The sequence below is a fragment of the Haliotis rubra genome, unplaced genomic scaffold (assembly GCF_003918875.1).
Source record: "Haliotis rubra isolate DU_JTF1 unplaced genomic scaffold, ASM391887v1 Scf502, whole genome shotgun sequence".
Taxonomy (NCBI): Eukaryota; Metazoa; Mollusca; class Gastropoda; order Lepetellida; family Haliotidae; genus Haliotis; species Haliotis rubra.
Genome location: NW_025767194.1, coordinates 533,035 through 605,123, shown reverse-complemented (window position 1 = coordinate 605,123; position 72,089 = coordinate 533,035). Strand labels below are relative to the sequence as shown.

General features: G+C 38.9%; 2 protein-coding genes across 2 annotated transcripts; one reads left to right on the top strand and one right to left on the bottom strand.

Moving 5' to 3' along the window:
- Window positions 1-40,463: 40,463 nt before the first annotated feature.
- On the top strand, window positions 40,464-59,613 carry LOC124291936 (nose resistant to fluoxetine protein 6-like). The gene is made up of 15 exons (XM_046729021.1): window positions 40,464-40,701; window positions 44,116-44,279; window positions 44,900-44,951; window positions 48,266-48,344; window positions 48,613-48,722; window positions 49,784-49,942; window positions 51,197-51,299; window positions 51,741-51,827; window positions 52,504-52,645; window positions 53,262-53,350; window positions 53,744-53,854; window positions 55,384-55,462; window positions 56,687-56,870; window positions 57,478-57,620; window positions 59,117-59,613. Exons 1-15 carry the CDS (start codon window positions 40,512-40,514, stop codon window positions 59,309-59,311), a joined length of 1,887 nt encoding a protein of 628 aa, XP_046584977.1. The 5' UTR covers window positions 40,464-40,511; the 3' UTR covers window positions 59,312-59,613.
- A 414-nt stretch (window positions 59,614-60,027) lies between these two features.
- On the bottom strand, window positions 60,028-70,552 carry LOC124291937. Its single transcript, XM_046729022.1, has 7 exons — window positions 70,446-70,552; window positions 64,250-64,646; window positions 63,772-63,879; window positions 62,950-63,043; window positions 61,840-61,975; window positions 60,455-60,520; window positions 60,028-60,303 (listed from the first exon to the last, which is right to left on the bottom strand). Exons 2-6 carry the CDS (start codon window positions 64,599-64,601, stop codon window positions 60,485-60,487), a joined length of 726 nt encoding a protein of 241 aa, XP_046584978.1. The 5' UTR covers window positions 64,602-64,646; window positions 70,446-70,552; the 3' UTR covers window positions 60,028-60,303; window positions 60,455-60,484.
- Between the last annotated feature and the right edge of the window lie 1,537 nt (window positions 70,553-72,089).

Below are 72,089 nucleotides of genomic sequence, written 5' to 3'. Positions count from 1 at the left end.
AAAAAACAAGGTCAGATTTGTTGGCTTAGATATGTCTGAGTCTGTCATATTTCACCGAGACAAAACCAAAACCATCGTGAAAACGGTAATGAAATGAACGAGCAAATAAATCATCAATCATCTCTTTAGATATGTATCTTGCCATGTGTCATGTGAAGAATATTGCAGGGCATTCCAAAATGGAATTTTGCAGGGTGGAGTTGCCACTGACAAGACGTTCAGGGTCATCCGTGTAAAGTAGGTGTTTGGGAATGTGTCTGTGCTAAGGAATTCCAACATGATATATATTAGATATGATCTGCTTACCATGAGTATATATCGCACTGAAAACCTGTCCTCTATCTCAAATGTTTCCTTATAAGTGATTGTATCTACTTTAAAATGGCTTGTACTTACGTACATTTCGATAGTTGATCCGAAACACATTTTCATTTGCCCATGGAATCTGTACAGGAAAACATCGATTCGCCGGAAGTGCCAAGTAAACTGTTGGAACTATGTTCCAGGAGCACACGTAGTGTCCTTCATTTGAAATCATACATTCTGCCATGGATACGCAAAATCATAACTGTTCAGCGGGAAGTAACTTTGTGAAGTTGCAGAAATATTGTTGAGTCGATGAGTTAGTGTGATATCATACACCGACAGCTTGGATTCAAGCTCACAGCATCTTAGGGTCAAGATTACATATGAATACCTAATACATACAATATAGCCCTACAAACCACAATGACATTGCCAGTGGATGAATGATTTCTCTTCCAGTGAATATCAATTGTTGAAATCGATACGAATCGCGACTGTAATGGTATCCTGTCAGTTGATGAACACCACGAATATATATAGTATTCGTGTAATACTTTGTATGATTAAGTATCATGTCCATCTCAACCGTTCTATTTTAGCATAAGTCACCTTAAGGGCACAAATCGTACAACGGTCAACGTCATTAAACAGAAGGTGAGTGGCCAGGGCTTCAGTAATATTACAGTAAAACGATCTTCATGGTGAAGGACATCAGATATGACCTTCACACGTTTTAACCATGTCAATATACCTTCCTAACTGAACTACTTCCCAGTATGATAAGTTACAACGTGATGAATTAAGAAGCTTAAGTGATGCTTACCTGTGACACAGGCCTGTTGTGAGGGGGAAAACCAGTGCCCAATCTGACAGGTGCACACTCCATCATTGCACACAGAGGTCGCCACATGACAGTCGCCATCACTGGTACAGGCACTACCTATGAAGTGAGCAGCTGCAATAAAATATAAACTACGTGTATCCTACATTTCTAGATCCGTATTCTTAAACATTGACAACCGGTTATACCACAAAACCTTCAAATTATGCATATGATCTATGTGACAATATCCAGAGGTGTGGCTCCACTGATACAGAAAAAACAAATGTTATGACTACTGTTTCAATACTTCCTGGTTCAGTGATCGCTAATTCTCCCCCATTACCTCTTGTTTCAGTGTTGGAGTAAGACAAACGTTATTCAACAGGAACAGTAACAGACATGTGCCTGTAACGTCCGGAACTTGATGGGTATCTTGCGGGCAGTCGGCTAGTCACGTATGCGTCTTCCTTTTATGACAGGAACTCCTATTCCTTTATGTGCCATAAACATATCAAGTTTTGTCTGATATAACTTCTTTTGTCATTTTTACAACTTGATATCAAATAATACAACATGGCAAAATGTATTTAAAAAAAAATGTTTGGCCATTTTGACTTTTTCTATGGCCATTTTGACTTTTTGGTATGGCCATTTTGACTAGGGGTTTGTGGCCATTTTGAAGTGTGACCATTTTGACTAGGACCCAAGTAGAGTACCTATGAAAATATGTGTAAACTGTTGTATCTTAGTGTTAATAATCTCATCAACTCAAACACTACTTAGATTATTTTCTTTTGTTTCTCTGGGATCAAGTGTGCATCATCCACACCAGATCCAGTTCTACTACCTATCCCCTGGACACGTTATGTCCTTGATGAGTGCTGATGTCAAGATACAAATATTATATTTTAGGGAAATTTTATGGAAATGCAGTGCTTAATATGCCAAGAATGGACATGATCAACATCGAACCATATATATTATTTACTATTTATTTTTTTATCTCTGTTGAATGAACATAACGTATTGCCTAATTAATTCTACTGGACTGGACTCGATTCAACTGGTAATGCAAATCCATGGTGCCTCAAGGTTACAGTCGCCGGGTACAGACCACAAATGTTTCCAGATCCTGTCATTCTGACACCCAGCACCCTTTGTTGTCAGTAGTGGGAACGTCATCTTTAATGGGGTTGTAAATTGGATATTTAAAGTGAAATGTTGTTTCAGAACCAGGGCTCTGATATCTATTTTTATAATGATCAGGGTTATTTCATGTACCCTTCTTTTCAGATATTCATTTAATAATCACTTTTCAGTATGCTTGATTGTTGTGTGAGGAAATATATGTAACTTTCATATTTAGTCAGTATGAAGATACGATTATTCTATTTATATACTGGCATCTACACATTGTGTAGATGAGGCAAGTCTTAATCATATACAATCTGGGTGTGTGATACATTTTTCACTTTACCACACAATACATATAGTTGTTTTCCTTAAAACGTTCACTTTCTGAGAAAGTTCTGGTTCGAGGCAAGTAACGCATTGCTCTAAGATTGCGTTAACCTCAGATTAAAAAACAACAATGAATGCAATTTACTTGCAATTTAATTCGCGACACTTCCGAAATAGCAAAAGGCACCACATATAAATACCGTTGTGTTTGTTTCGAATATTCCGAAAATAGGTATGAAGAAGAATATGTTTTAGAAATACTGAAACTGAAAAAAAATCGTTAATGTTATTAAACAGTCCTTATACAGCGTGTCAACTTACAGTTGATGCAAGTAATAGAATTAACCTCCTACGGTGTAACCTACTATTACAGAGCTGGCAAAAAGAAACATAATAAGGACAAATCAGGGATTCGAACAGACCTGTTTTAAAGATAAGGTTGGAAAAGCAGAGGCAGCCAGGAGCATGAAATTGACAATTACCTTTTGGCAATAGGTAGAGCCTTGAATGCTGTGAAACAGTGGCAGGAGGGTATATCTTAGTAGGACGGGCAAAGGCTGTGGCATGACCCGAACATCTGCTGGAGATCCTGTCAACCTGCACACTTCGACAGCGAGTGTCAAGGAAACATCGACTAACGCACGCCGCTACGCTGTCCATTTGGTCATTCCACAGCAGGTGCTCGTTCACGAATAAATTGTCAAAGTCAGGTAAGTGCACAAGTTGGGCGTTCTCACACAGACAGCAGGAGCTAGGACGTCTTTGAAGCAGTAGAGAAAAAATAAGAACAACAAACTTATACCAGACAAAAGCTGTCATTTTGTTGAGTCCGAGTGTTTGAGTACAATCCGACTTTCAGATGTGATGCCGTTGACTTTGTTGATTCCTATCACAATGTGTACTGGGACACCGTCACATACTCTTGAAATGTTATACATCCAATAGGTGCGAATTTTCTAATGAATAAATAATGACAATTATATCTTGTCGTAGCGGATAGAACAGAAACAGTGATACTACTGGCTATACACAATTGTCAAGGGAACGGAAGAAAACCTATCAGATATTTGTCGAATGGTATAGCTGATGTGAACGGCATCCAAACAAGAATGTGATTTTACAGGCATCTAAAGCTTTTTTTTATCTGAGTAATGTGCTAGTCAGAAAAGGAAACTATGAACAAAAGTCAAAATCAAAATACCGGTCAAGTTTATCAAAACCTGTCATATCTGTCAAAATGGAATTAGACGATATTGTGGAAGTCTTTCAAGACGAAATAATTAAATAAAGACAGCGAACAAGAAGGTGGTTATGTATTATCTTCTGCACATAGAAACCGTATAATATACCTCAATATGGGGCCAAACTAAATTCAGACAGAGTAGGCAGTGACTTAGACAAACATGTTGTTGTGTTCTTTTTTTTTTTTTTTTTTTTTTTTTATTCCATTTCAAGTCTCACATAAAATACATATGGCAAAGAGGACAACAACCAAATATATATGTATATAGCTTCAGTGATGTTTTGCAAGGTTCTATATGACATAAAAGACAGTATTGCAAACATATACACACACGCGCACACATACATATATACATATACATACATATGCACATACATGCACGCATGTATACATATATATATATAAATATAACATCTTGAGATTACAACAATTATATGGATACATAAGATGTCATTAAAGTTTCTGTGGAGGGAATATGAAGTTGTTGTTCTTTGTTGTATTCTTTGTTAACTTACTCCAAACAGACTCCTACTTTCCAATACCTTTTCATCAAGATAAGTTTCTTTGATAGTACACCTAATCACTGTTTACCAGCAGTGTTGAACTTAATGAACAAAACCGAAAAACGTCTTTGTGGTCCTACCCATGGTGGTACTGTGCCTCATATACAGAAGAGTGGTAACTGATATCGTGTCGGAGATGTCGTGTCCCGCGTAGCGTACAAGACCGAAAGGGAGACCATTCTGAAAACATAATTTGATAAAATGCTATTATGACACTGACTCAAAAACAGAAACGAAATCAACTCTACACATCAACTAGCGAGTTTCAACGTGTTTTTGCTATTGAAAATTGCTTTCTTAATTAATTTTATGTGTCAGAAGCATACATCAGGTGTCTTATTTATGTCAGACTTTCAATCGATCAATCGTTTATTCAGTAGTAAGATCACATGGCCTAGTGAGTGAGTGATAGATCCTAAAAGGAAAACGTGTTTCAGGAATATTGCAACAGATTTAGGGCATTTACATTTTTTTCAGTTTAACTGGTTTGTCATGGTATACATATTCCTGATTTGATATGGACACAACATCTCCATTCGTAAACTGGAATACTTTGGGCAAGCGAACAAAACTTGAAATGCATCCTCGATGCTGTAATCATGACAATTCGAACAACTTATATTTACATTTTGAACATTTTACTCCTCCTTGCAATATTTGCCTTAAAATCGTGTAGCTATATTCTAAATTTGCATAGTACTCGTCAGACTTTGAATTTTTAAGTGAACTGTTCCATATCCTTTAAGGTTCTAAATTGGAAGGTTGAACTTCCTCCGACGTAAACACCTTTATGATGTTGTTTTCAAAACCAGGAAACGATATCTGAGTAAAGGAAAGCATGCTGACCCATGGACCAACGCTTAAATAATGACACAAACTGATGTAACTGTGGTAAAGAGAAGCTGGACTGAGAGACATGATTATTGTATTTACACTCTTATTGTTTGGCAAAAACAGAATGTGTATAATGCAACATGCAACTTATTGTAGTGTTGCATCTTTCCAATATACTTCAACAAAGGTACTAGTATTATATCAAATAGTTTACAATTGACCTTCGTAAGTCGGCTATTAAGTGTCATCCAACAGACGGTTCACACGTCATTGAAATGTTGTGAATGCTTCCTGAAAATTGAGGATTATTGATTAGTGGGCCAAAGCATTTTATCACGTGGCCGCCAACAAGATTGAGACAGACTCCAAAGCGCTAGGGTCCAAAACAAAAAAAGAGATATGTATATCGCAAAGGGGCTACATCCAATATTAAAACACAGTAGGCCAATCTCCTCATTTCGACAGGGATGTAGTCCCATCACCAAATCAAATATAATCCATCAGGCCAATCTCCTCATTTCGACAGGGATGTAGTGCCATCAACAAAACAAATATAATCCATAAACTATCGTGAATTAAAAATGACTTGTCATTGATTTGGCGGTTTTGGTTTGTATTTTCAGGTGACGATAATTAATGAAGATATGTTTCATTGACTCTTTTGTGAACTCAGCAACTGTTATTGCTGTACTTCACTGAACTCTGAATTTAAACTTAACAAGGACTTAAGGGTCACATAACTTCAACTGAGAAATTGATGGATAGCGTTTGTTATTTTGTGTGTGTGTGTGGTACAGATTCCTGTACCGTTGTCTAGCAGGCGTGCACGTATAAAACAAGTTATCTCTGGGGTTCAGCTCGTGGTGTCAAGAACGTCGACAACGCCATGCGAGAATACTACCTGCTCATGGGCAAACGACTCCAACCTCTCGACGACGAACCCCAACCCTCTCTCAGTATTACACGCCTTCCACGGAACAGAAAGACCGGGAACTGATTTTCGTGGTGCTGGGTATAGCGGCAACCGTGTTGATCGCCAAACAATTAGACTAAAATATATTTATGTGTGTATACATAAAAGATGGAAAGAAAAATGTAAATACCCCCGCGGCAGGAAATGCATCGCCGAATATCTGCACGTGATTCCATACGCAATATTCCTGCGAAACAAATCGTTTGCAATATTCCTGAAACACGTTTTCTGTTTAGGATCTATCACTCACTCACTAGGCCATGTGTTCTTACTACTGAATAAACGATTGATAGATTGAAAGTCTGACATAAATAAGACACCTGATGTATGCTTCTGACGCATTAAAACAATTGTGTATAGCCAGTAGTATCACTGGTGATTTGACAGACAAACAAATATTGATTTGTGAACTGTTCTATCCGCTACGACAAGATATAATTGTCATTATTTATTCATTAGATAATTCGCACCTTTTGGATGTATAACATTTCAAGAGTATGTGACGGTGTCCCAGTACACATTTCTGTTCTATCCGCTACGACAAGATATAATTGTCATTATTTATTCATTAAATATTTTGCACCTGTTGGATGTATAACTTTTCAAGAGTATGTGACGGTGTCCAAGTACACATTTCTGTTTTATCCGCTACGACAAGATATAATTGTCATTATTTATTCATTAGAAAATTCGCACCTATTGGATGTATAACATTTCAAGAGTATGTGACGGTGTCCCAGTACACATTGTGATAGGAATCAACAAAGTCAACGGCATCACATCTGAAAGTCTGGATTGTACTCAAACACTCGGACTCAACAAAATGACAGCTTTTGTCTGGTATAAGTTTGTTGTTCTTATTTTTTCTCTACTGCTTCAAAGACGTCCTAGCTCCTGCTGTCTGTGTGAGAACGCCCAACTTGTGCACTTACCTGACTTTGACAATTTATTCGTGAACGAGCACCTGCTGTGGAATGACCAAATGGACAGCGTAGCGGCGTGCGTTAGTCGATGTTTCCTTGACACTCGCTGTCGAAGTGTGCAGGTTGACAGGATCTCCAGCAGATGTTCGGGTCATGCCACAGCCTTTGTCCGTCCTACTAAGATATACCCTCCTGCCACTGTTTCACAGCATTCAAGGCTCTACCTATTGCCAAAAGGTAATTGTCAATTTCATGTTCCTGGCTGCCTCTGCTTTTCCAACCTTATCTTTAAAACAGGTCTGTTCGAATCCCTGAACTGTCCTTATTTTGTTTCTTTTTGCCAGCTCTGTAATAGTAGGTTACACCGTAGGAGGTTAATTCTATTACTTGCATCAACTGTAAGTTGACATGCTGTATAAGGACTGTTTAATAACATTAACGATTTTACTTCAGTTTCAGTATTTCTAAAACATATTCTTCTTCATACCTATTTTCGGAATATTCGAAACAAACACAACGGTATTTATATGTGGTGCCTTTTGCTATTTCGGAAGTGTCGCGAATTAAATTGCAAGTAAATTGCATTCATTGTTGTTTTTTTAATCTGAGGTTAACGCAATCTTAGAGCAATGCGTTACTTGCCTCGAACCAGAACTTTCTCAGAAAGTGAACGTTTTAAGGAAAACAACTATATGTATTGTGTGGTAAAGTGAAAAATGTATCACGCAACTCCAGATTGTGTATGATTAAGACTTGCCTCATCTACACAATGTGTAGATGCCAGTATATAAATAGAATAATCGTATCTTCATACTGACTAAATATGAAAGTTACATATATTTCCTCACACAACAATCAAGCATACTGAAAAGTGATTATTAAGTGAATATCTGAAAAGAAGGGTACATGAAATAACCCTGATCATTATAAAAATAGATATCAGAGCCCTGGTTCTGAAACAACATTTCACTTTAAATATCCAATTTCCAACCCTATTAAAGATGACGTTCCCACTACTGACAACAAAGGGTGCTACGTATCAGAATAACAGATTCTGGAAACATTTGTGGTCTGTACCCGGCGACTGTAACCTTGAGGCACCATGGATTTGCATTACCAGTTGAATCGAGTCCAGTCCAGTAGAATTAATTAGGCAATACGTTATGTTCATTCAACAGAGATAAAAAATAAATAGTAAATAATATATATGGTACGATGTTGATCATGTCCATTCTTGGCATATTAAGCACTGCATTTCCATAAAATTTCCCTAAAAGATAATATTTGTATCTTGACATCAGCACTCATCAAGGACATAACGTGTCCAGGGGATAGGTAGTAGAACTGGATCTGATGTGGATGATGCACACTTGATCCCAGAGAAACAAAAGAAAATAATCTAAGTAGTGTTTGAGTTGATGAGATTATTAACACTAAGATACAACAGTTTACACATATTTTCAAAGGTACTCTACTTGGGTCCTAGTCAAAATGGTCACACTTCAAAATGGCCACAAACCCCTAGTCAAAATGGCCATACCAAAAAGTCAAAATGGCCATAGAAAAAGTCAAAATGGCCAAACATTTTTTTTTAAATACATTTTGCCATGTTGTATTATTTGATATCAAGTTGTAAAAATGACAAAAGAAGTTATATCAGACAAAACTTGATATGTTTATGGCACATAAAGGAATAGGAGTTCCTGTCATAAAAGGAAGACGCATAAGTGACTAGCCGACTGCCCGCAAGATACCCATCAAGTTCCGGACGTTTCAGGCACATGTCTGTTACTGTTCCTGTTGAATAACGTTTGTCTTACTCCAACACTGAAACAAGAGGTAATGGGGGAGAATTAGCGATCACTGAACCAGGAAGTATTGAAACAGTAGTCATAACATTTGTTTTTTCTGTATCAGTGGAGCCACACCTCTGGATATTGTCACATAGATCATATGCATAATTTGAAGGTTTTGTGTTATGACCGGTTGTCAATGTTTAAAAATACGGATCTAGAAATGTAGGATACACGTAGTTTATATTTTATTGCAGCTGCTCACTTCATAGGTAGTGCCTGTACCAGTGATGGCGACTGTCATGTGGCGACCTCTGTGTGCAATGATGGAGTGTGCACCTGTCAGATTGGGCACTGGTTTTCCCCCTCACAACAGGCCTGTGTCACTGGTAAGCATCACTTAAGCTTCTCAATTCATCACGTTGTAACTTATCATACAGGGAAGTAGTTCAGTTAGGAAGGTATATTGACATGGTTAAAACGTGTGAAGGTCATATCTGATGTCCTTCACCATGAAGATCGTTTTACTGTAATATTACTGAAGCCCTGGGCGCCCAGCATCTGTACGATTTGTGCCCTTAAGGTTGCCTATGCATAAAATAGATTGGTTGAGATGGACATGATACTTAATCATACGAAATATTACACGAATACTATATATATTCGTGGTGTTCATCAACTGACAGGATACCATTACAGTCGCGATTCGTATCGATTTCAACAATTGATATTCACTGGAAGAGAAATCATTCATCCACTGGCAATGTCATTGTGGTTTGTAGGGCTATATTGTATGTATTAGGTATTCATATGTAATCTTGACACTAAGATGCTGTGAGCTTGAATCCAAGCTGTCGGTGTATGATATCACACTAACTCATCGACTCAACAATATTTCTGCAACTTCACAAAGTTACTTCCCGCTGAACAGTTATGATTTTGCGTATCCATGGCAGAATGTATGATTTCAAATGAAGGACACTACGTGTGCTCCTGGAACATAGTTCCAACAGTTTACTTGGCACTTCCGGCGAATCGATGTTTTCCTGTACAGACTCCATGGGCAAATGAAAATGTGTTTCGGATCAACTATCGAAATGTACGTAAGTACAAGCCATTTTAAAGTAGATACAATCACTTATAAGGAAACATTTGAGATAGAGGACAGGTTTTCAGTGCGATATATACTCATGGTAAGCAGATCATATCTAATATATATCATGTTGGAATTCCTTAGCACAGACACATTCCCAAACACCTACTTTACACGGATGACCCTGAACGTCTTGTCAGTGGCAACTCCAGGCCTACGGATCAAAAGCGAGATGATTTCCGTACAAAATGAGCTATAAATGGTCACAATCGGATCAATATTTCAAAAGTTATACGCCACGACTCACCGAAAACAGCTACCTCCGCAATTCCAAGCCAAAATCATGGGTCACCCAAGACAGCGAAAACTCACCTTTTAAATTCGTTTATTAATTGCAGCCACGTTGACAGCACCTATGTAGGGCTAGATTCGATCGGCATCGCCATTCCACGGGTCTAAAAACTTATTGCAACATCTCAGGTCACTTAAATGTCAAGGCCATCTATGGCCGACAAGCGAGTATGATTGCCGATGGTTTTGGAGAAAATGCCTGCTTACTGTCGAGGAACACGCCCCTGTGTATCAGATGAAGTTTCTGTCCCTATTGACAGCAAAGTGATTGACAAGATTTAGGAAATACATCACATTTTGAAATGTCTCGCTTGCATCCTATATACACCTGTCGTCAGGCTCCCAGTTGTTCTCCCTGCCTTTGGTTTGGTACCTCCTGATCTCTTGTCACAGATCATGGGTGTGACCCGGTTCTCCACCGGGAGTACAGCCCTTCGGACATTCCAGTGTTGGGCAGTGTCCCTATTCTCCGGAAAGTACCTTGTGGGCTTTACTAGGCAGTACTTCCTGAGAAATATACAGTTCATTGTCTGGGCAGCGTGTAGAGCGGGGCAGAAGGTACCAGAGCTGGTATTAAGCTTAAGTTTGTCTGAAACCAACCATTCATTAATATCACAACATTTAAACAGTGAGTCAGCTGCAATAACTGCTTTGGATAAATTGTGTGATGAATGTAATATTTTAATATTCGCAGATAGGTACCCTCGACAGTAGAGAGGCGTCACTTTTAGTGACTTGATTGTTGTATTTATCTCAGAGCAACAGGTTAACCCATGACAGAAGAGCTTCTTGGTATAGGAGCACATATTTCATATCAATGATTGATTTTAGTTCACTGCCAATATGTGATGAATGGCGTTTTAGCCACATACTAAACTAGGAGAACACGAAACAACACGAAGCTTTTCAGCGACTCTCGGGACTGTAATCTTACATGGCTCTAAGATGCTGTCTTGTAAATTTAACTGTTGTATATGTAACATGAATGTTCTCTTACTGGTTGGAGGCACATACGCCTCCGACCTTTTAATCAGGCTAAATATGTCTCTTAGGTGACATTTCTCTCTACAATATACACTTGGATTATTCAAAATGAAATTTTAGCCAATGGTACTTGTCTCTTTGTATTTTGGCAATTCCAAATGACCAATGAACATAGCTGTAGCAAATTAGGAGCCACGTGGGTAATCCGAAATAATAGTTAATGCGAAAATCGAGTTTTCTATGAATCTCTAATTTCAACGCATTCTGTGTTTTTACTGATCAAAAACGTTTATAAACTTATACACATTCAATTCAAAACAGTTGTACACGTAATAGAGCACAATTCTACAAGTTCAGTGCATGATGTCGAATTGCAGAATAAAAAAGATCCATTCCATTTTAGTAGCACCCATTAGCTTTTCCTTGAATTTAGCGAAGGGTCGACTTGTTTCCTAGAATCGGTTCGATAAGCGGGACAGGGATGGGTGAATTTCTTTGAAGGGGTAGGATTCACGTGACTTTTGCAAATAAGCTGGGCCCGGGGGGGATATGTCATATTTTGATGACTCGTTACCATCCACCATAAAATAGAAGCAATATGTTGGACCCTGTTAGTACCTCATTTAGAGACATGGTTAGACATGACACAGACCTTTGATATGAATGTCATATACTGGAGATGAGAGTACCGAATTTGCGATGCGAGTACCGATCTCTAATGGAAGTAAGTCTCTGATAGACAGAGGTATGGACATCGTGATGCTCTTGAAATCAGCTTCACCCCCCTAATCATCTCACGTTCTTCTCACTAAATTCTTCATTTATTCAGGTGCCTCCAACGTTGCCTTTTTAAAGGCTTTTCTTGTTTGTTACACAGAATGCTCTACCCTGGGATCTGGACCTGTTCGTTACCCTGGATACGCCATCTGGGGACATGATGTGAGTGTGCACCCATCACTCGGAGAAACGTCCTGCCCACAGCTGTGCAGGGACACGTGCCCAAGCGTTGAGTACGACAGAGAACATAATCGCTGTTTGATCAATAACAGCACGTACCTCTCTGTGGGCGCGAGGGATCAGGGTCAACATTCTCAATGGGCGTACTACCAACGTAACTGTGCTACGCAGACACAGTGGGCAAAGGGTCAACAACACAAGGTAATTTGGACAAGACGTTTAACTGAAGGTTCAGTTATATGGACGAACTAAAGGCTGCTAAAATGGCAATTGTTCACATGTTTTCTGAACACAACAGGTATGGCTAGGTTAACGACAGATCAACGACAACAAACCATTGGATGTCTAGACGCTGGTCAACGTGCTCGAGTCATTGCTAATGACTTCAGTTGCAGCGTACGAACGATAGAACGCCTTAGACAGAGATAGGACGCCACCAACAGCACTGATGACCGTTCACAGTGCTGTTGGACCCCGTATAACACGTCGCCAGGACCGTCATATCGTCCATAGCTGCTGTGTTCAGTAAACAAGTGAATGATTACCATTCAAGCCGGCAATTTATGCATGAATGCAAGCATGATGCACATGGATCTCGATTTCCATGTTGTGTGTTTGCGAACTCTTCCCTTTCCACAAACAATAACATTTCTAACCTCAATCTCAAACAAGACTTTATTGGGCAATACAGGCTATACGACCACGATTCATGATTTCCTCAAACTTGACTTCCGGTGTATGTGTAAAAAAATGGGTTCAAATTGTAAGCGAGGTACATTGAAAATAATATATGAGCGCTCAGCCAATCAGAAAACGACATTTTTATGTGTGAGGCAAGATAAGTAGTTATATGTAGTCGGTGGATATGTAGTTGTATGTTGTCGGTGGATATGTAGTTGTATGTTGTCGGTGGATATGTAGTTGTATGTTGTCGGTGGATGTGTAGTTGTATGTTGTCGGTGGATATGTAGTTTTATGTTGAGCCCATGAAGATGGATATGTGAAAAACATTACAGAAACAATTCTTCGCATGATTTTAATGGGGACTATGACGAAGTAGATGAACTTGTACTGGACTCGCCTATATCGGATGATGAAATCACAAATGCAATTTCACAATTGAAATGTGGAAAAGCAGCTGGTCCCGATAGTATCATTATTGAAATGCTTAAATGTTCTATTACAGAAATTCTTCCATTTCTCAACAAATGCTTTAATAGTTTGTTCACAAAAGAAGTATTTCCTCGCAGTTGGTCAATTTCTATTATTATCCCAATTCACAAGAAATGTGACTTTAATAATCCCGATAATTATAGAGGAATATCTCTTATGAGTATTCTCGGCAAAGTCTTCACTTCTATACTAAATACCCGACTCTCTAGATGGGCAAACGTGAGCGATAAGATTCCTGAGAATCAAGCTGTGTTACGACGTAAATTGTAATAAAAACGCAAATTGTAATACTTGCAGCAAATTTGCGTTTTTATTACAATTTACGTCGTAACAAGCTGGTTTTCGTAAGCAATACTCCACAACTGATCATATTTTTACTTTGTATGCACTGATTCAGAAATGTTTATCCCGTCGAAAACACAAACTGTATGTAGCTTTTGTCGATTTTAAGAAAGCATTCGATTCTGTAGAGGTTATGCAAAAGGGTAAACATGGTGTACAGATGTTCCCAGATATGATAGAACTGTTTATGCTCCTATTTGCAGACGATGTCATTTTGATATCTGAAACTATTATTGGTTTGCAAAATCAGCTACATATTCTTGAAAGTTATTCTGAAAACTGGAAACTATCCGTAAATTTAGACCAAACTAAAAATAGTCATATTCAGAAGGGGTGGCGCTGTTGCATCTAAGGAGAAATGGTTTCTTCACGGAAAATCTGTTGCTATTGTTAATCAATATAAATATCTGGGGATAATTTTTTCAAATACGATGAGTTTAAAAAGTTGTGTCTATGACTTGTTCCTACGTGCAAAGAAAGCAATGATTTCAATTTTATCTTTCTCACATGAATGTGGAATTTTAACTCCAAATACATTTTTCAAACTGTTTGATGCCCAGATACAACCCATTTTATTATATGCATCGGAAGTGTGGGGATTTCAACGCTACGATTACTTGGAGAGATTACATCTTATGGCTTGCAAGACGTTTTTATGTGTTGGATCCGCTACTCCAAATTGTATGGTTTACGGTGAATGCGGGAGATATTCTATGTATATTAATTCGCAAATACGATGCCTTATATATTGGTTTAAGATTCTGTTGATGCATAAAAGTCGTCTACCAAAAATATCTTATAATATGATGGTTCATCTAGATATTATGGGTAAAATATCTTGGGCATCACTTATTAGAAATCTTCTGTTTTCTCATGGATATGGGTTTATATGGATAAGCCAGAGTGTTGGCGATGTCTTTATGTTTTTAAAAGAATTGCGTGATCGAGCGGTAAATATGTTTCATCAGGAATGGAATTTCACTCTAGAAAGCAGCTCTCGTTACGAATTGTATAGAACATTTAAAAACCTATTACAACCTGAACTGTATTTATCTAAACTTACTTTTAAGTGTAACAGAAATATATTTGTCAAATATAGGACGGGTTTGTTGGACTTAATGGTAAATAGAGGCAGAAACCTGTCCATCCCAAAATCTGAAAGATCTTGTCCTTTATGTAATTTTTATCTTCAGTAGAAGATGAACTACATTGTACCCTTGACTGTCCATTTTATGAAGATTTACGTTACATGTATATCCCAGAACGTTATCTGTCGGAACCACCACTGATAGCTTTTACCAGTTTATTAACAACTAATAATGAATCCACCCTACGCAATCTAGCTCTCTATGTTAAATATGCATTTATTCGTCGTACCGAGTACTTACAGTTAACCATGTCTTAATGTATGTAACTCGCTTGTATAAGGGCCGGTGGCCTAAAATACAATAAACGATTATCTTGTCTTGTCTACAGAAACACTGGATAATCGCTGCTTCTAGAAGATTTCAATATGATTTATACAACTATAATGATGAATACAGTCTAAGAATCGCAAATGAGAAAAAGAAAATTCCTGAATAGGCAATTAAATCACGCAAATGGTTCTTAAAAGATTTGTGTGTTTGTTTGTTTGTTTGTTTAATGTTTATGGCAGCAGTCTGGAAACAACTGAGTCTGGACCAGACAATCCAGTGATCAACATCATGAGCATCGATCTACTCAATCAACATGTATCATCCAAGTCAGCGAGCCTGACAACCAGACCCTTTAGTAGCCTCATACAACAAGCACGATTACCTCAAGACTACTTCTAAACCGGATCTTCACAAGTGGGCTGATAAAAGAAGTAAACCTGAGTAATATCCAGGCAATGGCCACTGTTTATGGTGTTTTGTAGGGTTACCTTTCATCGTTTCAATCAAATGGTCTTTGCCAATCACACATGGACGCCTGTTAACTTCCATGGATTAGCCTGCATCTTTGTTGTCTTATTACTTTTCTTGTTTTTACATTTACAAATATATGCTCTCTGCCTCATACCAAGAACTGTTTCAGTTCTTGGTTTAGTAGTTGTAGACTCAACACGAGTGGCCACACTAAATGAACAGTCACTGCAAGAAATGTGATATTGTCACAGGGCATATTAAACCCAAAATTAGCATTTAAAGGGACATTACTAACAGGCACTCACATCAAATGAAAAGTGACTAAAGTGAAAAAGATCGCCTGTTCCATCGTCATGATGATCTGCATCTTTAGGACACTTCGGAAGCTGAAGCTGAGGAAATGTCCGTAAACAACTCATTGCTTAAATTTCCACAATACAATATATCTCACAGTGGCATGTAAAAGGTTTTTGGCACCCCATGATTTCAAATTATATAAACAATTTAACGACATAAATACTGTGTGTTCAATATAGTTTTTTGGCTGCAGAAGTAGTGACTTTTTCTGGTGTCTAGATAATTACATTGAATTGATTGCCGCCATAGATATTTTGGTTTAGCTAATTACAGCAAGCAACTGAAGTCCAGCCTTTCAAAGATATCACTTTAATAGCGTCCTTGTGCATATTATCAGTTGTTGCCACTTGGTTGCCACTTGGACAATTTCCTGTTATGTATTACCGGTTTATGTACGAACAACTCCACCTTGTAGGTACAGCCATGGCAGGGGACCCGTGAAGATCCGGGGTAGAATAGGTCTTCAGCAACCCATGCGCTTGCCATAATAGGCGACTATGCTTGTCGTAAGAGCCGACTTACGGGATCGGGTGGTCAGTTTCGCTGACTTGGTTGACACATGTCATCGGTTCCCAATTGCGCAGATCGATGCTCATGCTGTTTATCACTGGATTGTCTGGTCCAGACTCGATTATTTACAGACCGCCACCATATAACCTTCGCAAAGATTACAAATGCTTCAGAGAGTCTTCAGAACATCTTGTGCAGTTCCACAAATAAGGATTCCACCAGCGCACATTTATATCTCAACTACAATCTAGCTTCTCAGATGCGTTTCGTGTCTTGCAAAATTAAAATGTTGAACTGGACATTGTTGCAGCAATGGCCTAAGAAGCACCTGCTGACGCACTAATAATGGGCAGCTGGTTAGTCCACAGAAGATGTGTATCGGTAGGTGATTAAAGTCCAATAGTTATATGGTGACTCCAGCAAGGATAACTGAGGGACCATCTCATAAGAAGACAAGGAAACTGAAGAAACAAACTTCCCTGCCATGACTGAGTGAGTGAGTTTAGTTTTACGTCACACTCAGCAATATTCCAGCTATATGGCGGCGGTCTGTAAATAAGCGAGTCTGGACCAGACAATCCAGTGATCAACAGCATGGGCATCGATCTACGCAATTGGGAACCGATGGCATGCGTCAACCAAGCTAGCGAGCCTGACCACCCGATCCCGTTAGTCGCCACTGCAATAATTTTAGTAATAAACCGTTTGGTTTAGGTTTGATTAGGATTTGCAAAACATAGGAAAACATGTACGATATCATAAATGAATGAATTATAGTTCATATGTTTATGGCATCTGCATAATGCCTCTCACTGTTCATAATTGTGAATTGAAAGCTCTCTTTGGTAGGTGGCCATAATTTTCATTACATATGATGCACTTAGGTCGTGGACTCTGCAGTCAGAGTCAGATATTGCATCACTGGGTTGTCCGATCAGGTGCTGAAGAAGGGACTCGTCGCCAGTGCTACTTAAAGTCACTGTCAATTGAAGTGGGAATCTGTCTGTGATGACTGACCAGACGTTGTCATAATGGTCCTTCAGATGGTCACATGATAACATCACGTGTCTCAGTAGGTCAGTGTATACAGTGCACAGGTCACAGCATGTCTCCGTTTGTTGTTGAACTGCTACCGACACTGAAGCCATATTGTCTGATGTACTCTCTGTTTTTGGCTCGGATCCAAACCGATGCCTGTCCTGGAACATTATGTAGCATTCTGAACCGTGCAAAGTCTGGGTCCTTGCTTGTGAGTTCTGTCCATTCAGCGCTGTATTTGGTAATTAGGCTCTTAAACTCGTATTTGCTTGTTAGAACGTTGATAGTCAAGTACCGATTCAGGGTGTCTAACAGGTTGTACGTCTGTAGAACATTAATTAAATGAGGCATGAATTCTATCTGTTGATTGTTACGGTTATGACGATATTGATAGAGTCTTCTGTGTAGGAGCTTCTTTGATAGGTTGTTAGGGAAGAGTGAACACAGTCTGTGAAAGAATATAAGTTGACGCTTTGAGATCTTTTCTGTAATAGGCACCCAGTTGATCATACGGAGACACATATCACTTCTTGACCTTAGTTGGAAGCCTTCTATTTCAAACGGTAGAGTACCACATCGTAACTTACTAAGATTATACTGCGATGAGACCTAGGCAGAATTTTTAGTAACATGTGGTTCAGCTGTTGATAATTTCTTAAACTGTCTATAAGTACAAGTTTATTCCCGTTAGGTTTCCAAAGTTCTTTTTCCAATTCTGACAATCTAAAGATCGTATCCACTTCGAAACCTACTTCAATTTTAGACACATTACACTGGTTCACCACTCGGTATTCTTGACTGTTTAGTACAGCAGAGCGTACGCCAAAACCCTACAATTTTGATTTTTTTTGGTTTAGAAAATAGAGTAGTCCAACCTATCTCTCCCCGGAGCGTTACATTTGGAGTCTTACTGCCTACGCCCAGGAAGAATCTACAGGCTTTATTTGGTACGGCATTTACACAACTGAATTGTTTTGTACCCCATATGGCTGACCGATATAAGATAGGCTGGACAAGGTTATTGTATAATGCATTAAAGCCGTTATAAGCCAAACCATCACAAGATTTGAATTTACACATAATAACACCGAGTGGTCGACAATTTCTTTAGCTGTAAAGTTCATATCAATATTTTTCTGCAACCAAACGATCAAATATTTATACGCACTGTTATAATCAATAGTGAAATCGCTAATTTTGAATACAACTTGTGATCTATTGAAGCAACAGGGTCGGTAATGAAGGAGATTAGCTTTCTTCTTATTAATAGTTAAACGCCAGCGTTTACACCAATTATCAACGCAGTCTAACATAGTAATAGCATAAATGACATGAGTGGGATTACCATGACAGTTAGTGAATGTAAGTTAAATAGGCAGAAGCCGAGGCATTGCAAATACGCAGTTTTAATCCCTCTTTTATTTTAGGTCATCATCATGTTATTGTAGCTCATAATGTAACTTTCTTTGATGCTTTGTTATCCCACCTTTGTTATTGTTTTTGTTTTGTTTGTTTTTTATAATCTGTTTATTTATTCTAACCATTTACACGTTTTGCATGACAGTGTATTTAGGAGAATAGAGCATGGCAGTTTGACCAAACCTTACTGAAGTAGTCTCTATTACAATTAATGACACAGGTATACTATGTTAAGTTATAAAATTCAGTGAGCTCCTTCTGTATGACTGACTGAGTTTGGCTTTACGCCGCTTTTAGCAATATTCCAGCAACATAACGGCGGGGGACACCAGAAATGGGCTTCACACGTTGTACCCATGTGGGGATTCGAACCCGGGTCCTCGGCGTGACGAGCCAACGCTTTAACCACTAGACTACCCCACCGCCCCCCTTCTGTATGAACTGGAATGTTGGTGGGTAGTTATTTTTTTCTAAAGTTTTGACAGGATACGGTTTAAGGGATTGTTATTTTTCGATAGATACCCAAAAAGAACGTTTTCTTTGGATATTGTTACACGGTTATGCATTTTGTGCGATCTAGCAACTCCGTTGTTATTGTTATCTCATTATCAAATGTATATGTATCCTGTATATAAACTGGTGTACCCCATCATTCCCCCATATGATTGAAAACGGTATGGGAATCTATACCGAAACGTCGCTACTGTGAAAATAAAATAATAATGAAGTTAATTACCCATAAGGTATTGTGATCTCCATAGTGATCGTGATCACAATTCAGTATTATTCAATGACAGCGTCCATCACATGTTAGCACAGAGACATCCATTATGGAGTACGTTCTATTGATATTACACAAAACACGCAATGCCCTGACAAAATTCAGTTATTCAGCACCTTTCAATGAAGCAAACCGAATATTAATGACTCTTGTTAGCATGAGGAGGCCCTTGTTAAGCTTTGATTGAGTGTTTACTTGATTGAGAGGTTGTATACTACCCAAACTTTGCTAAGGATCACCAAAATTCCGAACTTTACATAAACATAGATTTGAAATTGAATTCATTTCAAACTGGATAAATAATGATATGGCGAGAGGAATATATGGACAAACAATACATAATGATAACATCTTAAAAGCTGACATATCGTTGATAGGCAATGTTGTTGTATGGGCAGGGTGAAGATTAGTCCAAAATGCTATTAGTATCCGGGTTTAGCCCCTTTTTGTTTAGTAGACAGAATAGAGGTGAACCGAAACATTCAGCACAATCTGTGGTACGGTTTAGAAATTACCGTGACAAAAGATGGATACTGTCCCCTTTAAACCAGCAAAATCAAGTTCATGTTATTTAATAATATATTGAATAAACAAGGTTACAATGGATGACAGTACAGATTTCCAGTACAATACAGTTAAGTCACAAATCTGAAATATTGGGTCAGAAATCTAAAATACTAACTCACCAAAGTTTTGTTATTCCCAGTAAAAACAGATGCACTTATTACAGGTTGTTGACAGTTATAAGGTCAATGTAGACGAGACTTCTTTCAAGAGCCTTCAGTCTTGAAACGTCGATGTTAGCTGACAGACGAGCGTAAATCCAAAATAGTAGTCCTACATCTCGACACCCATCCTTTATATAACTATTATACAGTTCTGGAGAATTCTAGCAGAAGCCACGCCACAATACGACCATTTAGAAATTTCTCACAGCTTCCACAACATCCGTCGGAAGCAAAACAACAAGAGGAGGTAACTCCCAAGACCAATCTTAACAGATATGGGTGCATATAGGCCTGTTGTGGCCCAAGGTCGCCCTAAAACCTTACCTACCTACCTAGCTTAACAGGTGAAACTTCACAGAAACTTTCTGATACAATCATACTAAGATAACTAACATGGTAAGATGACTAACATGAAAAACATCTTGCAAAACTACCATAGTATAATGCAGATACAAACACACAGCAGCATCAAGTCATTACGCATTTACAATCTAGAAAGTGCATGAGCACAAACATTGTATTTGCCTTTAACATGCCTAATTACAAGAGTGAACCCTTGCAAAGTCAAACTCCACCTCATACGTCTTTGATTCTTGTTTATTGGTGAAGAAAAGTCAAGGGATTGTCATTGGTGAAAATTCAAATGCAGAAGTAGTGGTACGTAGGTACACTTCAAAATGCTGCAAAACTAGTAAAAATGTATCACTCTCAATGGTCGAATAATTTCTTTGATGCTTGTCAAACGTCTTGGAAAAATTACAAACTGGATGATCAATTACTGATTCATCCATTTGAATCAGGACACCACCTGCACCTACATCACTTGCATCAATTTGTAACTAAATGCTTTCTAAAAATTGGGGCCTGCAATACTTGAGAATTCATGAGTATGGCTTTGACTCTTTCAAATGCAGCCTGACAACTGCTGCTATCACACTCGAATATTTGCCCCGCGATATTAACACTTTTTCACAAGGAATAGAATTTCTTTCTATTTCTTTCTATTATGACTTTCGGTCATAATTTTGTTTCATTTTTTCTTGTGAAGCTTTCATATTTTGCTTTGCCAACTCACATGCATTTGAAAGTCTGTTAAGAAATGTAGAAACAAAGTCCAAAAGACTGATCTCAGGATTGTGATTGAGCCATTGCTCTTATATATGTTTTAGTGGCCCGCGCACACTGTGGCCAAATATAAGCTCAAAGGGACTAAGCCCTAAACTTTCCTGAACTGACCCCCTGACAGCAAACAGTAACAAATGCACACTCTCATCCCAACCTTCCTCTGTCTCAAAACAATATCTCTTGATCATATTCTTCAAGGTTTGATGAAACCTCTCCAAAGCTCCCTGTGACTCAGGGTGATAAGCGCTAGATTTAACCTGCTTAATACCCAACTGGTACATAACTTGTTGAAACACTTGTCAAATTACAGCACTGATAAGACTGAACAACATCTGGCAAACCAACTAGGGATCAAAGCCTTAGCAATCAAAGGAGCGACTATCGTACGGAGAGGAAATGCTTCAGAATTTCTGGTAGAAGCGCACATGATAGTGAGAAGATAATGATTACCAGACTCAGTCTTAGGTAGTGGACCAACACAATCAATGATAGCTCTACGGAAAGGTTCCTCAAAAGCCGGTATAGGCTTCAAAGGAGCGATAGGAGTTTTCTGATTTGGTTTTCCAACAATTTGGCATGCATGACAGGTCTTGCGAAATTCAGCCACATCTTGTCTCAAACTCGGCCAAAAGAAATGTGCCAAAATTTTCTCACAAGTTCTGTTTACACCCAAATGAGCTACCACTCCATGTGCCAATGAAAGTGTATGATTTTGAAATAATTTTGGTGCCACAATTTGATGATACTTTTTCCATCCATCCTTGCGGAACGTCTGGCAACCTATAATTCAACACCATCCTTGAAGTAATATCAACCTGGAACCTTGCTAACCTCCTCCAAAGAAACAGCCTTACTAGCCAATTTATGCAACTCAACATCCTCACCCTGCACACTAATAAGCTGCTCTCTAGAAAGAATGTGATCGCCACTTGACAAACTATCAGACTTATCAGATAAGAAGACCTGAAGAGTTATTACCCTTTGAAGATAAGCCATCAGCCTCTACCTCATAAAAAGGATGATCCATAAAAGTACCTGACAAATCATCAATGGAATCATTCAGCAAAGAAGTCTTTGAAGAAATGCCTTTTGCCATCGAACGAGTCACTGCGCAAGAAGGAAAAATAAAAGGAAAATTATCCTCCAGCTTTTCTGTACTAACTGAACTCTCCGGAGAAACAGCGACAATAGGATCAGCACCAACTTTGACCCCCATAAGATCATTACCGATCAACACATCGACACCACCTATGCCCAGAAGCAAAACATCTAAGTTCGCTGAAGACCCATCAGAAAAAGGCAAATTATACTTTAAAATCAGAGACTGAAGATCTCCAATTTCCTGTTACGAAAATGCGAATATCTGACGAGATGAGTGAGTGAGTGAGTGAGTTATTAGTTAACGTCACATCGGCAATATTTCAGCCATATCGTGACAAGAACACTTGACATTGAAATAGAATCTATATAGATAGTATAAAATCCTGCCGACAAAGGACAGTAAAGCAGTATCACAGATATACATGTAAAACTAGTAATTGAATCTAAAACATTTTAACTAAAGGGGACAACACAATATAAAAATAGGCTATAGATTACTAACAACTGAAGGTAGATCACCATACTACGGTCCATGGGGACTTTCAGTACTTTTGCTACCTGCATGGGCCATAGCTGGATTTATATCATCCCTTCAGCCGCTGACGAGATGAAGATCAAGAAAGAAAAAGAGTAGCCTTTTACAGGTAATATACAACTGACATAACATATACAGCAGGTTGCCCGTACCTGATGTATTTTTACAATGACGGTGTATCGGTGACGTTGGAGAAAGATTGGACGTATTTGCAGGCCGTCGGGGCAGGATGTCGGGTGCTCCCTCAGTCAGTTCCATACAGTCCTTGAACTAAATGGTCCGAGCACTGAAATTGGCACGTCACTCATGAACGGCCTGTCCGAGGCAAGTTTCCCGTCCTCCTATTATGTTGAAAACGTCTCCTTAGAGATGAGATCGTGTTTCGATGGACATCAAAATGTCTGGCAGCTACATTTTGGGCCGTTCTAGTCTCCAGCATACCTGTTGTGCGGAGACGCTGATTTTCTGTAAGCCGTGGCATGACGTGCGCGCTGTTTAGGTTGAAATTAACGTGTTTTCCACAAAATTTAGAGGCGAGAGAATAAAAAAACCGTTCTTCAATTTCAATTTCAGATGTGTGAAATTCAGGTGTCAAAAAGCATGCAAAAAGCGAGTAACTTCATTGTGCACAAAGTGCACGTGCCACGCGCGATACCTGACATCACAGTTCATGCAAAGTGCTTTGCTACATATTTATTTAGGGTTATTTTTATAACTTTTCAAATAGCTTTTACGTTGTGCAATTTTATGCTATGAAGTTACTTTTTCCGTTAGTATATGATGCAAGTCTTTGTCACATACAATTAGGGATGCATTATATTTTTGTTCACTTAATAATACAGTTCGTTGTTTTCCCTAAACTTTCACAGATACTAAATTGCACTAAGATCATGTTAACCTCAGATTGAAAAACACCAGTAACCACAATCTATTTACAGTTTGCTCTTTGACACTATCGAAATAGCAAAAGGCACCACTTAGGAATTTGATTGTGTTTCAATATGTTAAACGAATACTAAAATTGAAACACTTAATGCTTTTCAACAATACTTAAGTCATTATACTACGTGTCAGCTTACAGGTGTAACTTCTTTGAATTGCATTTCAGAAATTGTGACGTACAATATTCAAGTATTTCTTTTGTCAAGTCAAGTTAAGCATTACTTTATTTTGTCAGTGCGACGTTTCGATACAGATCCTTGTGTCCATCAATATTGATGCTCAGTTGTTGGGGATCTATAGACTGTTTTATATTGTATCGTCCTCTATTGTTAAAGTATTTTAGATTTCATTACTAGTTTTAAATATATATCTGTGATAGTCTAGTTGGTTTTACTGTCCTTTGTCGACAGATATTTTTAAATGATTAACTTGTTTTCATCGCTATTTGGCTGTGCGATGTAAAATTTTAACTCACTCATTCACTCACTCAATATTGATGCGCGTAATAGAACGCAGCTACTTTGGTGTAACAACACGAGTACAGCACCCGCATATCAAGAAACAAAATCGGGACAAATCGAAGATTCGACCAGAACTGTTTTATAGATATGGCCTGGTAAAAAAAACCGTCGTGAATACGAAATAGTCACTTACCTCTAGGCAGTAGGTAGAGCCTGGACTGCTGTGAAATATTGGCAGGAGGGTATATCATGGTAGGACTGGCAAAGGCTGTGGCATGACCCGAACATCTGCTGGAGATCCTGTCAACCTGCACACTTCGACAGCGAGCGTCAAGGAAACATCGACTAACGCACGCCGCTATGTTGTCCATTTGGTCATTCCACAGCAGGTGCTCGTTCACGAAGAAACTGTCAAAGTCAGGTAAGTGCATAAGTTGGGCGTTCTCACACAGAGAGCAGGAGCAGGGACGTCTTTGAAGCAGTAGAGAAAAAATAACAGCTACAAACTTACACCAGACAGCTGCCATTTTGTTGTGTCCGTGTGTTTGAGTACAATCCGACTTTCAGATGTGATGCCGTTGACAATGTGTACTAGGACACCGTCTTTGTTAACTTACTCCATAAACGTCTCCTTAGAGATGAGATCGTGTTTCGATGGACATCAAAATGTCTGGCAGCTACATTTTGGGCCGTTCTAGTCTCCAGCATACCTGTTGCGCGGAGACGCTGATTTTCTGTAAGCCGTGGCATGACGTGCGCGCTGTTTAGATTGAAATTAACGTGTTTTCCCACAACATTTAGAGGCGAGAGAATAAAAAAAACGTTCTTCAATTTCAATTTCAGGTGTGTGAACTTCAGCGAGTAACTTCATTGTGCACAAAGTGCACGTGCCACGCGCGATACCTGACATCAACGTTCATGCAAAGTGCTTTGCTACATATTTATTTAGGGTTATTTTTATAACTTTTCAAATAGCTTTTATTTTATGCAATTCTATGCTATGAAGTTACTTTTTCCGTTAGTATATGAGGCAAGTCTTTGTCACATACAATTAGGGATGCATTATATTTTTGTTCACTTAATAATACAGTTCGTTGTTTTCCCTAAACTTTCACAAATACTAAATTACACTAAGATCACATTAACCTCTGATTGAAAAACACCAGTAACCACAATCTATTTACAGTTTGCTCTTTGACACTATCGAAATAGCAAAAGGCACCACTTAGGAATTTGATTGTGTTTCAATATGTTAAACGAATGCTAAAATTGAAACAGTTAATGCTTTTCAACAATACTTAAGTCATTATACTACGTGTCAGCTTACAGGTGTAACTTCTTTGAATGGCATTTCAGAAATTGTGACGTACAATATTCAAGTGTTCATTTTGTCAAGTCAAGTTAGGCATTACTTTATTTTGTCAGTGCAAAGTTTCGATACAGATCCTTGTGTCCATCAATATCGATGCTCAGTTGTTGGCGATCTATAGACTGTTTTATATTGTATCGTCCTCTATTGTTAAAGTATTTTAGATTTCATTACTAGTTTTAAATATATATCTGTGATAGTCTAGTTGGTATTACTGTCCTTTGTCGACAGATATTTTAAAATGATTACCTTGTTTTCATCGCTATTTGGCTGTGCGATGTAAAATTGTAACTCACTCACTCACTCAATATTGATGCGTGTAATAGAATGCAGCTACATTGGTGTAACAACACGTGTACAGCACCCGCATATCAAGAAACAAAATCGGGACGAATCAAAGATTCGAACAGAACTGTTTTATAGATATGACCTGGTAAAAAAGAACCGTCGTGAATACGAAATAGTCACTTACCTCTAGGCAGTAGGTAGAGCCTGGACTGCTGTGAAATATTGGCAGGAGGGTATATCATGGTAGGACTGGCAAAGGCTGTGGCATGACCCGAACATCTGCTGGAGATCCTGTCAACCTGCACACTTCGAGAGCGAGTGTCAAGGACAAATCGACTAACGCACGCCGCTATGTTGTCCATTTGGTCATTCCACAGCAGGTGCTCGTTCACGAATAAATTGTCAAAGTCAGGTAAGTGCACAAGTTGGGCGTTCTCACACAGAGAGCAGGAGCAGGGACGTCTTTGAAGCAGTACAGAATAAATAAGAACAACAAACTTATACCAGACGAAAGCTGTCATTTTGTTGATTCCGAGTCTTTGAGTACAATAGGACGTTCAGATGTGATGCCGTTGACAATGTGTACTGGGACACCGTCACATAATCTTGAAATGTTATACATCCAACAGGTTCGAATTATGTAATGAATAAATAATGACAATTATATCTTGTCGTAGCGGGTAGAACAGAAACATAAAACGCAGCCTGTAAAACCGTTCACAAAAAAATATATGTGTTTGTCTGTTAAATCGCAAGTGATACTCCCAGATCTGACTGTACGCAGTTGACAAGGAAACTGAAGAAAACCTATCAGATATTTTTCAAATGGTATAATAACTGTGAAGGACATCCATAAAAGAGAGGAGATTTTACAGGCATCTAACACACGTTTTCAGTTTAGTGATATGCTGGTCAGAAAAGGAAACTATGAACACAGACATAGAATTTCAAACAGACAGAGAAAGCAGTGACTTGGACAAACTTGTAGTTGTGGTTCTTTGTTAACTTACTCCATACAGATTTCTACTTTCCAATACCTTTTCATTGAAATCAGTTTCTTTGATAGTACACCTAATCACGGTTTATCTGCAGTGTTGATCAGGAGAACTTAATGTGATGTTATTGACAGTACAAAACCGGGAAACCTCGATGTGGTCAAGGCTGGAGAATACGCCGTGGTGGCACTGCTCTTCATTTACAGACGAGCGATAATTGACGTCGTGTCCGGAGACAGAAAGGGAGATTATTTTGAAAACATAATTAAAAACCCGTTGTTATGACACTGACTCAAAAACAAGATCAAGCGTTATCTTAAACTACATCCACCAGATCCTGGACCGAGGAAAGGAACACAACTCCACACATCAAATGGCAACCATAGTGAATTGCCACAAGGACATATTTTGTTGGCGAGGGTGCAACGTGTTTTTGCTATGGAGAATTGTTCTCTACCAACTGTGCCAGAAGCATACATCAGTTGCCTTGTAAATCAGATTTGGAATTTATAAGTGAGCTGTTCAATATCCTTTAAGTTTCATTAAGGTTCTGATTTTGAAAGTTGAACGTAAAGTGCACAAACACCTTTATGTTGTTGTTTTCATAACAGGAAAGGATATTTTAGAAATGGAAAACATGCTGACCCATGGACCAACGCTTTGATTTAATTGTGTTAAAGAGAAGTTGAACTGAGAGACATGATCATTGTATTTACACTCTTCTTGTTTGGAAAAATGTGACTAATGCAACTTATTGTAATGTGGCGTCTTTCCAATATGCTTCAAGCCAAATGAATGGTATCAAATGGTATACAATTGACCTTCGTACGTCGTCTGTTATAGTCATGCAACAGACGGTTGACATGTCATTCAAATGTTGTGAATGCTTCACGAAAATTGAGGATAATGAATTAGTGGGCCTCAAGCATGTAATCCCGTGGCTGCAACAAGCTTGAGACAGATTCCAAAACGCAAGGGTTCCAAAACGAAGTAAGAGATATGTACATCGCAAAGGGGGCTACATCCAATTTTAAAATACCGTGGGCCAACATCAACAATGAAATATAATCCATCAACTACCTTCAATTAAATATAAGTTGTGATTGATTTTTTTTGTATTCTCAGACGACGATGTTTACTGAGGATACGTTTCATTAACTCTTTCACGAACTTCGTTAACTAGAAGCCGTATCGCTATGACACTGACTAGCTTACTGAACTCTCGATTCAAGATTATTAAGGACAACTAAACATTTCTTTGTTGTTGTTTTTTTCTTTTTTCTTTTTGAAGGACAATCTAAAAGTTACAAAGTACAATATTGACACATTTATGGATAACAACTTATTTTATTTTTTGAGTCTGGTACAGATTACTATATCGTTGTCTAGGAGGCTTGCACTTACAAAATGTCATATCTTTGGTATCTCTGACGGTTAGGTCGATGAACCAGCACAGAGAGTGAGAAAGGGAGGGAGGGAGGAAGAGCAGCGTATACACGTCTCCTTAACATGACCTATGTAACCTTAACATGAACAGAAGTTGCTGTACAATCATTGTAACTGTACCTTTGTGTGTCATGAATGTACAAATGTGCTAACGTCTTGATTGTGGCAGAATTTCCATATTTGGCTCTAATATAATCATGCACTGAACATACACTCATTAAAATACCAAATTATAATCCAGGTCTTCACGGGCCAATGTCATATCTGAAATTGTAAAAGGATCTTCTTAATACGCCTATGGAAATGTCTTGGCTTGCAATGAATTTCAATGTGCATTCTTCGACCAAGTTCATGTGTGCGATAAAGGTCACATGCAACCAAAAAATCAAACATAATTAAAACACAATAACCACTTATTCGTGACATATAATTTACATTGCTGGTTATGAAAAAACATATAAACAAAATTATAAGCGTACAATCGCAAATCAAAATTGCAATATTGTGTACTTCGTTGTACTTCCCAAGAAACGAAGCAGCCGGGATACCGAACCCGGTCAGAGCGGGTGGGTGTGTACTCAAGTGTAACGGCTGGTTCATTTGCATATGCCCTCACGGCTTATTGTGTGTGTTTTAGTAGAGATGTTGGGTTTTGTAAATACATGCTCATTTTTTGTGTATAACATTTTGCAATCAACAGACATCATAACATGTCATTTGTTCAACTATCACACCTGCCTGTCTGTGTAATTACATAATGTGACGGAGACGGAACTGGGGCCATAAATCAATGCATTTTGTTTATGGTGTATAACCTGATTGGTGTTAAGTTCAAATTGCATGTGGTCAGTGATAGCAGCTGTGTATTGAGTATTGTCATTAGCAGACAGGCAGGCAGACACACGGGTGTCAATAAAACAAGACATTGAGTTTTGTCTGTGACAACGACATATCTATATCACAGTTAGAAATTCTGTCAACGCTAAATAATGACATTGCTTTTAAGTATCGAACTGAGAAAGTGACTCGGTAAGAAGAACGTGTGGTGAAATTATATAAACAGTTAATTTACTGTCATAACATTTACAAAGCTCGCGCCTGTGAGATATTTAATAGAAGCGACAAAACCCTTACCACGTTCATGAGAAATCTCTGCCAAAAGCAGAGTGGACTGAATAATTGTACCTATATCATGACAGATATTTCTTTCAGCAGTATAACAGCTGCACGATGTACACACTCTCACAGCCACTTCTGGTTAAGTTATATCCATTTTTCAAAATTAAAACTGTTGTTTTATCCATTAGGTTCCAACCGTCATAAATGCTAATACATTTAAATCGGTGGCACTCATAGAAAATATATAGAGCCAACAACTTGACAATTACCTTTTTGCAATGTTTCTTTGGTTTATTGTCTATCAACTTAGACCCAAATGTTTAAGAAGTATCTTTACGCAGTTCCTGGTTTGCTTCAGAATTTCTCGTTCAAACATCATCGTAGCGAATTTTTACTCTGTAGTGTGTAAATGTAGTCTGTATATGAAACCTATATCGTTCCTTATACTCGACTGGCATTGGACGTCACCTCCCTTTTTATCACATCAACAATGGTTATTAATTTTCTTCATATTAGTAGGCAGTGATAACAGTCGCTTCAGCTTCAATCAATAACTAATACCTTCTTCAAGGATCACACATACTACATGGACTCTTCAGAACATCTTGTACACTTCCACAAATAAGAATTGTTCTTTACAGCCTTGTCTTTCATCCCACACATTTAAGTCTCACCTTGAAGTAGTGCTCTTTTGATGTGTTTCGTGTTTTACGTCATCAAAATATTCGCTTTTCCACCTTTGCGTTACGAAAAGGATATTACGTTTTATCAAAATGCATGTCTTTGTATTTCAAATACCGTGTCCCAAAAACCAATCTTACTGAAACTTCACGTGCTTGAAATTACGAAACATAGTTATGCTCAGGTTGTTTTCAATTAGATTTTAGTTTTCGGTATTTGTGCAGAAAATGTTTGAATACATTATTGTTAAGTGTCAGTCCTTGATTGATGGAATTGACATGATCTGCATATGTTTGTGAAGGAAGATACCAAGAGTACCAAGGTTAGGGTATTCACCTTTTGCGAATGCCTCGTGTCTTCACTATTTGATAGTAATGCACAAAGATATGCTTTTGATATGATGGGATTGTACCGTGGACTTCAACAAAGATTATCCTATGAATATGAGAAATGGATCATTTATGTTAAGTTTTAATGTGTCAATTGCTCATGTTGCTGAGCTACTGTTGTTTTTAAAGAAATATAAAATACTAACGCCAGGAAATAAACAGTCTCATTCATCTGAAGAAAAGGGCAAAAGAGCGGTGAAAATGTCACATATATATTGATGGATCATTAAAATCATCACCGAAAAGTATCGAGTCAAGTATGAACTGAAAGCTACCCTATCGAGCATATAGAGGTAGGTTCGTTGTTTGATTGATTTCATGTAATCAGTTTGAAGCTTTCCTATATAAAGCTTGCTTTCACCGTCCGGTACCTACTGGTCGTTTATACCTAGAGGCTTCATGACGTTCTAGTTCGAAACAAACAAACTACGTTGACATATGCTTTGGCCAATGATGTAGAGACGATATCAAGACGAGGGAGGAGGGTAGATTTTGCGGTTGTTGGCACAGACTCCAGCATGACCTGTGCACCTGTTCACCTGGACACTGTGGCAGCGATGTTCCAAGAAGCACCTGTTGATGCACCCACTAATGGTCAGCTGGTCAGTCCACAGAAGATGCGTGTATATCAGTAGGTCATTTACGTGAAATGTCATTACCGCGGATAACTGGGGACGATGTTTTTAGAAGACAGAAAATTATACACAAAAACTACGGAAACAAACTTCCCAACCATGACTATCCACAATGTGGAGTTGTACGTACAGAAACAGAGAGGTGATACATAGAGCGTGAAAAGTGTGAGGCAGTGCACCTGAGTAATTGACTTACTACCATCCACCTCTGTTGTCACAAGGCAATAATTGGACATTATTACAACAACTGATAATATGCATGAGAACACAATAGAAGTAATAGCAATAGCTTGTTATAAATTGCTAAAACCAATTTGCTATACGGCAATGAGTTTGGGCGACAATCAGTTCAGTGTAATTATACTCTTAAAAAAATGTAGGGGAACCTGAACTTTCAATTTGGACAGGAAGTATAAGCGTTAACAAACATGTTATGAACGCACTACCATTTCTCCTTATCACCACCCCTAAAAACAAAGCATGGGATGCACGTGTAAAACGCAGTAGCCCCATGCACGTGGATGACACGTGGCGTGTCATTCTTGAGTTTGACGGTTTTCAAGAAGGTTGAAAAATCACTGTAGACTGTTGTTCGTTTCAAGCCGATTTTCGGGGGTGGGGGTGGGGGTTTGAAAAACATACACATGAAAATTTCACGTCATGCACCAATCAGCTTTCAAGAGTGATTACTGTACAAACAACTATGGTCATAAGGAAGTGCAAGTGGTGATGCACTCTCAAAACATTCATTATTATCATATCAACATTGATTGACTCCGATATATTTACCAGTTTGTTCAATCGTTAATTAAAACTGAAGTTTCCCTACTTTTTTAAAGAGTATATTAACTGATTCAACCATCGTATGACTCCAACACCAACTAAAATGTCACAGAACGTTCATTTTAATCCATTTTCAGCATCAACCTGATCGCTCCAGTTAACGTCCATGTCAAGTAACTTACACTTCGTTGAAACTGTCCTCGTCTCACAGCGCGGACTGTCACTATTCTAATCCGGACATGTCGACTTACCAATTGATAGTATGTATCGCCTACGTAGATGATGAAAAAAAGCCCTTTTAGATTGTGGCACTTCCATAGATAACCCCAGAGCTGAGAATATATCAAAACTTGAATTGACTTCATGCTTGTCGTAAGAGGCGACTAACGGGATCGAGTGGTCGACACATGTCATCCTATTCCAATTGCGTAGAACGATGCTCATGATGTTGATCACTGGCTTAAGGCTATATTAAGTGAGTGAGTGAGTTTAGTTTTACGCCGCACTCAGCAGTATACCAGCTATATGGCGGCGGTCTGTAAATAATCGAGACAACCCAGTGATCAACAGCATGAGCATCGATCTGCGCAATTGGGAACCGATGACATATGTCAACCAAGTCAGCGAGCCTGACCACCCAATCCCGTTAGTCACCTCTTCCGACAATCATGGGTTACTGAAGGCACATTCTAACCCGGACCTTCACGGGTGACTATATGAAGACAAAGACATATCTACATACATAGAACAGTTAAAAAAATAGACTATAAAATTATTCATATAAATGTGAACGACGAGCATCTAAAATATGCTTGTAGGTTTTGGCAGTACTAAAAATCAAGAGTGGTTGGCTAAAACATGAAAAATTTTCATCATCATATAAAACATTAAAACAGGGTATAATATCTTGCCCTTTGTTTAAAAGTCACTGTGACATCAGTATCATTACAACGAACATTCTACACCAGAGTCATCAGGTGACAACACATCAGCCCGGTCTGGTGCAAATAGGATATGCATTTTAGTCATTGTAATTGGGGGCGGTGGGGTAGCTTTGTGGTTAAAGCGTTCGATCGTCACACCGAAGTTCCGGGTTCGATACCCCTTATGGGTACAATGTGTGAAGCCCATTTCTGGGGTCCCCGCGATGATATTGCAGGAATATTGCTAAAATCGGCGTAAAACTAAACTCACTCACTCAATCATTGTTATTAGATAACTTCAGTAGAGTGCAATATATTTGATTAAATGGTGTGCTTTGCAGCACGATACTAGGCAATACGATACGAGACAATTCTCAGTCTCCATTTTGATTTGGCGAGGTCTGATACTGTCCTATTATCCATAAACACCTTAAATCTTTTACTCGGTGTAAACATTTTAAAAATGGGATGGATTCTGTTGAAGATGATCGCAAGTAGGTATTATGCAGCATGTCTCGAGTTAATAACTTGTGACCTGAGCTGGTTTTAATCATCGTCCTCTGAAACCGTGGAACATTGATAGCTTTCTATAATTTGGTTCCTGACTGAGTTTTGGACGCCACCGCAACTTAGTAATCCAAATAACAGGCTATGTCGCCGATGCATCTACAATGGAAAGGTTACCATTATGTTGCATAATTTAAGTGTTAACTGTATATAGTGTAAAGGAATTATAAGGAAGGGTAGACGGGCCACAATCCAATTTTTATATAGTTTACGTACCGATACTTTTATCTACGTAGATGATACTTACATATACTGTTATGAGAATCTCTTATACATAGATATATATAACATATATAGCTATAAATCTATATAAATATTTATGTATATAAATTTGAAGTGATGCTAAATTATATTCATATTCCCTACAATAGCTGTCACAAGAAAAAAAGTGGTGATTTCCAAAAAATTCCAAAATTGGAAACATATTTCCAAAGCTTGGACATTTTTGGAAATTTAGGATGGATTTTACCACTACTTCTTTCAGTTTCTTCTTTTCCCAAGGATCCCCATGAGTGTATAGACTGTGTATTCGTCCTCCTAGGGAAATTTCCTTCCTCACGGCGTGACGCTATAGTAGTACCAATACCTAAACCTGGACGTGATCATACGGATCCGTCCAGTTATCGACCGATTTCACTAACTAGCTGTGTTTGCAAAACCATGGAACGCATGATAAATAATCGACTTGTTTGGTACTTGGAAACAAAATGAATAACCTTATAACAGATATACACCGGGTTTCCGTAAAAACAGAAGAGCTGTCGATCACCTAGTGCGTTTGGAATCATTTGTTAAAAACGCTCTAATCAATAAACAACACGCTGTGTCTATCATTTTTTACCTTGAAAAAGCATATGACACGACGTGGAAATATGGCATTTTAAAAGATTTACATGGCTTCGGATTGCGAGGCCGTTTGCCTCAATTTATAGCTAACATTTTAAATGACAGACAATTTCAAGTCCGAGTGGGTTCTACCCTGTCTGATCATTACAATCAGGATCAGGGTGTCCCACAAGGCAGTATTTTGTCTGTGACTTTATTTAGCATTAAGATCAACAGTTTATCCAAGGTGTTAAATGATTCAATCGATGGATCACTTTTAGTGGATGATTTTAATATTTCTTTCGTGGTAAAAATATGCATACTATTGAACGGCAACTGTAGTTGTGTTTAAACAAAATAGATAAATGTTGTCTTGAAAACGGCCTTATATTTTCTAAATCCAAAACTAATTGTATACATTTCTGCCGTAAATACAAACCGCATAAAGACCCTGAACTATCTCTAAATGGCACACCCATCAAAGTTGTTAAGGAGGCCAAGTTCTTGGGTATTATTTTTGACTCACACTTAACGTTTCTACCACATATTAAATCCCTTAATACTACACGCCTGAAGGCACTTGATTTGTTAAAGGTTGTTTCCAATTCTAAGTGGGGAGGGGATCAAGCTACCCTCCTACATCTATATCGATCACTGTTACGTTCTAAACTCGATTATGGTTCCATCTTTTATGGTGGAGCATGCAAAAGCAACCTACAACTGTTAGATTCTGTCCAGCATCAAGGTCTAAGACTTTGTCTTGGGTCTTTTAGAACCTCTCCTGTTGACAGTCTCTACGTCGAGGCCGATGAGCCATCTCTTACACAACGCCGTATAAAATTATCCTTACAGTATGTAACAAAACTATATTCTAATGAGTCAAATCCTGCATTTAACTGTGTTTTTAATCCTCTTTATGAGGATCTATGCAATAAAACGTCTTCTCTTGTTCCGCCTCTGGGACTAAGAGTCAAACCTTGCCTTTCTGTTGCTGGCATTGAGCTAGAAAATATCTCTCCTTCCCGTTTGCTTTCTTCTCCTCCTTGGCAATTGGTTAGGCCACACGTTGACCTAACATTACCCACATTTAAAAAGTCAGAAACTAATGAATTACAGTATAAGAAGAATTTAGTCTATTAAGAAATAAATATAATACATACAAATTCTTATTCACAGATGGGTCCAAGGATGGTGGCGCAGCAGCTTGTCACTGGCTCCAGAACAAAATCTTCTAGATTACCTGATAACAGCTCTATTTTCACAGCAGAAGCTAACGCAATATTAACAGCCTTAAAATATATTAATAAACAACCTAAATATGCTTCTTTGATGGGCATTTTAAAAGTCGAGTTGATGAAGAATAATGACAATTATTATGGATATGCAACTTCTTTTATTCTGTGGAGGCGACGTTTCGACATAGGTTCTAATGTCGTTGTCAAGCAAATATAAACAATACATAATCTTTTCCGATTCTCTTTCGTGCCTTCAGGCTATCAAAAATCTTTCTTGAGAACATCCACGTTTAATCTGAATTATTGAATTATATAATGATCTTGCTACTGGCAAATACGACATCGTCTTCTGTTGGTTACCCAGCCACGTTGGCATTTCTGGGAACACAATGGCCGATTTTGCTGCCAAGGCAGCACTCAATAAATCTGTGACACCACTTCTTATGCCTTACTCTGATTACAAGGCTAGCATTAGAACTTACATCCATGATCAATGCAAAAAGAAGTGGGACACACAAGTAGGTATCAATAAATTACATGCAATAAAACCTTATATTGGTTACACCTACTTGGGTTGTCAGTCCAGATTTGAAGAGTCATCATACGACGATGTCGCATTGGCCACAGGATATACTCATGAGTACCTATTGAAAGGTGAGGATCCTCCGTTTTGCATCCCTTGTGATGAAAATATCACGGTCAAGCATGTCCTGCTTGACTGTGTTGAATATTCCATTGCAAGGGATATCTTTTTGAAATCACAACTATGAAGGATCTTTTTAAGGATATTGGTTCTCATTTAATTATTGCATTTTAAAAAGAATTAGATTTGTTAACTGATTTGTAAATAGATCAATATTTTAAGATTGGAAGTTTAAATTAATAACTCAGATTGTTAGTGGCTGTACCCTAAAGGGGGGTTGAAGTATCGTAAAATTATCGTCCTCCTGAGGGGGTACGTAAGTCCCAAAATGATCAAAGTCAATTTAAACTTACCAGGATTTTTAAACGTAGTATTCTTGTTATTTTAATTTTGGCTAACATTTCTTACAATCGCCAGCAGCTGAAGGGATGGTGTAAATCCAGCTAGGGTCCATGCAGGTAGCAAAGGTACTGTAAATCCCCATGGCTCCTAGTATGGTGATCTACCTTCTGTTGTTGGCGATCTATAGCCTGTTTTTATATTGTATTGTCCAAATAGTGTTATTAGTTTTAACTTTCCTAGCTAGTTTTAATTCTAATTGTGATATTCTAGTTGTTGTACTGTCCTTCGTCGACAGGTTTTTATAATATACATATATTCCATTTCAATGTCAAATATGTTCTCGTCACGATATGGCTGAAATATTGCCGATGTGACGTTAAATATTAACTCCCTCACTCACTCACTCATGGCCACATCGAAGGTAACGATAGCATGGAAACCATCACGACATTGGCCGCCATCCTTAATTTATTTGGGTCTTCATTGTTTTGGACAAAAATCTTACAACATGTTGTTTAATCTAGATAATCTTGTTTATATAACATGGGCATCAGATATAAGGCATCTGATATTTTTGTATGGGTTTGGATATGTGTGGCTTTTCCCAAAGTGTTGGGATTAGTGGCATTTTAAGACAGAATTTCGTCAAAGAGCTGATGATAAGTTTCGTCAGAATTGGATGATAGCCCTTAGTTTAAGTTATAGATTTGATGTAAATATATCCTTTAAAACAGTTATTTAAAACATTTTTATCAAACATTACAGACAAGAAACTAAGAAATACCGTTACAATATTTTGACTTGGTTTGACAGATATAATGATTAATACTGATGGTAAACAGTCACTTGCTAAACATTTTGTTTTGCCCTGTTTGTATTGCGGATATCGAAAACGAATATTATCTGTTATTTATAAGTGATGCATACGTCGATGTAAGAAAAGAGTATATTCCATATAAATATTTGTATCACCCTACTAGGGAATTTGTTCATGTAAAATTGGCCCTGTTCCTAATGCATTCATTGCTGTTGAGAAAGAGTCTGATTTCTTCTGGTAACTAACTCCACAAATTGTTTGAGTTGCATTTTAGAAGTCGGGACTATAATAATAACAGCCTATCATAAAATCGTAGAAAAGATTTTTGACAAATATGGCTTGCATTTGTCCCTGAAAAGGAATATTTTACGCTCACCAATATATACTATAAGCCATTAAAAACGCAATTTGACATTCATACTTTCTTTACTCACACTAATTTCAACATATATAAACCTAACTGGCAGATATGTTTTAAGTGAACATCTGTGAATATTTTCATCTGAAAATGTCCAGTCAACAACAACATCAGTGACGCAACGACATCAAACAAAGGAGGGGTCACTTGCAGTCAATATCGTGTGTGTCCACCGTGCGCTGCAAGACATGCTCGCAGTCTTTGGGGCATTGAAAGACACACATTTCTCAGGAACAGCTGTTGGATGGTCTGCAGCCTCTGATGGTCTGTGGTCTGATCATGACACCACCCCCTCCAAAACGATCATATTCAAGGACACAGTTTGGCGCAAGTCTTTCTCCTTTACGTCGATAAATCTGTTGACGTCCATCTGCAAAGGATAAGTTAAACCTGGATTCATCTGAAAAAATGACATCTTGCCATGTCCTGTTGCCAAGATTGGCCCCAGCTGCTGCCCATCGCTGTCTGGCAAGTCTGTGGCGATGCAATAAGGTTGGACCACGGTACGGGTGACGACACCGGATGTTGAAGGCAGCAAGGCGTCCTTGCACCTTTTGGGCGCTGAAATGACGTTGACTTGTGCCAATTGTCCTCCTTGCCTAATCATCAGCTGTTTGGAACCGATTTCGCAAGTGTGAAACTCGGATATTGCGGTTGTGTCGAGCTGTTATCACAGGTGGTGCACCAGGTCGCGGACGATCAGCAACACTTCCGGTAGCCCGAAAACGTTGTCTGAGTCGACTTACAGTGGATGGATGCACATTAAAGTGCCTGGCAATCATCACATCTGAAGCACCTTGGCTGACCATACCGATAACCTGATTCCTTTCGTCTTGTGTCAAGTGTGGCATTTTCTCAAAGTGATTGAGTTCCACAATTCCTTGTGCTTTTACGGGGCCTGGGTGCAGGTAATGCATGTGCACAACGTGTTTCGTGAATGTGGTTGTGTTTACGAGAAATGTCAAAGGTTCAGTTTTAAGTATCAAAGTTCATGTGAGAGGAATGCTCCGGGACTCCAACTCGAAATGGGCCAGAACAACAGCCTTTTATCCCTACATCCTCTGTATCGCAGGAAAAAATCTTCAATAGAACTTTTGTAAGTTTCAGGACAACAAATACCAATTGCGTTTTTAATGGCTTACAGTATATATATATTGCGATGTATAGCATACCACACTCTAAATAGACCCCCGAAACCCGCGTATCAGAAGGAGATAAGTCGTCTCTTACAAACAGCATGGATTGATGAATTCAATGAATTTGCATTTACGGGGCACAAATGTACTTTTCAAACATTAAGGGGTGGGTATATTGATTTCTTACCCTTCGCTGAAAAAATTTACATTTATGTAAAATAAGCCAGTCAAAGAATATGTTTGACTGTAGCAGGAATGAGGGTTGTTTAAGTTATAATTTACGAACATTTATTCAACTTTGAGTTCCATGCAAACCAAATTCGGTATACTTTCTTTTGCCCCCTCGGCACTCTGTTTAGTTTAGGCTGCAGATAGTGTAGTTGGTGCCTCGATATTGTTCTTTGAACGGAGAGCAAACCACACATGAAACGCTCAGTAACATAATTGTAACCTCACAATAAATGTGGTTAACGTCAAAAGACGGTGCACTCAGTTATAAGATGTGTCTTACTGAAGAGGTCTTATTACCGATATGTGAGAAAAACTAAAGTAAGTGACAGCTGCCCCGTTCAGTAATTGTAAAACCATATATGAATATAAATCATATTCATGAATTAGATATCAATTGCCCTTTTCAAAACCAATACCAGTGAAATTACAAGACCAACTCTGGCATTCGAATCCTATTTCACAATGTTCCATCTAATTAATTTGTGTACAAACGTTTATTCGTTTTGCAACAGTTTGTAATCTGTCATGGTATATTGTCATGTTTTATTCACCATCCATATGACGTTGGTTAAGGGGGAGCATATGTGAAATATATAGTATTGACAGGAATACTATTTACATAAACTATAGTGTTTCAGCTCCTCTTAAATTAATAGTATATAACTAAACTGGTTTCATTAGAAGCTATATCTAAAAATGGGCAGTGGTAATTTTTTAAATTATCGCTTAATGTCTTGATGTGAATGTTATTGTTGAAAGGATATTGACAAAACATAATTTATAATTAACTTCCAATGAATCACGCATTGGAATTCATCCGTCGAGATTGTCCCAACAGCTGTTACACTTCGTAATAACTGCGTATAAATAATACCTTGCACATGTTACCTTATGTTTTACCGTCGCTGAACCTGTCTCAGGTGTATGTGCAATACGTTCAGGTATCAGCACGTAGTTCACCATTATGGCAATGGATGTGTCCTTGGTCTTACCGGTTGTGTTATCTCTGATAACACAAATACAAGGTTGTGACCTCCTTAAAGGGTCTCAGTATTATTTGGTGACTCCTGGGACTTCATTGGTCAACCGATTGTCCATTGGTGCCACTCATGGTGTTGACACCGTCAAGGGTGGTCAGAAATGTACTATCCGACGTAAGTAGAATGGATTTAAACAATATTTCATAGCTCCATGCGTTTATTCCGACACCACACGTAGAATCTTCACATTTGACATTCCATATTTTATTCATGAGTTCCGATGCCTTTCCTTATTTTGATATTCCCGTGTTTCTTTTTTCAGGTGAACAAATGACTTGCCTGTAGGTCAAAATACTCTAATCTTTTAGCGAACACCTGGTTTAATTACTGTTACATAGTGATTCGTAAACACATGTTCATAATAACGTCAGAATCGTACAATGGACCCTGCCTTTGATTACAGAAATGTTGTTTTGTTGTCTTTCTGTATTTCAGTAGTTAGATATAAATAAGGAACTTCTACAGCGAGTACGTTGCTATTTTCAAGGACCCTTTACATATCATTATGTCCTACATCTTCAACCAACTTCTTAACTACTCTAATGCTTAAACCGGTCATATCCAATGCTCCACAGAGTCAAGCTCATGAAACGAGGAGGATATGAAACGAGGAGGAAACACTTTTTATATGGATAGACACCTTCTTTACTGCAATAGATGTGACGTTTCGGTGTAGATCCTAACACCGTTATCAAGTATCATTTGCTTGATAACGGTCTTAGGATCTACACCGAAACGTCGCATGTATTGCAGTAAAGAAGCTGTCTATCCATAAAAAGGTGTTTCCTCTTCATCATACCAGCTTCTGTATGGCACTTAAAGAATTTGATATGAAAATATAACGCAAAAGACATTTCAGTTTCCATGGCAACGGCTGGAATTTCCATACATATTGAAAGACATATGTGCAAGAAGTATCCTGACTGGCCGTGTCATGGTGGATGAATTCTGTTCCATTTCTGAAGCGGATGTCCACTGCTTCGATGAGCAGCAACCATTGGGGCTTCGTGTACTATGGTGCACAGCGTTTAGCGGTTTTTGACTGTTGTAGGAGAAGGTTCTTTCCCAAACTATTTTCTCTCTGAACACATTCTTTTTCAAGCCTTACATTGAAGTTAGTTTTTCCAGTAAATCGGGAAACGGTTATGCTTGAAAGAGAAATATCGACCGCAATTCGACCTCAAATCAACTCCTTGTACCAGTTGTGGGACAAGTGTATGTCATCTTTGAACAAGGGGAAAATTGATACTGGAACGAATGTCTTTTAAGCTGAACAGCAAATTACCTGATATACTTCTTGAGTGATTCTCAGAAACAATGCCCTGGTACTCAACTAATGGTCCTAAACTAATATAAATAGAAGTGACAAAACCATTCCCACATTCATACGAAATCTATGCTAAAAGCAGAGACGTACTGTACACTTGTGACTATATCATGAGCATATATTTGTTCCAGCAGTATTACAGCTGTATAATGTTGTTTATACAAACAAATCGAGTCCGAACCAGACAATCCTGTGATTGTCAAAATGCGATGACAGAGCATGTGATTATGAATCACTAGTGATGATACCAGGTGTTCGCGAAAAGGTGAGCGTATCCTTCCCCGCCAGTGGCAACCGTCATAAACATATGCTGTCTAGTCAATTGTTCACCTGAAATAATTTGGGAACGTATGGTATAAGTCAAAATAGGGAATTGGATCGGACATCATAATTGTCACTGATGCATCAAATTTAGAAATGACCTCCACATGTCAACCATAAAATCTTTTGAAAGCTTTACTGAGGCATTGAGTGTTGATACTCTGATCAAACAAATTCAGGCCAAGAGCGGCGCGCCGGTATGACGCTCTTTGAAATCTTGATAAAAAGAGTGTGCTCGATTGTACCTCAAAAGGCTCTGGAGCTTTTGGAATATTGCTCGACATGAAAGGGAAGTTGACAATTGAAAAGTTGAAATCATCCCTATTGTCATACAGCCTCGTGGGGAGCTTCTTTTGTCACTGAATCTTTAAGCATTGATCTAAATATGAAACAGTCGAGACGGTCTCACTGTCTCCTTATTGTCAAGTTCAGGTGGGCAAATCAGTGGAAGGAATTGGCTATTTGATAATTATTGAACGATATCAAATCAAAATTGTAGTATACAATACTTTTAGTAAAATGTTGAAAATGCTATATAAACATTAAAAATCAGAAAGTTCTATCGCTATATTTCGCATTATTAAGATACATTTTTTTTCCAAATCATCCGTAGCATGGAAATATATTTTTCAAATTGAACATGTTTGTTTTACATTAACTGTTGTTGATTTTGCCTCAGTGTTAACGAATGATAACAGGATGGCAAATGGTCATGTTTCTCTTTTAAACTGTATCTCTAATTAGTAATAATAATAATGACACTTCTGAGTATATATTTGGTTTCAATTATATTTTTACACATTTACTTTCAACTCATTCGGCATTTTTATAATAATATTTTGATTTATTGGTTGGTTATTATTATTTCGGTGCTGCTGCTGGTGTTAATGGCGGTGACTGGCTGTGTCTATTAAGGTTCAGTGGAGGTCTGGTTACTATATTTAAACAGGGAGACAAGACTGGTTTGGGAATTGTTAGGCATATTCCTGAACGTTCCAGTGTAATCTGACCCAAAGAGTGAGGGAAAGAAAGTTCTGGAAGTTTATGCATGTGAGAGAAGATAACTCTTGCCTCGGTAATCTCACTTTAAAGTTATACCGGTAGTTGTGTGTGTGAATTCGAACCTCATTTATTGTTCATTGGTCTATAGATTTGTAAACGTAGGTAATTCTTGAATAGAATTGTTAATTATTCCACATTTCTTTGTTGATTTTACACAGAGTACTTTTACGAACTGATTTTCAGTTTCTTTTACGCCGCTTTTAGCAATATCCCAGCAACATCAGGGCGGGGACACCTAAAATGATTCAACATTGTACCCATGAATAACCCGGATCTTCGTGACGAGCGAACGGTTTATAGGCTATTTTCAACATGAGAATTGAGGTGATACACAATTGACACATTCATTTTAGACGAGTGCATATGATACATTTGTCTGGGATAACACGTTCTCACTAAAGTAGAGATTATAGTAATTCGTCCCAATAAAGTCCCATCCGGGATTTAGCCTACACACTCAGAGTGTGCTGAGAAACTGTCATCCCAAGTATAACATATGCTGCATTTGAACTCTAAGTCTTTCTAACAGGCATTCGTGATTTTCGTTCGTTCACCAGGAAATAAAATATTACAGGTATCACTGCAGGTGACCGCTATAAATGAACTTTTAAATGACCAAGAGTTGCCTTAGTTTTTATAAATCATAAATTCATGAATTATACATTTTGTTCCCAAAGGCCATGAATTCGTGGTGTAGAATAAACAGCAATAACACTAGCGCGATGGCATCGCTGTTGTTTTGAATGCAGAATACCAATTATCATCTCCCCAATGCTTCATTTGTCATGGTACTTATTACTACGTTATTGTTATTTCAGCCGTTCAGGACGGACCTGCACCAGGTTTAGAAGAGAGGAGTAAAGCAGTCGGGTGGGGACCGTATCAAGAGTGTCAGAAGTCGGATATTGGCAGGCAACCTGATATATACCATCCTTACATGAAGTCTTTAGTCCCGCCTACAGAAACCAATCTATTCAAACAGGTCTTTAGAGAACATTCATTACAAAAGCTGTTGTCATTTTTTTTTTAATTTAGTGGCGTACGCATGAATGGCTAGGTAGAAACTCCATATTTGTCCTATTAAATCGTTTTCCTCATCGTGGGAAATGTATATTATATTCAAGTTAAATCAGTTCAATCTATTGGGAAGATGACAATAGTATTATACAGTTCATTTTGGTATAATTTGCAAAACACAAAGTTGACCTTTCTGTGTCCATTTAATACACATGCAGAAATTTGAAAATTCATTTTCCTAAGGAAACAGGACATATACATTGCACATAGGCCGCTCGTACGAATAAAACATCATTCTAGGAAACCAAAGAATGATTCATGCGATCATTCATGGTTCAACTTGAAATTTCCACACACAAAATGAGTGAGTTTAGTTTTACGCCACGAACGCTTTAACCACTAGGCTACCCCACCGCTCCATACAAAATGAGAAGAAAGGCAAATGACACTATAAGGCTTCCGTACTGTAAGCAAGGGTTGTCTGATTTATGCGACAGACTGATGTGATATTATTGGAATATGGTTGAGTGACGCAAAACAAAGAATATAGATGGTGTGGGTTCTTGATTGATTGTTTTACTTCAGATGCACTTGGACCGAGGTTGGTATTTGCGGTACGGTTCACTTCCCAACACAGGTAATCATTCAGATATTTTCCCAATTTAAGGAGTACGGTTCACTTCCCAACACAGGTAATCATTCAGATATTTTCCCAATCTAAGGAGTACGGTTCACTTCCCAAAACAGGTAATCATTCAGATATTTTCCCAATCTAAAGGAGTACGGCTCACTTCCCAACACAGGTAATCATTCAGATATTTTCCCAATGTAAAGGAGTACGGTTCACTTCCCAACACAGGTAATCATTCAGATATTTTCCCAATTTAAGGAGTACGGTTCACTTCCCAACACAGGTAATCATTCAGATATTTTCCCAATCTAAACGAGTACGGTTCAATCCCCAACACAGGTAATCATTCAGATATTTTCCCAATCTAAAGGAGTAAGGTTCAATCCCCAACACAGGTAATCATTCAGATATTTTCCCAATCTAAAGGAGTACGGTTCACTTCCCAAAACAGGTAATCATTCAGATATTTTCCCAATCTAAGGAGTAAGGTTCAATCCCCAACACAGGTAATCATTCAGATATTTTCCCAATCTAAAGGAGTACGGTTCACTTCCCAAAACAGGTAATCATTCAGATATTTTCCCAATCTAAAGGAGTACGGCTCACTTCCCAAAACAGGTAATCATTCAGATATTTTCCCAATGTAAAGGAGTACGGTTCACTTCCCAACACAGGTAATCATTCAGATATTTTCCCAATCCAAGGAGTACGGTTCACTTCCCAACAAAGGTAATCATTCAGATATTTTCCCAATCTAAAGGAGTACGGTTCACTTCCCAACACAGGTAATCATTCAGATATTTTCCCAATCCAAGGAGTACGGTTCACTTCCCAACAAAGGTAATCATTCAGATATTTTCCCAATCTAAAGGAGTACGGTTCACTTCCCAACACAGGTAATCATTCAGATATTTTCCCAATTTGAGGAGTATGGTTCACTTCCCAACACAGGTAATCATTCAGATATTTTCCCAATTTAAGGAGTACGGTTCACTTCCCAACACAGGTAATCATTCAGATATTTTCCCAATCTAAAGGAGTACGGTTCACTTCCCAACACAGGTAATCATTCAGATATTTTCCCAATTTATGGAGTACGGAGTACGGTTCACTTCCCAACACAGGTAATCATTCAGATATTTTCCCAATCTAAACGAGTACGGTTCAATCCCCAACACAGGTAATCATTCAGATATTTTCCCAATCTAAAGGAGTAAGGTTCAATCCCCAACACAGGTAATCATTCAGATATTTTCCCAATCTAAAGGAGTACGGTTCACTTCCCAACACAGGTAATCATTCAGATATTTTCCCAATCTAATCCCCAACACAGGTAGTACGGTTCAATCTTCAATCCAACACAGGTAATCATTCAGATATTTTCCCAATCTAAAGGAGTACGGTTCACTTCCCAAAACAGGTAATCATTCAGATATTTTCCCAATCTAAGGAGTAGGAGTAATCATTCAGGTTCACTTCCCCCAAAACAGGTAATCATTCAGATATTTTCCCAATCTAAAGGAGTACGGTTCACTTCCCAAAACAGGTAATCATTCAGATATTTTCCCAATGTAAAGGAGTACGGTTCACTAAACATTCAGATATTTTCCCAATCCAAGGAGTAATCATTCAGATATTTTCCCAACACAGGTAATCATTCCCAACACAGGTAATCATTCAGATATTTCCCAATCCAAGGAGTACGGTTCACTTCCCAACACAGGTAATCATTCAGATATTTTCCCAATCTAAAGGAGTACGGTTCACTTCCCAACACAGGTAATCATTCAGATATTTTCCCAATCTAAGGAGTACGGTTCACTTCCCAACACAGGTAATCATTCAGATATTTTCCCAATCTAAAGGAGTACGGTTCACTTCCCAACACAGGTAATCATTCAGATATTTTCCCAATCTAAAGGAGTACGGTTCACTTCCCAAAACAGGTAATCATTCAGATATTTTCCCAATCTAAAGGAGTAATCATTCAGATATTTTCCCAATCTCAAAGTTCACTTCCCAACACAGGTAATCATTCAGATATTTTCCCTTCCCAATCCAAGGAGTAATCGGTTCACTTCCCAACACAGGTAATCATTCAGATATTTTCCCAATCTAAAGGAGTACGGTTCACTTCCCAACACAGGTAATCATTCAGATATTTTCCCAATCCAAGGAGTACGGTTCACTTCCCAACACAGGTAATCATTCAGATATTTTCCCAATCCAAGGAGTACGGTTCACTTCCCAACAAAGGTAATCATTCAGATATTTTCCCAATCTAAAGGAGTACGGTTCACTTCCCAACACAGGTAATCATTCAGATATTTTCCCAATTTAAGGAGTACGGTTCACTTCCCAACACAGGTAATCATTCAGATATTTTCCCAATTTAAGGAGTACGGTTCACTTCCCAACAAAGGTAATCATTCAGATATTTTCCAAATCTAAAGGAGTACGGTTCACTTCCCAACACAGGTAATCATTCAGATATTTTCCCAATCTAAACGAGTACGGTTCAATCCCCAACAAAGGTAATCATTCATATATTTTCCCAATCTAAACGAGGATCGATAATGTATTTGGAAAGACAACATGTGTGTACAGAGCTATATACAATTGATACTGTAAGACAGGCCTGCGCTACTTCATCATATTAAATTGTATTGACAAAAGTGTGCGACGAATTACGGCGGAGTTTTCCCGATTTTATATTGAAAATAAGAGTCTTGAAATCGCGATAACAATTACCTTTTGCAAGTGTATGAAATAAGACCCGTCCGACCGCCCGAGACGGGTTAGATTTCTGACGGACGATCTGAATTTACAGCTAGCCAGCCCGATGGTCTGGTAAATATTTTAGATAACATGTTCCATACATCTGAATACTGACCTTTAGAGTGTCTGGCCGAGTTAAATCCATGTCTGGTTGGGTTTTTGGCTGATTTCAAACACTGCTTTTACTGAAAAAGGATGACAGCTGTTAGGTTACCATATTATAACATTAAGAAATAGCGTTTGCTTGCTGGAGCACATGTAGGGTCTTTCAGCCTCAACCTTCAACCCCTAAACCCCTCCCACTTCCCCACAATTGGACTCATTGGCCTCAACCAATGCTGCTTCGCTCAGTATGTTCGGCAAGATCAAAGAGGTCATGTTTGGTTTTCTAACGGTAGAACAAACAACTTGGTTACCTGTAGATTTAACCGGTCTAATTTAACATGTGAAACCTCACGCTGGGCGTTCAGTTTGTCTGGAAGGACAGCATGTTTATCTTCTTAATAAATGTATCTGTCATTTCCGGTTACCTTCGATTGCAGCCGTTCGACATGGCGCCACCGTCACAGAGAAACTTCGTCCCAGACAACCGCGCAGAGATCTACAAACAAAGCTTGTCATGTGAGTTGCATTTACTTGATAAGATTATGATCAGTACCTAGCGTCTCACTTGAATATTTGTAGCTGTGTACCATTAACATTAAAAACAGTTTTCTCAATATCCTCGTTTATTCACTTTGTGCATACACCTGATGTTATATCGGTAAAAACGTGTCATGTTCGTCCAACTTCTAAATGCCTTTCAATAACTTCCTTTACCTAAACCTTCCCAAATAGACTTACGCTAGTATGTGACCATGAATATAATTATGCTTTTGTTACTTTTCAGAACTCTCTTGCTGGGTCTTGTAACCATGCTGGTGATGGGGACAACTATTGATGTAGCGATCCGTACTAGACCCGCATTGTCAGTTTCTATGACAACCTATATGCAACGTAGTAAGTTTGTGTGTATTACCTAAGTTAGGAATCACCATTGGTTGTCATCATGAAACAATAGATCAACCCTGTGTTCACATTTGTAAACATAGGTAAATGACAATCAAACCTGAGCCAATGACATCGTTCAGACATTAAGTGAGTGAGTAAGTGAGTTTAGTTTTACGCCGCACTCAGCAATATTCCAGCTATATGGCGGCGGTCTGTAAATAATCGAGTCTGGACCAGACAATCCAGTAATCAACAGCATCGATCTGCACAATTGGGAACCGATGAAATGTTGTCAACCAAGTCAGCGAGCCTGACCACCCGATCCTGTAAGTCTCCTCTTACGACAAGCATGGGTTACTGAAGATCAATATTCTAACCCGGATCTTCATGGGTTTCAGACATTAAGTGGTTTTGGCTACATACAAACCATGTTCAGGACCACCATCCTTGGTTGTGAATGTTTACCCGATCCTTATTAAATGAATGATACCCGTGACGATCACGGTAGAATTGGTCTTCAGCAACCCACACTGCCTGCGGAGGCGGCCTGCCCAGCTATTGTTAGCTTAATGATAAAATTTGTCCCCGATGATTTAGGCCAAGATCAATCCCTGACCACGTGGCGTTGAACTCTTTTTGTCTTCATCATTTGTGTGAACCCGAAAAGATCCGGGTACGAATTGATCTTCAGTGACCCATGCTTGTCGTAAGAGGCGACTAACGGGATCGGGTGGTCAGGCTCGCTGACTTGGTTGACACATGTCATCGTATCCTAATTGCGTAGATCGATACTCATGCTCTTGATCACTGGATAGTTTGGTCTAAACTCGATTATATACACACCACCTTCATAAAGCTGAAATATTGCTGAGTGCGGCGTTATCAACAAACCAACCGAAAAGAGGAAAATGGAATAAGACCATTTTACCTACATCGCACTTGGATTTCGATTCAGCGTATTTGATGAACCAATACACAATAACAGTCTCTGGAAGTTGCCTCTTACCACTGAAATAAGCGTTCAAGCAACTGTAGTATATTGTGTACATATACTCCCCCTTCTTTTCCAGTGACTTGGTGTAGAGTTCTGAAATGCTTCTCTGTGTATACCAACACCCTGAAACTATTCGATGTCACGGTGTCCTCGGACAGACTCGGATGTCTCAATGGTATCCGTACATTCTCCCAGCTCTGGATTCTCTTCAGCCGCCTGCATGCGTCAACTCTGGGTAAGTGTTTAGTCTACCCTTGCAGATCCGGGGTAGAATTGGTTTCCAGCACCCCATATTTGTAGTAAGAGGTGACTAACGGGATAGGGTGTCAGGCTCGCTGATTTGGTTGACATATGTCATCGTATCCCAATAGATCGATGCTCATGCTTTTGATCACCTGATTGACTGGTCTAGACTCGATAATTTACCGACTGTCGCCATTTACCTGGACTTTTTCTGAGTGTGGCGTAAAAAACAAACAAACAGACGTGTGTAGTCAACAAGATGTTTTTTATGGCCGAACCTCTTTTGGATTGGATTTTGTTTGTTGACTGTTGGTTCATGCATGCGATGAGGGTCCAACCAGATGATGGCAGTTGGATTATGACTATCACTTGTTGTTCACGGTGTTAGCATATTCTCCAGATATTTCCTATTTCAATCATAGTGTTCTACTAGCTATTGAATAACTATTTCCATATTCAGAAGATATTAGGCTACCCCACCGCCCCACCTGGTAAAGGGACGTGTAATAAATTCATTACCCTTAAGAATTGTTTGGTGTGTTTTCCAGAACCATTTTTTCGAGAATCCGTTTCTCTTCTATTTCTGCAACGGTTTGGAACGCACGGCGCCCTGCCATTATTGTTGTCGCAGACGAACATTCGCGAACAAATATTCAAAGGGACATAACTCCTGTACGCTTAAAAACTATGTTTTCAACACTATCTTTTGGAGTGTCCTTGGTATGTTAACATCAGACAAAATCTTGAAGTGACGTTCTCGAGAGATAGCTTTTCGTGATCATAAATCTCCAAGCGACTTGGATTTTAATGTCAAAGGTCGCAAACTGTCACGGTTGTCTATATTACCAGTTGGAACAAGGTACTACTCTATGAACCAATCAAAAGTCTAAGGGAATTAGTGACAGTTCAGCAGCTTTCCACCCGGTTGAAAACGAAGTGTACAAATAACATACCCGCTTCAAGCATACGACCTTGAGTCATGACCTTTCTTAATATCGACCCTGCCGGAAGAAATACATGTACCAAGTTTCACCTACAGTAAAACCGTTCTTCAATTATGACCTGGAGGTCGACCTTGACCTTGACGCCTGACATGACAGATTTGTCAAACCTATTTCCTAGTTATATCTAGATATACATTTAGATATTCTGTTGACGTGCGTCATATGTTGGATAAATGTATCACTTTTGTCGATGCTTTAAATATCACAGTTTCAGATATTGAATACGTGTGTCGTTGTTGCAGATAAAGTCGCAACGAAAGGGTTAGCTGTAGCTCTGCCGTTGCCATGGAGAATTCTGAGACCATATGTAAGGGGTTATCTGTCGGAGTCGTCCTATGTTATGAGGTAATCACTCATTTGTCATTTATCTCCAACATCTAACGACAACTCTATCGTTGTATACACTACTTGGACACCTATTCGTTGAGACTTTTCTGTGGGCGACACTGTTTTAGAAATTCAGTTAAATGTAAATATTGAGTACATGTATTAGGATATTACTGCTTCATACAGAATAGTTAAATTACTGAAAATATAATGTACACCTAGAGTATATAAGTGTATGCACACATGTAGTCTTTATGGAAGTGGGCGGTGGAGTAGGTTAGTGGTTAAAGCGTTGGCGCGCCACGTCGAAGACACGGGTTCGATTCCCCTCATGGGTACAATGTGTGAAGCCCATTTCTGGTGTCCCCCGCCGCGATATTGCTAAAAGCGGCGTAAAACCATACTCACTCACTCACTCACTTTATGAAAGTCATTCAAGATGTTATTTTGATATTTCAGTGGTTTACAGATAACACTTACCAGTCTGGAACAAAAGCAGAAAGGGAAAATAGACTGGAAGAAGCTGTATCTACAAAGATATCTGCGGTAAGCACTGCTGTTGCTAGTGTCAAGACAAATTATAGTCAAACAGTACCAATAACAAAAGGAAACTGGGGCGGTGGGGTAGCCTAGTGGTTAAAGCGTTGGGTCGTAACGCCGAAGAACCGGGGTCGATTCCCAATATGGGTACCACGTGTGAAGCACATTTCTGGTGTCTCCCGCAGTGATATTGCTTGAATATTGCTAATAGCATCGTAAAACCATAATCACTCACTCACTCACAAAAGGAGACTGTGTATATGAATGAGTCAGAGAGTTGGGTCAAGTTTACGTTGAACTGCATTTCAGCTCCATCACACTGCAAAACGTTCGCAGTATTCGGATAATTCCGACCAATATTTATGTTCGTAGAATTTCAGACATTTGGGTTTATTGCGGGATGGAATTTCAAAGGGAGGCTGGTCGCTGACAGAGAAAAATATCATGGTCTGCTGAATTAGAGATTGCAGTGTGCGATCAACGGAACCTGCGAGGGCTAAGGGACGCAACTCCGGATAGTCTGTTTGATCGCTCCTCTAGCATTAATACGAGCATGCTTTCCCACTGAGTAAGTGTGAGTGTGGTTTTACGCCGTTATTAGCAATATTCCGTCAATTTCACGGCGGTGGACACCACAAATTGGCTTCTCACAACCAATTTACTGTTTGTGTAATACTTTCAGAGCCACACCCCCAGCCATCCTCGTCCTGCTGATACTGACCACATTCCTACCCTATTTTTACAACGGATCTCAAGACGTGAAATTCCGAAACTGCTTACCGTGGTGGACGTACGCCACGCCCATTAAAATACACGATGTTCCGGTAAGACTTTATTGCGACGTTCCACGCAGAACAGCTTGCAAGAATCCATATTCTTCGAGTCCACATACACAAAGAATGCTAGCGCTGCAACTATCTAAGTCCATGTTAGAAGTGTCACGATCATGGCACTGCTAAGACTGCTTTGAGCAAGAGGACCCAGGTACAACGTGTGATAAGCTAATAGTGTCCTCCTACCCGATGGCACGGATTGGTTAGTTTAGCCTCGATTTGTTCGAGACTGCCTCAATATTATTAGATTATTACCCCGGCTTTATTCATTGCCACTGCAAGTGTTAATCCTTCAAGAGTTAATCATTATTTACCGCTTGTGTGGTTATCTTGCAATGATAATACATAAATTATGACCAAATCTGTTACAATGTACACATACCAGAATTACACTTTCTCAGTAAAGTGCGGATGGAGCCCCCACCCTCCCAAGAATCCGTGCTTTACCGAGGAAATATATAACATATGTTGCATTTGTCCATTGTGTATTCACCATGAGGTTTTTCATCAATATTTTTAAAAAATGCCCATGATGTTGCAACGACTGCATTGTCAACTTATGTAGGATCACAAGAGATCTAAACAGATGTTACGCTTCCTGTTCTAGCATCGGGACTGTTTGCCTCAGGTGTTGTCAAGAAGGATGGATTTGATGTATGCTTTAGCAAGTCCACTGATTTTTCAACCCCTCATATTGTGAGTGCATCGTGGATTATTCAATCAGTAGACTTATAATGTACTTTTGTTAATTACTGTAGTAACATACAGTTATTGTGTGTATATATATATATATATATATATATATATATATATATATATATATATATATTCGTCCTTATAATTTCTGTTTACGAATATTTCGCATTAAAAAGACTATAATGCTAATAGACGTGTCCTCGTAACATAGGTGAGATTCTAACACGTTAGGAATCATATTAACCATTAGTACGAATTGTGCAGTAATAGAGTCAGAAAACATATATAACACTATTGGCCATTATAATGCAATGTTAACAAGTTATAAATCATGTAATATGATTACATTGCATCAGTGTTTCGTTTTCTTTAATCATATTGCATTTATTCAAGATCACCAACCCCAGGGTTAATCTTGTCAGTCTTTGCGAGTGCGTCCTTCTTCCTTGTGAGTGAATTAAAGTTTCGTCACGATTCTGTACTGCATCGCCTGCTCGGTAGAAGGTATGTGAACGTGGTAGGGATCCCCGGGACGTACAGTTGGGAGGGAATGTCTGCTTCTGTCGTATTTGAACATGTTTGAATAACAATAGCAAACGTGCCCATTAGATTGACTGACTGAGTATGGTTTTACGCCGCTTTTAGCAATATTCAGGCAAAGTCACGGCGGGGGACACCAGAAATGGGCTTCACACATTGTACCCATGTGGGGAATCGAACCCGGGCCAAGTTTTAACTTGAATACCCCACAGCCCCCGTGCCAATTAGAAGACACTGTCATGAAAGCCACTGCTACTTCAAGTACGGATACAATGTGGGGAGCCTTATCCTGGTATTCCCACGCTGTGATATTGCTGGAATATTGTGGAAAGCAATGTAGTCATTCACACAGTAACATAGCTACCGGGAGACCATGACATGCTATCCGAAACACCTGGTGTCGCCACTGATTTTGTGTGATCCATTCGTTATATGGCCCTGTGCGCCCTCTGGAATCTGTTAGGGGAGATAATAAGGAATATTCCCCAGTTATCCGCCTTTACCAATTCGCTAATAGATGGCCAATCACTACGATACTTCGTGTACTTCCGGTATATTGCTGTTGTTCCATGTTTCTTGCACCGTCTGTTTCAAAAGCGGTACAATTACGAAGCCTGAGACGTGCTGCTGTGTCTCGGGTTGCTGCAATAGAGGTGTTTCAATGGGTCTGAGTGGTCAAATCTTGCTCAAATTATTCAACAGTTATATAAATCATTTTATTTTTAAATGCGTTTCCAGGGCAACATGTTATCTTAGTTCCAAATAGGGAAGAGTTCTTTAGCGGAGCATATCTCATCAATTGCCAATATATATTCTTTTGTTGATGAGGATTTATTAGGATCATTAAGTATTTGGGGGGCTTCCGGGGCAAAATGTCAAACATGATATGAGGATAAGGTTTGTTTCCGTACTGCAGCAATTTAACTGTACAATATGTATGTGTGAAACTATTTATAAGTCCCTGAGGCATGTACAAACTTTTGACTTTTACTATTATGGAGTGTTTAAAAATACAAATATGCTTTCCTAAGTCAATACGTAAATATTTTTGGCTTTGGTTCAAATTGCGGGTCCTATGTTGTAGGGCATATCGTATAGACCGTTGGGATTAAGTCTCTGTGTTTTGACAGCTGCAAATTTCAAAACACATTATGTTTAATTGCATACTTTATGTCCCCGTGGTCCCTATAGCTAGTATGATGATCTACTTTCAGTTGTTGGCGATCAATAGCAACTTTTTTTGTCTTTCATAGTTAAGATCTTTTAGATTTTCATACTAGTTTTACAGTTATATCTGTGATATTCGATCGAGAGAGATCGATCGATCGATCGAGAGAGAGACTATTTTAGATTTTATTAGGTATAATACATTTGAGATTTTATGCATAGTTGCAAATATATTTCCTTCCTACTGTAATAATTGTGCCAGCGTGAGTACCATTAAGGATTCAGGCCTTGTGGATTATCAGATGGTACATATGTCAATGTTCTAGACGGTTTGGATCCTACATTGTCGGTGTCCTGGTCGGTTATATTCTGTTCAAGAACAAAGACAAAATTGCACTACGCAAGGTAGGTGTGCAAATTTCATCATCACCGTATCTGCTTTTTATTCAAAATGTGCTTCCTTCTGTCTGACACGGGCCTCATTTTCTGTTAAGGATTTTGGAGGTCAAATATGCCTCGCTATTAAAGATGAAACTATCAAGGCCCCCCGCATTTATACGGCTTGGTGTCTAGAACCAACTAAAAGACGTGAAGACATGAGAAGTATGTGTTAATCCTAAGAGGTATCCTCTGAAGGCAGTTAAATTAATGTGTAAACATATGATGTAACTCTGCATCTGAATGACATATATGCTGCTCAATCTTTGGCAGGGAAATCGAGATAGTTCACAAAGATGTGTATAAAAGTAATATATGTAATTTGGAATACATCAAAGATTAATCATAATCCTTAATAAAACCAAGAAAGGGCTCTCTCAGACTCTTTGTGACATGTAGAATTGCTTGCTTAAAAACGAATGTAGTTTGTAATAAAAAATATATTCTATAACTTTGTAAACCACCATCCCATGAGACAAATCTATAAGGAAAACTTCATTGCTTTATTTATGGAGTATATATCACAAAACGTTGGTGACCATGGAAGTTGTTACATCTCTGTCTTCAAAGGATCTCGGAATTTTGTCATAAGTGAAAATACTTTTCATCTAAAGTTTACTGAGAAAGCAATTGCTTGACATGCTCATTGACACTCACTTTATGGAATTTAGGGATGGTATTTTTGCAAGTGGGTTTGATAACAAATTGGTGAAAGATGTGCTTTCCTCCGTTTCTTTATGCTTAGAGATTTCCATACTTCCATCTGTGCATACATAATTCAAGATGACATCCACCATAAATTTAAACATACAAACAACAAAAAAACAAAATTACCGATAAAATAAAATAAAATTACCGAAGAAGATCCACAAAACTACATCACAATATGCTTTATAACAGCAAGCTTCCCTTTTCGCCAGCAGTTCCAATCTCTGGTGTCTACATTTCACATTTTAGGTCCGGTGGCGCATACTGTTCAGGGCATATCTGCCTCATCAGTGACAAAATTGATGTCCGATCCACTTTCATATATTGTTTCTTCTGTGCATGTGCTGGAATGGTTTGATATGACTATCCCTGCGAATGGTTGAAAATGATGTATTCAATTATATTTTCCGGTTTGAGATTGTGTTGACGTTGTATTTGTTCAAATTTCACTTAAGTTACTTGAATCGGCCTTTGTTACGGTAGATAACACAGATCATCGCTTGGAGTTGTGCCCTTGGCGTCATTTTCTTCCATGTTTTCGGGGAGAGTTTAACGTGTACAGCGTTGATCAGAGACACCCTGGGCTTCTACTATGAACCGGTATTCAAGGTGTTGTGGACATTAAGTTTTGGGTGGATCGTCATCGCCTGTTGTACAGGTAACGGAGGTACGTACTCCCTGGAGAATCCGTGTCACGTTTCATTGAAATCAGAAACTTGATAAGAAATGTTCATTAGATTCAGAGGTCATCTTTGACAATAGTGTAATAGAAAACAGTTTTATGTATGTGTGTGCGCGCGTGCGTACTAGTTTCAACAAAGTTCAATTGATTAAAAAAGCAGGGGAATTTTGCGGATTTCTGCATATATGTACCACTGTGAACTGTACGTCGCCTCTTATATATCTAATAACTATACGTGTCATTCGTCACCACTCGCCCCTTTCCGTAACCTGCAAGCGTCACCACTCGCCCCTTTCCGTAACCTGCAAGAAGAGTCTCGCTATTCGGCTATTCGAGTCCCGGAATAACACGAGTTGGTCACGAATGTATACGTGTGAGTGAATGTTACAAATTGTTGTATGGAGAGGGAAAAGCTATCTAGGTGTTCACGGTAAGTTTCCAAAGGAAGTCGCCGTGTAAATCACTGGCTTGTCTGGTCATGGCTATTACAGGCCGCCATCATATAGCTGCAACAAAGTTGAGAAATGTGTTAAACATGAAAACTAGATAACGTTTTATGTAATTCCGACTCCCTGCATATATTTATCTGCAGGCGTCATCAACCAGTTTTTGTCGTGGAAGGTGATGGTGCCCCTCAGTAAGCTAGGTTACAGCTCCTTCCTCACCCGCATCGCTGTCGGTCACGTCTACAGCGCCAGATTACAGGACAACTGCCACAACACGTGGTTTGATACGGTTTGTAACGTACACAACAGAGCGGTTGTTTAAATAGTTAGGGTGATTCCTCTGGTGCGCTTGACAAACATATACATATACTGAGAGAAACAAATAAAGGAACACATGAAAATTCAAGTGGTTCCTTTGATATTTTCCAGTTTTCATCACCAGCTTTGAGTATAGCTGTGGGGGAAAATCTGAGAATAAATAAAGGAACACTGCCATGATGTGGTGTTCCCTTATTTGTTTCCTTCAGTATATACGACCACTGTACCTATGATGAGCGCCCGCCTATGATCAATAGCCTTCGGCATTGTTTTCTCACTTTTCCAAAGTTGAACTGAAAAACGTTTATTGTTCAATCATTAACGGTCGCATGTATATCATCCAGACAGCTAAATGATGCCTTTTGATACATTGGGAGAAATATTTCTTTCACATGTTTTATATTTTGTTAGCACTTGATAAACACTTGGATTCAGTTTAGGATGTGCTTTGTTTAATGTTACAGAGCTCAATATATGTTGACTTGTCTCCTTGAAACTTTGCATGCAACTAACGCAGATGGTGCACTGCTGATGTACATTGTTTATACGCATAGACGTCATGCACATGTAATAACGTTTAATTATTTTCCATAATGTTTAGGTTATTGTCAGACCTACAACTTAGAACATGGGCTGTGGCCTTAGTACCTATTCCTTACATTATTACCAACAAATAATGCTTTCTGAAATTACATTGACAAGAGGAAACAAATACTGTGAACATTATGCATGAAAAACGGTCTGTCTTTCTGTTGGAGGAAACATGCACACGTGCACTACTCAATGAGTGTTCCAGAGGACCTTGAACGTGCAATACATGTACAAAAGTTTCCTTGTTGGAGTGTTCATATACATACAAGTCTCCAAAATACGGTAGCATATACCTGTAGGATCAGCAAGCACACGTAGCAATCCCTGCCGGAAGGTTTTCATGCACGAGTCTTAAGGTTCAATTAATAGTCATCTGGGAGTGAGTGAGTTATTCATTCATCTGGGAGCCTCAAGTTATAACCAATATTTCATCTGGGAGTGTTATAGTAGTATATTTATACAAATTCTTGAAGGGGCTTCAATGTATTATACATATTCTTGAAGCGGCTTCAATGTATTATACCTATTTATACATATTCTTGAAGGGGCTTCAATGTATTATACATATGTATACATATTCTTGAAGGGGCCTTAATGTATTGAACATAGTTATACCTATTCTTGTGGGAGGCTGTAAGTTTAATACATATCCATGTAAGGGTCTTAATGTATCATAAATATTATACATGTTCATATAAGAGCCTGGAGGAATACTAACATATTTATGTGAAAGAAATTCTAGTATCATACCATATACTTTTAGAACCCACATCCAAAATGACACTCAGTATTGGATGTGCAAAGCTGTTTGCATTGGTATTCTGAACTGAAGCTTCCGGGGGTATACGCCAGGTATGCACGTTAACTATGTTACAGGTGACGTCCTACACCTGGGTTACCTTCTACGCCCTGTCAGCAGCGTTCCTGCTCCATCTTCTGTGTGTGGCTCCAGTAGGCAACCTGGTAGTGTTGTTGTGGAGCAGGGGCAAGGTGTCTAAAGAGTCACGTGTCAAGGATGAGGACGACCCCACAGCAATCAAATCTCCCGATCACAAACTTACGTCCAATTGAGGGTAATCAACACTAATCATTTCGTTCAAATTATGAACGTGTGCATATATTGTATATGTACAGTCTAGGTGTTGGTTACTAACTTGATAATGATGCGATCGCCTCTACTAGACCCTGTATTCGTTAACACCAGACATCATCTTTTTTTATTGGCGATTCATAAACACATGCTTATTATATAGTCGGAAATGTACAATCGACTTTGGTTTAAGCAGAGATTTGTTATGGATGTTGAAAGGGTTTTGCAGCTTCTTTTCACGAAGAGAAATTTATTCAAGGATTAATATACATGGAGAGAGGTGCGATTTGTTCGTGTCTTTGTTATTTCATATCAATCAGCGTGGTTTCAAGTGAACCAATGCTAACATACATTGGAAACGGGTGGTTTCCATGACGACCGAACTATCTGCTTAGTCGATTGCAATAAGAGAGAAAGACAAAAGCGAAGGTTTTCTACACACGATAAATCAGGTTGAACAATATAGAAAATGAATGTGTACAGACTGTGAAAATAATAGTACCATTCATGAATAATCTACGAGATAATCTTTAATAAAACAATGCAGGATGAAAGTATGCAATAAAACTGTTAGGGGACAACAAAATTCTAATTAAGCCTTAAGATACTAAGTGGGCAGAGCTGATCAGACAGTCGGACAGCAATACATGCCATTCGGTCGCTAAACCCAGCAAAATGAAAACATGTTGTTTCTTTCTGTTTGAATAACAACAATGTTTATTTGGCAAAATATACATATAAATGTGAAGGTTTTGATAAATTGAAACAATGCTTATGTACAAATGACACTAAACCTTCCATGTAATTGTCAGAGACCAGGCTCACCCCCTTCCCTGAAATTCTTGCGGTCAGCCAAGACCTCTGTCAGAGACCAGGCTTAACTCCTTCCCAGAGATCCTTGCAGTCAACCAAAGACCTCTGTCAAAGATCAGGCTCACCCCCTTCCCTGAAATCCTTGCGCTCAGCCAAAGACCTCTGTACGGACCAGATTCTCAAGGGAAGCTATTAAGAATTCACAATGACACGTTCTTGAAACAAACAATGAACACACTCCTCATCACTTTACTGATGTAGTGAAATTAGCATTCGACCACTAATGTTTCTGTTCACAGCTAACTTTCATCCGTCTTCTCGTTCCCATGGTGATTTGGTTACTACCGACAGTATAACGCATAGCCATTGCAGTGTGCCTGTAAACAGAAGTAACATGAATATGTAATCATCGTCGTCATGGCAACAAAAACGTTATGCGATCAGTCGTTTTTGTTGCGTAACAACGAAATTGTAATTATAAGATTCAAGTTAACTCTTAATTATTGGATTGGAATTGAAGGAGTTGACCAGCACTCTATTATTGTGAATACACAAAGCATTTTAGAAAATGGTCATGGTTGCATGTCATATTTAGGATTACCGCCTTTTGGGTGGTGGTGGTGGAATTGGGTTTAACGCCGTGCTTGAGAATATTTCGCTCATATGACGACGTGCATGCGTGTGTATGTGTATGTGCGGCTGCTTGTACTAGCCCAGACTGAAGCTGGTTTTATAGTGCTAGCCCACTGAGATACCATGCCGTAGTGAAGCATGAATACCCCACTCAGACACATTATACTGACTCCGAGCCGAACAGTCCTTGTTGTACCCATTAATGCCGAGCGCCAGGCAGGGACCAACAAGTACCATATATTAACGTCTTTTGGTATGACGCGGTCGGGGATCGAACCCGCGACCTTCCGTACTCCGGGCGGACGCTCTAACCACTACACCACGGAGGTGGTCCCGCCTTTTGGGGATGACCGCCTTCACTCTCGAACCCATTCTTTGATTGAGGCATCAAATAGCCGCCAATACTTCACGGATGAAACCGGAGATGACCATCTCTGATGAGATTAAACTAGATCGGGGTGGTGCGCGTGTGTGTGTGTGTGCGTGCGTGCGTGCGTGCGTGCGTGCGTGCGTGTCTACACTCAATGCCTTGGAATACCGTGAGTCACAGGTCCCACAGGTTAAAACAACTAAACACAAATAAGATTTAGGAATGAAGGAAACCCTTCCAAGACGATCAAAGCCAACCAGCACAAAACATTTTTGCAAAGGCTTCTCTGGTCCATTTACCAGACATTATAGCATATTTAGCATACGATATACGATAGTATTTAGTGAGAGGGATGGGTAATATCACTTTTAACAACATTCCAGCCAGGGCGTGTCGGCTTCATGTACGGGAAAGCCTGATATGACACTAGTGTCAGTAATTAACCGCTTTGGTTTATCCAGAGAGACGTGTATCTGGTGACAGACATAGAAACATAATCGGCTCTGTTTAGCGAACTGCGGCGTAAAACACGATTGGGCCACCTGTATTTCCTCTGATGAAGTTCAAGTATAACATATATTTGACATTTCCTTTTCTCCTAAGTATTAATTTTTCTTCTGGGAAACGTGTGCCCCGGTAAGATAGACACATAGAAGAGCCAATTTTGTTGGTATGACGCCAAGGAGTAAATACCTCGTCCCACATCATCCCTGCATAGCACCAGGACACGAAGTCACAGTCCGACCCCTTAAAGACGCTGTCCAGGATGCCGTGGGCTCGTGTTATCCGTTCTGAGGGTGTGTAGAAGTCGTAATACTCTCGTGTGTTCCTTAAATAAACGCAGCCATGAGGTGAGTGAGTTTAGTTTTACGCCGCACTCAGCAATATTCCAGCTATATGGCGGCGGTCTGTAAATAATCGAGTCTGGACCAGACAATCCAGTGATCAACAGCATGAGCAACGATCCTGCAATTGGGAACAGATGACATATGTCAACCAAGTCAGCGAGCTTGACCACCTGATCCCGTTAGTCTGCCTCCTACGACAAGCATGGGTTACTGTAGGCTCATTCTAACCCGGACCTTCACGGGTCAGCCATGAGGTGATATGACTGGGACCAGGTCATTGCATGTTGTATAAATGACAAAGTGGGGACATGGACGTGTTAATCATTTGCACGGCGTAATAAAATATCGGATTATTGGTGTTCTTGAAATGCCATGCATCACATATGCCCCTCCATCAGTACTTCGGGGCGGTGGGGTAGCCTAGTGGTTAAAGCGTTGGCTCGTCACGCCGAAAACCCGGGTTCGAATCCCCACATGGGTACAATGTGTGAAGCCCATTTCTGGTGTCCCCCGCCGTGATGTTGCTGGAATATTGCTATAAGCAGCGTAAGCCAAACTCGGCCAGCCAGCCAGCCATCAGTACTTCAACAGTATTAGCCGATGACCTCATGCTTGTCGTAAGAGGTGACTAACGGGATCGGGTGGTCAGATTTGGTTGATACATGTCATCATATCTAAATTGCGTAGATTGATACTCATGCTGTTGATCACTGGATTTTCAGGTCCACGCTCGATTATTTACAGGCCCCGTCATATAGCTGGACTATTGCTCAGTGCGGTGTTAAACAGCAAACAAACAATCAATATGAATAAGGGCACACTGATTACTGGTGCCCCCTTATCCTAGCATGAGAATAGATGACATACATATTATAGTGTCATATTATCATATTGTTTCCTGACTCGCCAGTGTATTTGTTGTAAATGTGCGCATGCTACTATAAATGATAGGTACCAGAATTCCCATTTTTCAAACTCGGAGTCTGCGTCCAACTTCGTCTTGATGACCATCCCTGTGTCCTGTTCTCGTCTCAGGATAGTTCCTCCACCTGCAACACAATGCACAGATGGAAGAACGCCGGTTTCACAAGTAGACGGGGGACCTGCATCCTCGATAATCTCCAGGGTATACGTTACGATCACTCTCCACTATACCCTGGATGCATCCTCGGCTTGGGGGGATGATTTTATTACCTCCCTTGGCTTTTTATCCAGTCAGGTGCCTACGCTGGGAAGTTGAGCGTACCAATCACTACTCACTTTCGCGTCTTAAATTATCTAACCGTTTAAACTTGGCAACACAATTGATGTGAACAAGTAGAAGGAGTTCTTTCATATATTCTTTTTAAAGTTTCAGATCGGTGAATTTGTCTTAATTATTTCCCAAAAAATCTGAGTGGCACTGCGAACAAACCTTTGCAAATGCGACCGCAATCTTTGTTGACACTGACAAGCTCGGTTGTAACGGCGGCGGCTGATTGGCTCCTGTGAGAATGCGGAGCCAGCCAAGGGAGGTAATAAAATCCTCGCCCCAAGCCGTCGATGCATCCAGGGTATAGTGGAGAGTGATCGTAACGTATACGTAGATTATAGAGGATGGGGGACCTGACGTCATGCGAGACTTCTCACTTCATTCAATATTTGTTATTACTACTGACTGGTTCGAGGAAACAAGAAGAAAATGGATTAAACGTTCTCATTCCACTGATGAATTTAGATACCTGTGACGATGATTACGACAAGAGAGGCACGTGGTATATATCACACAAGGGTTTACCTGAATACAACACGAATGCGTCTGCGAGGACGATATCTCCTGGTTCTAGTACCACCCGGTGTCTGTCCAGGATCGTCACGGTGTCATCTGATGGCTCCGATATTCCCCCTGAAAAACATCAACTGATGTGAATCGCCCTGAGATCCAAACCAAAGACCTATAGACATTTATGTTATGAAAATGTAAACAAATAAACTATATAATTGGAAAATTGGATTGACAAAACAGAAATACAAACGTTATCAAAACTTTGGCCAAATCTCTGCCAACTTAAGATTCGAAACATAATTGTGGTACCCGTATAATACATCACCATCGAACGACAAATGCTTGTTTCATGTTTAACCACCGCCAAACACGAGCGTATACATTCTTTTGTCTGTCAGATTACTAGGTTCAGAGTAAATATTTCAAACTAAATCATTCAAATATTAGATAGCGTGGAACTCACCACTTTTTTAACGCAAACCCAACTTACCATATAAGTACGATCTCAGAGAAAATATGTTTCTGACTGTTTGAACAATGTTTTCTGTCCAGCTTGCTGGTGTTGTAGGGGACATGCCATCTTTAACCTCTCTGTCTGGAACATCCGTGACCTTGACCTCTATATCTCCGTCTGAAATAACGCAGGATGTGGGTTCTTCTTTCTTATCAGCAACCATTACCGTGATATTCGGGTTGAAATTAACGACATCACTTTGGTTATTGATTTTCATGTTCAAATTCAGGTCGATTTCATCAGGGAAATTGAGGACAGTGTTCCCGTTTCCTATTTGGACAGTCCCGACGTCATGGTTCGTAACGTTAATACTTGCTGCTGTCGCCATTGAGTAACTTTAAACTTGCAAGTCTTAAAACTAGGGGAGACAATCCTGAAATGAAGCATGTCGGCAATGAATGAGACAATCAACATTTAGTGTGACAGTTGTTGCTATGTCGGAACATTTCCATGGATCATTTTAACGTCAGAAAAAGCGGTAATGGATTTCTGTATTCTGGGCTTCCTAAAGTAACTGAGTTATCATATCTTGTGAGATTAATTGTGGAAGGGTGTAGTTTGCCTGAAAGAATATAGATTATTATGAAAATACAGTGAGAAATACAAATGTGTCAACTAAAAGATTTGTTGATGTACTACCGCAAACTACAGCAATTCCTAAGACCACACCGTACGATATCCTCGACTCTGCAGATATAATAATGATATATAATCTTAAACCACTTGCCACCATAGAATCTGTTTTGAATGACAACGCTAAAAATGGACGCCCATTTAAAATACATTGTTCTTTCATGATTGGTCTGTTCTATGATGTCATCATTACTTGAACCATCAGGAACTGGAATATTTCTTAAAACTAAACTCCAGCTTCCGAACTCATTTCGGGGTTCTATAATAAAACTTCCCACAATACCTCAAACAACAACATGCATTCGTTGATTTACTTCTCAAGTGGGTAGCCTAGTGGTTTCAATCAAGGCGTTCGCTCATCACGCCGATATCTATAATAGGATTCCCGGGTTTGGTTCCATATATCCATTTGAAGGGAATGGGCTTGCACAATACTAAGTGAGCAGGCCCAGAATCCCTATGTTATGACTTTTGTGTACAGACCCCAAAAAGTGCATGTCGATGGTTGCCCCTCTCATCCCACCACCAAAATTCCATACCTGAAAGCCGTTATTCCGTGGAAACTCCAGAAATGGCATAGATTGAGAACCATTTAGTTGAATGTATTGACTCGAGCGTACATACATCATACGTAGACATCACATCAACTTAAATTAAACCGATAGCATTGTCCAGTGCACGATTCCAAATATATCATAAATGTCCGTGCATGAATTACTGTCAAATAGTGATGGTAAACGAAGTTTGTTATGTTGTAATCTCATACTCAATGTAGTGCGTCAGTGGAGTCTCAGCTTACATAGGAAGCTTCTGTAGTAAAGTGGATCCCCTCGCCATATGCTACCTGCTTGATAACGGTGTTGGTACCTACACCGAGACGTCGCACTCATTGCAATAAAGAAGTTGTCTATCCATAGAATTTGGTTTTCCTTCAACTTCTAAAATGCATCTCAAAGAAATGTGATTAAGTTGTTGACAAATCCTGCAAAAATTGTATGAGGCTAATATGACTACATATCCAAGTATATAATGTAAACCTACAATGTACAGTCCTACAACTGCCAAGCCCTGACAATGTACTGCAACCAGCTACAAATAGCTCAACACACCCTATTCCTGTCGCGTACCAGTTGTGACGTAAGAAGTTGCCCAGTGACCTCTTCTGTTCACGCGGAAGAAGAGTAACCTCGAGGAATGTCCTTCCATATTTAAACCGATACGTATCACGGATGTGTCTTGCGACATAGGATGAACTGATATGTCAATACACTTCAGCCGCGGGTGTCTCTCTGCGTGTCTCTCTCTTACAGTAAACTGAAATAAAGCCCTCGTCCTGGTTTCTTGTACACTTGTCTCACCCATATCTGTCGACGATAACATGATTCCATAAGTACTTGCGTAGTGCAATTTTGTCTTTGTTCTTGAACAGAATATAACCGACCAGGACACCGACAATGTAGGATCCAAACCGTCTAGAACATTGACATATGTACCAACTGATAATCCACAAGGCCTGAATCTTTAATGGTACTCACGCTGGCACAAGTATTACAGTAGGAAGGAAATATATTTGCAATTATGCATAAAATCTCAAATGTCAAATACCCAATAAAATCTAAAATAGTCTCTCTCTCTCTCTCTCTGAATATGTTACAGGATCTCACCCATCTCATTGGGGCTCCTTTTCAGTTTAAATGGGATTATTTGTTACTATCAACATGATGTATTTACTCATAGACTAAGCGTTAGTCATGTACCTTTCACTTCTATTTTGCCTTTACATCCAATAGAATCCATGTCGGCTGGCTATGTTCTGACGTTCACGTTATATTGATATATGTAATCCATTGAAAATCCATGTTCCATTGTTGTGTTCTGATGTTAAATGTAATCCATTCAGTTTGTATCTGAATTGATTAGGAAATATGATGACAATAGAGCTGATGCTAGACTAATCGAATTTTCACCATTTCAACTCGGTGTGTTCTGGATTAAAGTGTCTAAATGATCAGTAAACAACGCAGTATTCCTGTAGGGGACCTTCGTGGTGTTTCCCTGGGAATGAGATATATTTCCGTCATTGTCATTACAAGAACAGTCCCGTGAAAAGAGCCAAAGTAAAAATATGTCAATCAGATTCGTGGTACTGTGGTCGACCTCTCGTCAAATGAAAAAGACTTTTCCGTATAAACTTCACATTAGAAAAGTGGTCAAGAGAGCTGATCGTATGGATCAGCCAGGGACCGTCAGCCGTATCCCTGTGACAGCCTTATAGAAAGGCACCTCGTTTTAAAGAGTACTGTTCAACCCGCCTTGGTGTGGACTATTGGGTGTTATGGACCAACATTATATCACTGTAAACATTATACATGGTGCGAAGTGTGTATGGACCAACGTTATATCACTGCAAACATTATACATGGTGCCAAGTGTATATGGACCAACATTATATCACTGTAAACATTATACATGGTGCGAAGTGTGTATGGACCAACATTATATCACTGTAAACATTATCCATGGTGCTAAGTGTATATGGACCAACATTGTATCACTGCAAATAACATTATAGATAGTGCGAAGTGTGTATATGGACCAACAATACATCTCTGTAAACAACATTATAGATAGTGCGAAGTGTGTATATGGAACAACAATATATCTCTGTAAACAACATTATAGATAGTGCGAAGTGTGTATATGGAACAACAATATATCTCTGTAAACAACATTATAGATAGTGCGAAGTGTGTATATGGAACAACAATATATCTCTGTAAACAACATTATAGATAATGCGAAGTGTGTATATGGACCAACAATATATCTCTGTAAACAACATTATAGATAGTGCGAAGTGTGTATATGGAACAACAATATATCTTTGTCAACAACATTATAGATAGTGCGAAGTGTGTATATGGACCAACAATATATCTCTGTAAACAACATTATAGATAGTGCGAAGTGTGTATATGGACCAACATTATATCTCTGTAAACAACATTATAGATAGTGCCAAGTGTGTATATGGACCAACATTATATCTCTGTAAACAACATTATAGATAGTGCCAAGTGTGTATATGGACCAACATTATATCTCTGTAAACAACATTATAGATAGTGCGAAGTGTCATATGGACCAACATTATATCTCTGTAAACAATTATAGATAGTGCGATATCTGTTATATATCTGTATTTTTGATAGTTTATGGCAGTGCAGAAATTGTTATTATAATTATCGTGTAATTAGTTTTGCAGCTATATACGAGTATTATTGGCAATCTCGTTTTCACGTAATTCAGTGTTTTGAAATCTGTTTTGGTAAGAAATCTAGCAAAAGATCGTAGCATGTTGTTTTGAGCATTATAACATGTATTGCATTCGTAAAACATCATAAGCTAGTGCCATCACATTACGCTATTTGTTTAGAACACAGTTGTACTTTGTAAGAGTCAATGTCAACAACGTCGCCTGTCAGAACGACCTTGTTTACCTTTTCAAGAGTTTTTGAATTGACCGTAACTTTTTGACATTTCCTCGCTCTAAGCGTCCAGTTACGAAAACTAACTATCCGATATGGATTAATCTTACCTTGTCCTTCGACAAACTGATCATAATCCCTTGACACTCGTTAATTATCCATTCTTTGGTGAATTTGTGATCAGGGCCGAGCTACATGTTTTGGTGACGCCCGCCATTTTAACTTTGTGACAGCCAGTCTATTTCGCAACGGGGTTACCGCTACTTTTGACTCAGCTTAGTGTTTTGCATTGTAAAGTTTATGTAATCTTGTGAATTACGTAGAGGAACCCAGAATTGTACTTGATGATGTATCAGGTCATGTTTCAAAGCCGATGTTAATTCTGACAACGGGAACTATGTGATTCTCACTGTTGTATTCATACGCGATGTTCAGCATCATTATTTATGAACGTGTTTTTTCATAAATATGACTTCCAGTGCCACTGTCTAATTGTATAAGGGGCTGAGTCATGTTTTTAAACATCTTATGTGTCAGATAAACTCCAATTGCCTCCTGACATCTGTAATCTTCCTCTTTGAATTGTCCATCATAATTCCCAGCCGATGCTACTTGTTGATATTACGTCCCCCTCAGCAGGCAGCAAGGACGTAGCAAGACGTAGAGAGACGCAATTGTTGATCTTATGATATTGGAAGGCAATTAATGAATTAATTACACATAATTAATTGGTTGGTAAAAATAGTCATTTTCCTACCTGATTACCTCCTGAGATAATTCGCCTTCCTCTTTATTTCAGTGGTTTCATGTTGTGAAAGTAGATCCCTCAAAAGAATAAGGACGTAACGGGGACGTAATATCTCGTAATTTGATTGGTCTAGAACTGACATGTGACCATTTTCTCACACCTATAAATACGATGAGACCCATGTTGGGTCATTCTGACTTTGGCAGTCTACAGGTCAGTTTCAAACCAAGGGCAGATAATTCAGCCCAAAAGTTCCCCTTGTCCTTACATAATTATAATAGCTGATGCTATAGATAGACTGCACTTTTCGAACACAGACGCATATTAATATCTTAGTAACTATCAAGTTATTCAGATTACCCAGATAATTAAGCCATCACTATATCTATATAACAGTAAAGTCAAAGGTCATACTTATATTGCCCTAACACTGGTCCATGCACATAAACCTTAAGCTTGAGAGGGATCTACTTATTAGAAATAGCATTGTGCTGAAGTACATTTATACCCATGAATAAAAAGCTATTTATTCATTGAAAAGAAGTGTTTGACTCTTCCTGAAAACAAGACTGACAAGGTTTAATTGAAGTGTGAGTCCCGGCCGCCACAATATGGGCCAACATTGTATCTCTGTAAACAACAACATAGACAGTGCCAAGTGTGTATATGGACCAACATTGTATCTCTGTAAACAACAACATAGACAGTGCCAAGTGTGTATATGGACCAACAATATATCTCTGTAAACAACATTATAGATAATGCGAAGTGTGTATATGGACCAACAATATATCTCTGTAAACAACATTATAGATAGTGCGAAGTGTGTATATGGACCAACAATATATCTCTGTAAACAACATTATACATGGTGCCAAGTGTGTATATGGACCAACATTGTATCACTGTAAACAACATTATAGATAGTGCGAAGTGTGTATATGGACCAACATTATATCTCTGTAAACAACAACAATAATATAGACAGTCGAAATGTGTATATGGACCAACATATAGTATCACTGAAAGCACCATAAATATTGACAGCCGGACGAAACAAATCAGTGATGACATTATGCATTCAACGTGTGTATATGAACCCAGATTATATGACTGTAAACAACAACAATATAGATAGACTGAAGAGAGACAGGTCAGTGTTGACAGTGTACATTCACAGTAGATATGAATAAACATTAGATCACTGTAAACAACAACATAGACAGTGCGAAGAAAGAACTATAAGTATGCATTCAAAGTGTTTATATAAACCCAAATTATGTCACTATAAACACCGCCTTACCTTCAGATTGTACGTCTCAGCTGAATTTGTTACCACGACAAATGAGAACTGGGAAGTCACATGACCTATAATGCCCTTATGCAGTCACGCGATGGGTTATACCCAAGTACACTGGGCGACAATTCCCTGAATCTATAATTAGATCACAAGCAAAGGCGGATCCAGAGGGGGGAATGCAGGGGTGCGCACCCCCACTTTTATCCTGAAAGTTTATTCAATGACCCTTGCAAAAAAAAAAATGAAGTGTTTCACCCTCCCTTTCTCAAGAGTGTGTACACCCTTTCTCAAAAAGCTGTATCCGCCCTTGACAAGCACGCAAGTGGGCGTGGGGTTAGCAAGATAAACACTATTGAAACATCAAAATGAAAATATGAAAGAATGACAATAGTATATATTGTAAAATGTGATTATATATTTACAATTAACTTTATTTGAAATAATTTTATTATATGCATTTATGCTCAAATGAGAATTGTAAACCAAAAGTCACTGTGTTCTTTAATCTGATTGGTTGAAAAACGTGATCAAATGGTATTCGATTCCCGGAAATTCGCTGCGTAATACATACAAACATCGCTCACACTATTCACTCTCCTACCCAGAGTTCCATGCGGCCGGAGTGTGCACACTATTGTATTGTTACGTCGTCGGCTGTGATGACGTCATTCAAATCATATTGTGACGTAAAGTCCGAATGACGTCACAAATGAGCAGTTCTAGATGTTACCATGGGAGACAGCCGAAACGGCCGGCTGATGACATTGCACTGCTGTACCCGTACTCTATGTCAATGAGTGCAGACACATAAACGTGTGTGGACCTTTTGGTTTACATTTGTGTTTACAATGTCGATAAACATCATGTGTTGGCCAATTTCCGGGTGTTATTTAGGAGATAAACATCATGTGTTGGCCAATTTCCGGGTGTTATTGAGTATTTGAAGCACGGGAATTCATTTGGAACCGACGGCGTCAGCCGGAAGTAGGTGGGCACGGAAGTTGCATGCCCGGACCAGGCTGTTCTATCGTTACCAACGTTGATGTTCAAATATACCATGAAATAAAATTTCCGGGTGTTATTTAGGAGATAAACATCATGTGTTGGCCAAATTTTGGCGGCCTACCTTTAGAATACAGCACCAGAAACTTAAAAATACGTCATAATACCCTTTTACGTAATGTAATGTGATTTTGTTCGAAAGCACGTTCTCGAAACAATGCCCTATGACGCCTGCATGGCAACACGGTTGTCTAGCCCTGCGAGTGGGTATAAGCTCCGCTCACTGGTGTTTCATCTCTACAAGCTATGTCATTGCATAAGCCCAACGATGTTGAGAGTTTCCAGTAGTTGTATACCGGCGGATGCGCAATTTATTGCAAGCACCAATTTGAAATATTTTTCCTTTTTGCACTGATATTTTTTTGTATTACGGGGTGCTGAGGTGTTATGTTTTGTGTATTATTGTAGTTTGTATTTTTTAAATTTAGCGAGAATGTGTTACACCGGTCTGTATTATATATATTCGATTATTCGCAATTTTGGTCAATGTAATTATTTAAATTATGTAATATATATTTTATATTTCGGTTTCGAAGTACTAGTAACTATTAAGTCTAAATGATTCACCAATGTGAACTAACATAC

Coding starts and splice junctions, on each gene's coding strand:
- LOC124291936 (XM_046729021.1), top strand. CDS start 40,512: ATGGCAATGGATGTGTCCTTGGTCTTACCGGTTGTGTTATCTCTGATA. Junction 49,943..51,196: donor CCTGCATGCGTCAACTCTGG/GTAAGTGTTTAG, acceptor TCGTTGTTGCAG/ATAAAGTCGCAACGAAAGGG. Junction 51,828..52,503: donor TATCTACAAAGATATCTGCG/GTAAGCACTGCT, acceptor TAATACTTTCAG/AGCCACACCCCCAGCCATCC.
- LOC124291937 (XM_046729022.1), bottom strand. CDS start 64,601: ATGGCGACAGCAGCAAGTATTAACGTTACGAACCATGACGTCGGGACT. Junction 61,976..62,949: donor TTTGAAAAATGGGAATTCTG/GTACCTATCATT, acceptor CGTTTATTTAAG/GAACACACGAGAGTATTACG. Junction 60,521..61,839: donor CAGGGATGATGTGGGACGAG/GTATTTACTCCT, acceptor TTCTGTTTACAG/GCACACTGCAATGGCTATGC.